Source organism: Heterocephalus glaber, unplaced genomic scaffold, assembly GCF_053883595.1.
Source record: "Heterocephalus glaber isolate CG9 unplaced genomic scaffold, H.glaber_assembly_v1.0 deba00000122, whole genome shotgun sequence".
Lineage (NCBI taxonomy): Eukaryota > Metazoa > Chordata > Mammalia > Rodentia > Bathyergidae > Heterocephalus > Heterocephalus glaber.
Window position 1 is genome coordinate 9,364,561 of NW_028258138.1, and position 60,948 is coordinate 9,425,508.

At 41.8% G+C, this 60,948-nt stretch overlaps 2 long non-coding RNA genes and 1 other non-coding gene across 3 annotated transcripts; all 3 read right to left on the minus strand.

Annotated features, from left to right (window-relative positions):
* Nucleotides 1-22,338: 22,338 nt before the first annotated feature.
* LOC147830332 (small nucleolar RNA SNORA70) lies at nt 22,339-22,474 on the minus strand. Its single transcript, XR_015439386.1, has one exon. It is a non-coding gene; the product is annotated as a small nucleolar RNA SNORA70 (small nucleolar RNA).
* A 666-nt stretch (nt 22,475-23,140) lies between these two features.
* LOC110348615 (uncharacterized) lies at nt 23,141-27,033 on the minus strand. The gene is made up of 2 exons (XR_002393973.2): nt 23,881-27,033; nt 23,141-23,752 (listed from the first exon to the last, which is right to left on the minus strand). It is a non-coding gene; the product is annotated as an uncharacterized LOC110348615 (long non-coding RNA).
* An 84-nt stretch (nt 27,034-27,117) lies between these two features.
* Nucleotides 27,118-54,378, minus strand: LOC110348614 (uncharacterized). The gene is made up of 4 exons (XR_015451843.1): nt 47,751-54,378; nt 33,187-33,848; nt 32,699-32,853; nt 27,118-32,068 (listed from the first exon to the last, which is right to left on the minus strand). It is a non-coding gene; the product is annotated as an uncharacterized LOC110348614 (long non-coding RNA).
* Nucleotides 54,379-60,948: the final 6,570 nt, after the last annotated feature.

Here is a 60,948-nt window from a genome sequence, read left to right on the forward strand (position 1 = left end):
GTAGCTGAGTGCCCAAGGAAGGGCCTCAGGGAGTGGCTGAAGGGACCCAAGTGTCCTTCATTCCTGGTGGCCAGAGATTTTCTCAAGATGAGCAGTCTCAGAGACACAGGATGGCCAGTAAGACATAGACAGGACCAATATATGGGGAACTGTAAGCAGTGGGAATGTCTCCTCTCCAGAGAAGGCCATAGGAAGAGTCTTCCTCATCCTTCAGGACATGATTTCTCCAGTTGATGCTGCCATCTTGAAACCAGCCAAATGATGAGGCCCATACCGTGAGTGACAGAATAGAGGGAAAGAAATAATTTCACTGGGCCAGCTGTCTAGCCTACCCCAAAGCCTACTCTCTGAGCTTCTCCATAGTGCCCCAAAGCAGTATCCCATATAGCTGGAAATTTCCAAACAAGGAAATACTGCAGAACAAACACATTTAATATGACTGGTCTTCTCCAAATCTTCTCTGGCTGGAGAACTTCTTTGCCTCCCTACTAATAAGCTCTTCCTAACTAGTGAGGCACCCCTCTCCCCACTGTGCATACTCCCCTGGAGCCTTTCCTTCCCACTCAGGAGTGAGCCATCCTTCCCCACCAACAAGAGGCTAAAAGGCAAAGTAGGAGGCTTTCCTGATCTTTCCCAAAAGAGTGGTAGGGGAGCCAAGAGGAATGAAAATGAAACCTTAGCCAAGGAAGGATGATTGGCTCAGTAGAGGAGCATGAAAAGGAAATTTACAAAAGAGCAATGGTGCTGAACATTTTGAGATACTATTCCTGGGCTTAGGGTACCAAGAACCTGGGTGGTTTTGGGGTATAACTACCCTGTGCACGAGGAAGCTTGGCCACTGCAACACAAACACAAACCCTAACCAGCGTCATCAATAAAGGAATATATTCTCTTACATAATCCACATTCCCTGGTAGAGAGCTCAGGGGTTGGCTGAATAGTGGTTCAAGGATGTCAATTAGAACTCAGTTCTTTCTATCTCTGGTTTGGTGTGGGCTTCATTCTCTGTCTGGTGTTGAGACTGCTGCAGGAATGCTAAGCATGTTAATAATGATCCCCACGTTGAAAACAGCTGAATTTGCATCCCATGCCACTCAGTTTCTGCTGACAAAGATGGATGGGTTTGAATGAGGACAAAATTCGAGGTCCCAGTATCCAAAGTGACATTTAAGTCAAAAGAGATGTTTTAGATACTATGACAAGACAGTCTGCTTGTCTTAAGGTCACCAATAATATGTTCTAGTGGCCTCCTTGGCATTGGAACAACTACACTCCTCTCCCAGGGAATCTCAATGAGCTTCTGCCCAAGTCACTTAGGCAAGTGGCCAGTTTGAAGGGGATCCTGTAACCAGAGCTTTAGAAGCAATCGAGGAAGCAGTAAAGCAAGCCTTGCCCATCTCCAGTGAGCGCCTGTCTCCATCAGATTCTATGGAATCACATGGTCCCTTAACAAACACTGACTCCCCAGTATCTCTCAGCCTTTGGGTGCTAGGACTGGAGGGTGTCCTCCCTCAGGAGCAGCCAAGTGTAGCAGTCCTGTAGAGGGCTCACAGGTGGGAAGCAACAAGCAGACTTGACTATATGACAGATCTCCTTCTCCAAAAATTATCAAGAATGGTGCTGGGGAAAAAAAAAACAAAGAAAAATATTTGCAACATTTATGCTAAACTTTGCTATCTTTGTTTGATCATCGATTTCTACAGATAAAATTTAAAAAGACATACTCCTAAAGCTTTGATAAAACTTATATGAAACTGATGGCATTTAAAGCATATAAAATGCTACCACTTGTGAGCAATGCAAAAGTAAATTTGAATGACTCTCTCTCTCTCTCTTTCTCATTTATTTCTTTATAAAATGTTGAGGAAATATCACTTTACGGTAAAGACATTGGCCTTGGGTCTATCATGCATTGCTGAAGGCAATAGCAATTCATGCAATTTATCTAGGGGCCAGCTTGTCAAAAAGACAAAATTGTGTCTAAACTTTGAACTAGTGATTTCACATCCAAGAACTGAGTAAGAATAGGAGAAATGCCTACAGGTGGTTGGTACTGTATGCTAAAGACTGCCCAATTTAATGTTGCTTTTGACACTAAAATGTCGGAAATGAACAAAATGTCTTATGTTTGGATTTGCTAAATGGATGGTATACCCATCCCCCAAAGTACTATGCAGCCATCAGAAAATAATACAGAAGAATATCTCATCATAAGGGTCATGTTAGGGTCAGAGGGAGAGTAACAAGTCATTACGATCAGTGTAAGTTTCCTTAATTATTCGCATGGTATTTATCTTTTTATCTATATTTTCAAACTTTCTGTGCCCTTATCTTTAAAGCATATCTCTCTCTTTTTTTTTTTTTTTTTTGGTATCAGGGATCGAACCTAGGACCTTGCGCTTGCGAGGTAGGCAGCGGAACCACTGAGCTAAATCCCCGGCCCCCTAAAGCATATCTCTTAAAAACAGCAAATTATTGGTGAAATAAGTGGTTTTAATTTTATTTTAAAATGCACAAACTAGCTTGCATATTTATAGCTGATACTCACCCAGTATACACCAATATGGTCAAAGAGGATGATGAAATATTTTATTAAATATTTGATATTATATTTGATATAATATGATAACATCTTTAAAATATTTTATACTGAATGGCAAATATTCACCTCCCTGGACCACTTCCCACCCCTCTCACAGGACTTCCCAGATCGTCCCACAGTTCACAAACTAAAAGATCAACAGCAGAAGCCACCTCCAAGACCACTGTCAATTCTGATTGGTCAGTGTCCAGGCCAAACCCATTGTTAAATACTTTGCATTCCTGTGGATAATGTGTGTGCACATGCATACATGTACATACCAGCAGAATAAGAACAAAGGGTCATACTCCCAAATACAGTGTTCATCTTAGCGCTAGAATTATTTTTATTAATCACTTAGTGTGTTGATTGCTTCACACACAAAGTGAATCTATTTAATTAGCATTGTTTAACTACCCACAGTTTGGTAGCTTTATTAACTACTTTGTATGCATCCACTTTTTGTTTATACAGGAAATGAATTACGGTCATCGCTTGGTGTCCACACGGGGCTGGACCCATGTCCCTCCACAGATGCTAAAGTCAGTAGATCCCCAAGTCCCTTATGTAAAATAGCATAAAAATTGTATAGTGCCTTCACAGCTCCTCCTGCATACTTTAAATCATTCTAGATTACTTATAATATGCACTGTATTACATTGTAGCAGGATTATAATTATATATGTATTATATTATATATTATAATACAATGTACATGCCATATAAGTAGTTGTTAAACTATATCGTTTAGGGAATAACTACAAGAAAAAAGTTTTACATGTACATGTAAGGCAGAAATTTTTAAAAATATTTTCAATTCCTTGTTGGTTGAATCTGCAGATTAGGAACTTGTGGATACGGAAGGTTGACTATAGTTACCAAAAAAACACAATATGTGCTAAACTAAAGAATAAAGAGATCAATGTATTGGTACTTCATTTCATCCATTGTTCTTTACTCTCACCCTTTCCAAACTCTGACCCATAACTTGTCTCCATCTGGAATCTGAAAAGTAATGAGCTACAATTTAGATCTCCAGTATCCTCCAAAGGCTCATGTGTTAAAGGCTTGATGGCCAGCCTCTGGTGCTACAAGGAAATAGTGGAACCTTTAAGAAGTAGGATCTAGTGGGAGAAGTGAGGTCATTAAAGGTGTGACCTTACAGAGAATATCAGGACCCCAGACCCTTTCTTTCTCTCATCCCTTCCCAGTCTCTGGTGATCAGGCTCCTCTGCCATGTGTTCCCACCATGCTGTATAGTGCCACCACATGCCCAAAGCAACAGGACCAAGTGACCATGGACTGAAGTCTTTGAAACCTTGAGCCAAAATAAACATTTTCTCCTATTTAGTTGATTATCTCAAATATTTTATTACAGTAACAGAAAGCTGACTAACATTTCTCAGGCAACCACATTCCTCAAATCAAGCAGCACATTGTCTTGATATCAATCACGAGTTAGTTATTCCTTGACACTGAGTCAAGAATGTCCCCATGAATGTCCTGGGGACACCAGGCAGGCAGTGTGGCCATGCAGAGGCTTCTTAAGGTCCTGTTTACAGTGCGACTTTCCACTGTTGGTGAGGGTATAATTTGCTGCTGCAGGATTGCTAGAGAGCAGGTTAACCTTGTCCATCAAAAGTCTGTAATACATAAACCTTTGGCCCAGCATTCATCCTACAAATCTGCTCACACACTTACAAAGAGTGTGCTCCCTAAAGTGTTGTCAGAAATAGCAAAAATCAGGTAAATAAATCCAAGATCTATTAAAAGAGAACCATTAATATTTGGGAAATCCACCATGACTGCTGAAAATATGAGGTAACACAACATGTGCTGATATGAAAAGATACCTACATGTATTAATAAAAAATTAAAATCTGCAAAACATGTACAGACTCATCCCTCAGTATGCATAGGAGATTCATTCCAGGACTCTCAGTGAAAGCAAAAATCCAAAGATTCTCAAGTTCCTGACATAAAATAGCATAGTATTTGCATAGAAGCTATGCACGGTCTTCTGCATACTTTAAATCATCTCTAGAGAACTTATACTACCTAATACTGCGTAAATAGCTTTTCTACTGTATTGGCTAGGGAATACTGACCAAAAAAAGTCTGTACATATTCAACACAGACACAATTTTCTACGTATTTATTTATTTTTCTATGGTTCTTGAATCTGAGGCTGTAGCATCTGTAGATAGGAAGGGCTGACTGTACTATGATCCCATTTGTTTTAAAAAGATAAAAAATTGTATCTAGACATAAAACATTTCTGGAAAAGTCCATGAGAAGCTCTTAGCTGTAGGATTTATGAGAATGGGGTGGAGGTGACTGGTTGGGCTCTTTTTCTTTCCACTTTTCTATCTTTTGCAGTGTTTTAACTTTTTAACATGATTAACAATAATTTTTAAACGTCAACTTCCTGACATTTAGGCCAGACCTAGGCAAACATCAGCTACAGTCCACTGAGCCAGGCAATGCTTGAGCTTCGGGTGGGTGATTTATGAGGTAGGGGACTTGCCCAAAAGTGATTTCCATCTTAACAATCAAGGTTACCTCAGGGCAGTGGCTCTCAAACGTTTCCACAGAAGTACCCCCATGACAAAACAGAACAAACATGTAACCTCAGGGGATGAAGGAAACCGGCCCAGATGCTGCCTCAAGCAAATTTTTTAGTGTCCAGACTATCTAAAAATTCAATCAAATTTTGAATTTTACTCCATAATAGAGTTGAATGTGATTTGTTGCAAAAAATAAATTATTTTCAAATATTATGTATGGGTATATGAATATAATGGTTAAGTTCCGCACTCTTATTTCTAAGTAATTAAAATTTGTGATAAAACTTAGCAAGAAAAATATTTTATTCATAGTCTCTAAGACAAGAAAAGTTGAAATGATGGCAAAAGTTCAAAATGAGGAAACTAACATTTGATATAGGCTGGGAGCTGCAGTCTAATATCAACATGGAAACAAGAGACAGACCAGATTCCAGTGCCTACGGAGTAAGAGCTGAGCTGAGACAGAGGGCTGGGATTCCTAAAGAAGCTACTGACTTGCAATAAGAAACAAGGATTACATCCTAAAGTTTTTTTAGAAGCAGAAGAGATCTAGAATAGCAAAGGCAACTCTAGGCAACAGAGATATGGCAGGAGGTATCACAACCCCTAACTTGAAACTATACTACAAAGCCACTGTGATAAAAAAAAGCATGGATGTGCCAGGGATTTAGCTCAGTTGTTCCACTGCCTGCCTCACATGTGGAAGCTCCCAAGTTCGATCCCCAGTAGCAAAAAAAAAAAAAAAGCATGGTACTGGCAAAGAAATAGAACCAAGGATCAGTGGAACTGATTAGAAGATGCAGAAACAACTCCAGACACACTCAGCCACCTCATCTTCGACAAAGGAGCCAAACACCCTCACTGGAGGAAATATAGCCCCTTCAATAAATGGTGCTGGAAAAATTGGGTTTTAACTTGCCAAAGATTAAAACTAGACTTGTATCTCTCACCGTGCACTAAACTAAATCTGAAATGGATTGAAGATCTAAATATTAAAACAGAAACGCTGAACCATCTGGAAGAGAGGTTAGGTAGAACTCTTGAAGACGTTGGCATAGGAAAAGATTTCATGAACAAAACCTCAGTTGCACGTGAACTAGCACAAAGAATCAACAAATGGGATCTCCTCTTATTAAAAAGCTTCTGCACAGCAAGAGAAACCAGGATTATCGCTATCATTCTGAGAAGTCACAAAGATGCTTGCCATACCCTTTCAATTTGGGGAAGAAAAAGAGAAAACACTAAAAATCAGAATCTGGGCCAGCATTGTTGAGGAGTGTGAATTCACACTGACACACAGGCCCCAAACCACAAAATCTATGTAAACATAAAAGTTTTTTTGATGTAAAGGAAGAAACTGTAAGAACAGAATGAAAATAGAACAGGAGTATACTCAAAAAACCAAACACAAGAAGCTCAGGACTCAAGAAATCCACAAGGGCTGTGGATGAGGAAAATACAAATCTATTCTGCCAATATAGTCTCCAAATCTAACAGGGACTTACCACAGAAATGAAAGAGAAACAGAAATAACAAACTGCATGAGGAAATGAATCACCATGAGGGAAAATCCACAGATACAATAAATGAGAAAAATGTATATCAAGAAGCAACAATAAAATAATAAGAAAAAGATTTATAACATATTTAAACATATAAAAGAAGAAATTAAGAACAGAATGAAAATAGAACAGGGCTACTGTCAAAGGACCAAGTAGAAGTTTGAAAAGGGAAACAAAAATTTTCCAGGAGATGCAGTTAATGTATGGAATAGTACTTTTGCCATAGAAGAGGACAGTATTAGAGGACTGGATGATTCAAGGAAATTACTGAACATATTACAAAATAATAAAGAAACAAGAAACACAAGGGAAGTTAAGAAACATGAATATTTGAAAGAGAAGAACTAACATATATCTTCCATTAACAAGCACAAAAAAATAACAAATGAAACAACATAACAAAGAAGTTAGAAAAAAATCAAATTAATTTAAGGATAGCATAGTTGAAGTATTAATTAATGATATGGTTAGAATATAATGATTATAAAACAAAAGACTATTGAACCAACGAATTTGTAAGTTGTTTCTTTAAAAAACAAAATAGAAAATGCATAAATTTCTGGCTAATAAAATCAAGGAGGAAAAAGAGGAAATATATAAAGTGAGATAAATAAATCCAAATAACTAAAAAAAGATAGAAATTAAACAGATCACATAGGAACACTGTCCAATGTTACAAAAATAAATTTTCAAATATATGAATGAAAAGAACAATGTTCTAGAACTGAGAAGTTCAATATGGTAGCCACTAGCCACAAGTGGAAAATGAGCATGTAATATGTGGCTAGTCTAAACTGAGACATGATATGTGTAAAGTACACACTGGATTTTGAAAACTTATAAAACAAAAAATAGTACTAATTGATTCCATAATCAATTATGAAAAAATATTTTAGATATACTTTATTAAAATATTCTTTTAAAAAACTCTACCTGTTCTTCTTTTACTTTTTAAATATGTACTCTAGACAATTTTAAAATTATATATGTACCTTATATTATAGAGGTACATATATAATTTAAATTTTTTCTAGAAAAAATATGATAAAATATGTTAAAGAGGGCTGGGGATTTAGCTCAGTGGTTCCACTGCCTGCCTCACATGCACAAGGTCCTGAGTTCGATCCCCGGTACAAAAAATATATATATGTTAAAGAAGAGAGGTAGAATCCATGAAGGCAATCAAGTGGACACTGTATAATTGAAAATACAATAGCTAAAATTAAGGATTTATTGCTTTTGAAAAGATTGTGTGCAGTAGAAGACAAGATGAGTAAACTCAAAAATAAATTAAAAGTAAAGCAATATAAAGCATATAAAGAAAAATGAAGGGAAAAGACAAAGTAGAACATGAGTGATACATGAGACACTGTCAAAATATCTAATTCCAAGAAAGAGAGAATGGAAAGATAAGGGGAGAAGCAATTTTTGAAGAGACAATGGACAAGAATTTTCTACCATTGATGAAAACTCAACTTATTGATTCAGAATCTCAGTGAATCCCAAGGAAGATAAGTAAGAAGTTGAATATCAAAGACAAAAGGGGGCCAGGGATTTAGCTCAGTGGTTTCACTGCCTGCTGCACAAGCGCAAGGACCCGAGTTCAATCCCTGGTACCAAAAAAAAAAAAAAAAAAAAAAACAAAAGGAAATCTTAAAGGCACCTAGGGTTGAGGGTAGAGGGAATGGAAATGTACATTATTTTCAATGGAGCAATAGTAATACTGATGATTTTTTCTACGGAAACCATGAAAGCCAGAAGACAATGGAATAATAGGGAGGAGGAGGAGGAGGAGGAGGAGGAGGAGAAGGAGGAGGAGAAGGAGGAGGAGGAGAAGGAGGAGAAGGAGGAGGAGGAGAAGGAGGAGAAGGAGAAGGAGGAGAAGGAGGAGGAGGAGAAGGAGAAGGAGGAGAAGGAGAAGGAGGAGAAGGAGGAGAAGAAGGAGGAGGAGGAGAAGGAGAAGGAGGAGGAGGAGAAGGAGGAGAAGGAGGAGGAGAAGGAGGAGAAGAAGGAGGAGGAGGAGAAGAAGGTGAAGGAGAAAAAGGAGAAGAAAAGCTAGAGTACTATATCCAAGAAAAAGTCCTTTAAATACAAAACCAAAATCAAGATATATTCAGTTAATCAATCAATGCAGGCTAAGATTATTCATGTCCAACTACCTGAAATACTTCAGATCATGTTTTTAAGCTTAAAAAAAAAACTGTTTCTAGATAGATGCATAGAATTTTAGGAAGTAACAAAGAGGACTAGAAAAAAATAAATATATGAAAAAATTTTAAATGTTTGCTTTGAAGCAGAAATGGTATCTTATAAGCTTTATGATATATCCACAAATAAAATATAAAACAACAATATCCCAAAGTAGGGGAGAGAGTAAATGAATGTAAACTGTCATAAGGGTATCACTTTATTAATTAAATGGCAAAAGTAACTATTTAAGACAGAAGGTTAGGGATACATCATAAAATTTTTAGAGCAGTTACACAAAAAGTATGTTAAAAAGCTAATACATCCAGCACCCGGAAGGAAGCTCCCCCACCGCCATCCCAAGCTCCTAGGGCAGAGAAGCTGAGCTGGTCCCAGCACCCGGAAAGAAGCTCCTCCTCTGCCATCCCAAGCTCCTAGGGCAGAGAAGGTGAGCCGCGTGGGCACCAGAAGCACCCCCCCCCCCATGGAAGTGAGAAGATACATAAACAAGCCTCAAAAACGGACTTCTGGATCACCTACAGCAACCTCAAAGGGAAACAAGATGGAACACTCCGATACTCAACCACCTGGACTCTTTGAACTGGCAACAAAAGAGGATCTGGGAAAAATGAAATCAGAAATAATTACTCAGATAACAGCAAAGATTTTGCTCGTGGTGCAAGACATGATAATAAATCTAGAGAGGACACAGATAAAAAATAGAGGATCTGAGGAATATGATGGAATCTCAACATAGGAAACAAATGGAATCCATAAAACAGATACAAACAAATTTCCAAGAGATTAAAAACTCCATCGAAAGTCTGCACAGCAGAATGAATCAATGTGAGGATAGAATTTCAGATATAGAAGATAAGATTGCAATTAGTGAGGAGGAAAAGAAAAATTGCTTTAAAATTGTAAGGGAGCAGGAGAAATCAATCCAGCAGCTGCTAGACAATGCAAAGAAGAATAACATAAGACTGATTGGAGTCAATGAAGAAACAGGAGAGAATGCAGGTGACATTAAAAAAATGTTTTCCAGAAGTGATGGCAGAAAACTTCTCAAGGAGGGAAAAAGAACTTGACATACAGATAAGTGAGGCATATAGGACTCCAGCTAGCCTTAATCAAAAAAAATCTACACATAGGCATATAATAGTTAGGATTCCAGAAAACCAACAGAAGAACAAAATTCTACAAGCAGAGAGAGAAAAGAAACAAATCACATACAAAGGAAAGACCATCAGAATCACACCAGACTTCTCAGTGCAAACCCTCAAGGCAAGAAGAGCTTGGAGTGATGTATTTCAAGCCCGAAAGGAAAACAGCCTCCAACCCAGATTGATGTACCCTGCAAAACTATCTTTCAAAATTGATGGAGAAACAAGATACTTTGATGATAAAGAGCACCTCAGGAACTTCATGAATACCAAAACAGCACTCCAAAAAATTTTAGACAATACCCTAGGAAAAGACAATGAGGATCACAACCTCAGGAAACCCAGCAGAATGAATCCATTGGGCATGACTAATTAAATGCACAGGGGGAGAATCCAACAAAAAGAAAAAGTCATGACCAGGCTTTTAAAACTTTTGACTTCATCTCCCTAATGAGTGTATAATTCAATCTTATTATTGTACTGATTAATATTTTTCTGATTCTAGAGTTGCACACCATTCCTTGTGCTATACTGGCTATTTATCATCTTCTTATGTCTACATTTTAATTGGGTTGTCTATTAATGAGCTCTAAGAATTCTTTATATAGTCTGCTCATAGGTTATATGCATTGTAAATATGGTTTGTTTAAGGACTACTTTTCATTTTAATGATGTCATTTAAAGTTCTAAATTTTGATGGAATCTCATTTATCAATTTTTTTCTTTTATACATCATGTTTTTTGTATCCTAGGTAGTTCTTGCCTACCCTGAATTCATAAATATTTTCCCTTATAATTTCTTCTTAAAGTTTTATACTTTTAGGCTTTCTTATTTAGGTTCATAGATCCCTTCAAGTTATTTTCATGTATGGAAAAGAAGAGTTGAGGTTAATATTTATATATGGATACCAGGTGTTCTAGTGCCGTTTGCTGAAGACACTCTCTCTTCCTCGGCTCTTGAATTGAGTTTATATTCTATAAAATGCTAATGTTAAATAATCTTTCAAAACTCAGTGGGCCATATATGTGTGGTTCTATTTCTAGATTCTCTGTTTTATTCCAATGATCTATATGTCTTTCCTTACACCAACACTGCCTTGATTACTGTAGCTTTAGAAGAAGTCTTAAAATTGGGTGCTAAACATCTTCCAACACTGTTTTTGTTTTTGTTTTTGGCTTTTCTGGGTCCTTTGTACTCCTACATAACTTTTAAATTTCATTATCCAGTTCTTCATTTATAGCAAGTATACACAGACCTGAATTTTTATATATACCTTGTATTTTCTAATCCTGCTAAATTCAAGTACAAGTTCTAGGGGCTCCTAGAGATTTCTTAGTATCTTCTCTGTAGATGATCATTTCATCTACATATAAAGATTTTGCTTCTGCCGTGCCAGTCCTATCCTAGTTGTGTCATTTTATTGCCAGACTATTTTGGTGGGGGCTATGTTTCAAAGTTTAATGGACAGATAAAGAGTAAGCATATCTGCCCTTGTTCCCCACCTTAAGGAGAAAGCATTGTGTCTTCTCCATTCATATAAGGTGTTCTCACTGGAAGTATGGAGTACATGTCTTTAATTTGTTGAGAAGTTTCTGTTCTACTTCTAGTATCCTGATAGCTTTTACCATCAACAGCTGTAGAATTTGGTTCAATACTTTTTCTCCAACTAGTGACAGGATCATATGGCTTTTTCCTTTCCTCTGTTAAAATGATGACTTTTGGGGGTGGATCTTCCAATGCTGAACCAACACTGCCATCCCTATAACAAAACCACTTTCTACATCCTGCCAGATCTGACTTCTAATAGTTTGTTTTGTTAAACAAATTTCTATCTATGTTCATATTTTTTTCTTCTATTATCTTTATCCAATTTTCAGATTAGCACAATGTTGAGTTCCTAAAATGAGGGGAGAAGTGTTCCTTCTTTTTTCTGCTTTAATTGTTTGATATAATTTATCAGTTAAAATGCTTATGAGCCTGCTGTTGCCATATAGTAGGTTTTCAAGCTAGGAATATACTTTCTTTAATAGGTGCTATTCAAATTTTATATTTCCTCCAGAGTTAGTTTCATTAATTTGTCTTCTAAGTTACTTCTTAGAAGTTGTCAAATTTATTTCAAAAAAGATTTTTGTAATATGCTTTCTATATCCTTTTAAATTCCATAAAATCTGTGGTAATGTCTCCTAGATCTTGATATTGTAATTTTAAAAATGTATAACTGATATTGTGTAACAGGAAGAAAAGGTCTAAAAGAGCAGGGCAATTGGGAAGGGTGGGGGAAGGGAAAAAAGGGAAAGTAAAAAATATGAGAAGAGGAAAAAAATGGAAACAAGGTCTTTGCAAATAGGGAAGGGTGGAGGGGGTGAAGGGAGGGCAAGGGAAGAGGAAAAAAAATAAGAACCAAGAGACTCATGTAATGGTACAAGATCCCAATGATTAATGTACTGTATTGTATACCTAAAATGTACCAATAAAGTTAATGGGGGGGCTAAAACATGAGAAAATGAATAGAAAAAATGCATAATTCCTCCTTAACCAAGATTGACAATTTGTTCTTTCTTTAATTCCATTTATATATATTTTGAAATGATTTATTAGGTGCACTCAAGTTTCACATCTTGGGATTTCTTGTTGAATTGATCACTTACATATTAAAACATCCCCTTTTCTCTCTAGCAATATTTCTTGGCTTACATGTAGCTTTTTGATATTGATATAGCCACCCCAAATTTCATTTGGTTAGTATTTCATAGTATAACTTTTTCATGCTTTAACATTTATCCTAACTTTGTCCTTACATTTAATGTGTTCACTATACATAGTATCTATTTAGATTTCAAAGCTTTTTATTTGATCTAATAACTTTTTTCTTTTAATTGGAATGTTTTACATTTATACCTCGGTTCATGAACTTTATTTGTTCTATGATTTTAGAAAAGATGGCCAAGTTTGTGTTTGTGTGGGAAAGATAGCCGTGGTCATGTTTGTCACCTAATGTCAAATTTGCAAACAAAAACAAAATTTTGCCAAATGCTTTTTGTGAACCAAGGTACCACTTTATTTTAAATAATTACTGTTATAAGTGCATTAAAACCTACCATGCTGGTAACTATGTTCTATTTGTTCTGTGTTTTCTACTCCTTTGTTCTTTATTTTCTGCCTTTTTTTTTTTTTTTTTTTTTGGTATCAGGGATAGAACTCGGGTCCTTGCACTTGTGCAGCAGGTGGTATTTTCTGCCTTCTTGAGGCTTAATTGTATATTTTTAATTTTGTTTTCTCATCCATTCCCTTTATGGTTGGAGTTTTATGTGTAGATTCTTAGGTATATATTGCCTGCACGTATGCACCTACACGTATATGTATAAATTCATGTATTTGTACACCTAATAGATTTGTACCCATTGTGTACATTTAAGATTTATTCATTTTTATAAATAAAATATTAGAAAGTACATTGGCAAGCCAGAATTCATCAGGAGGTGAAAATAGCAAAGTATCCCTTGGTCAAATGGGGATTATTTCAGGGACGCAAAGATGGCTCAGGGTTAGAAAAATCTACTAATATAAGTAAATATTAGTAATTACAAGGAGAAAATTATGTATCACCTTCCACATTTTCAGACAAAATGCAGCAAAATTTGGCAATATGTTATTGATTTTTTTATAATCAATAACAGAGAAATTGACACTTCTGAACATTGTGTGTGTTTACCTGAAAATCCACCATGTGCTTAATCAAGAAATATAAAATTCTTTAATCCTTAAGTCAGGAGTGAGACAAGTATTGCTCACTATCATAAGGCTATTGAATTTTGTACAGGAGGTACTTGTCAACACAATTAGAAAAAGATGAAAATTGCAGCTGATTTGGTCTTATGCTTTGAAAATTGAAGAGAAATAAGTGAAAATTATTACAATCCTCAAGAGAATTCAATGAGCTATATAAAATTATATACAAAAATCCACAACTTTTGTTTACACAAACAAAATCAGATGATATAATGGGAAAAGACTTCACTTACAAAGCAATAAAAAGATATAATATTTAAAATTAGCATAAAAGAAACATAAATCTACATAAAGAAACTAAATACTTAGAACAACAAATTTGATAAATAAAGACATTTTTAATAGAAAAGCAGCATCATAGAGATATCAATTTCCCTTCATTTATAAATGTTATCCCAATGAAAATAGCAAAATAAAATTTTATCTATACAAAATTAGTCTAAATTTCACATGGAAAAAATAAACAAGAATAGTCCAGATAATTCTGATAAAGAAAATAAATGAAAAGGAGTTGCTATGCCATGTATTAAAATATATTTTAAAATCTTCAAAAATTAAAACATTCTAATTGTGAAATATGATTTATCAGATCAACATATAGCACAGAACTGAAAATCTTGACATCTAAATACATCCAGAAGTTTTATTTAGAATAAAGTTGGCATCTCAAATATATGTGGAAAAGTTAGACTACTCAATAAGTGCTGTTGACAAGCATCATTTTTGGATTTACTTCACATTTATAGTAGAATAAATTCTAAATGTATTATATATTTTAAAATAAGAGAATGCAGAAGATATTGATAACTATGACTCAAAATACAGAAATCATAAAATACATAGTTGAAAATTCCAGGGCCGGGGATTTAGCTCAGTGGTTTTGCTGCCTGTTGTGCAAGCACAAGGACCCGAGTTCAATCCCTGGTACCAAAAAAAAAAAAAAGAAAGAAAGAAAATCACCCTATCAAGGTCCCGAGTCGAGAGGAACATGCCGAATCAGCCCACACCCCGGCAACAATCGACTGGACCCCCAACCCGCCATGTTCCTCTGTACAGCCACCTGGTTCCACACTACAGAGACACAGAGGACACCAGACCATGAGACCATGGTGCTGAGTCCTGCTGCTCCCGGCCCAAAGGCTTCTGAGCTGCCATCCCACTGCTCCTGGACCAGAGGAAGGGGCATCCCGGCCACCATCCCTCCCGCTGCTCCCAGCCCACAGGAAAGGGCTTTTGGGCCACCATCCCTACCACTGCTCCAGGCCCCTGTCCCACCTCTCCCAGCTCAGAGGACATGATCCGTGCAGGTGCCAACAGCCCCACCCCGTGCCAGTCAAAATGAGAAAACACGTAAATAAGTCTCAAAACCAGACTTCCAGATCACCTAGAGCAACCCCAAAGGGAAATGAGATGGAATACTCTGATACTCAAGCACCTGGAACCACTGAACTGGCAACAAAAGGGTATCTGGAAAAAATGAAATCAGAAATAATTTCTCAGATAACAGGAGAAATTGTGCCCCTAGGGCAAGACATGATTAATACATCTAGAGAGGAGCTCAGGAACATGATGGAATCCCAACATAGGAAACAAATGGAATCCATAAAACAGATGCAAACAGATTTCCAGGACATGAAAAACTCCATTGGAAGTCTACACAGCAGAATGACCCAATGTGAGGACAGAATTGCAGATATAGAAGATAAGATTGCAATTAGTGATCAGGAAAAGAAAAGTTGCTTCAAAATTATACGGGAACATGAGAAATCAATCCAGCAGCTACTAGATGATGCAAAGAAGAAACACATAAGAGTGATTGGAGTCAATGAAGAAACAGGAGAGAGTGCACATCACATAAAAAATCTCTTCACAGAAATAATGGCAGAAAACTTTCCAAGCAGGGGAAAAGAGCTTGACATACAGAGAAGTGAGGCATATAGGACTCCAAATAGCCTTGATCAAAAAAAATCTACACATAGGCATATAATTGTTAAGATTCCAGAAACTCAACAGAAGAACAAAGTTCTACAAGCAGTCAGAGAAAAGAAACAAATCACATACAAAGGAAAGCCCATCAGAATCACAGCAGACTTCTCAACACAAACCATCAAGGCAAGAAGAGCTTGGAGTGACATATTCCAAGCCCTAAAAGAAAACAGCCTCCAACCCAGATGGCTGTATCCTGCAAAACTATCTTTCAAAATGGATGGAGAAATAAGATTCTTTCATGTCACAGAGCACCTTAGGAACTTCATGAATACCAAACCAGCACTCCAAAAAATTTCACACAATATCCTAGGAACAGACATTGAGGATCACAACCCCAGGAAGCAAAGCAGAATGAACCTATCTGGCACGACAAGAGATTAAATGTAAAGGGGGAGAACCCAACAAAAAGAAAAAGTCATGGCAATGACAAGTCAATACGTTTCAGTTATAACCATCAATGTTAATGGCCTCAATTCACCAATCAAAAGAAATAGACTGGTAGAATGGGTCAAGAAGCAAAATCCAACAATATGCTGCATACAAGAAACACACTTCATTCAAAAGGAAACTCATAGACTGAAAGTTAAAGGGTGGAAAACAATACTCCATGCAACAGGAACCAAAAAAAAAGCAGTAGTAGCTATTCTCTTTGCAGATCAACTAGATTTCGAGCCAACATTGATTAAGAGAGACGAAGAAGGACACTACATCCTTGTAAAGGGAAGAATCCAAGAGGAAGAGATGACAATCATAAATATCTAGGCACCAAACACTAGGGCGCCCAACTATATAAAACAAATACTAACAGACATGAAAGTCATATATGCACTAACACAATTGTAGTGGGGGACCTCAACACCCCACTGTCACAAATAGATAGATCAACTAGAATAAAAATAAGTAATGAAATACTAGAACTCTATCGAACTCTTGAACAAATGAACTTACAGATATTTACAGAGTGTTCCACCCCACAAAATCAGAATACACATTCTTCTCAGCTGCACATGGGTCATTCTCAAAAATAGACCACATACTCACATATAGAACATGTTTAAGTAAGTGCAAAGGAATTGAAGTTATCCCCTGTATATTATCAGACCATAGTGCGATGAAATTGGAGATCCATAGCAAAAGAAACTCAAAAAATTTCATAAACATGTGGAAATTGAACAACACACTTCTGAATAATCAATGGGTCACAGAGGAAATTAAAGAAGAAATCAGACAGTTCCTTCAATCAAATGACAATGACAATACAACATATCGGAATCTATGGGACACAATGAAAGCAGTCTTACAAGGGAAATTCATAGCAGTGAATACGCATATTAGGAAAACAGAGTGGGCCCAATTAAACAACCTGATGCTGCACCTCAAGCTTCTAGAAAAAGAAGAACAGGACAACCCCAGAGCTCGTATAAGGGAGGAAATTATAAAGATCAGAGGAGAAATCAATGCAATGGAGACTAAGAGCATGATACAAAAACTCAATGAAGCCAAGAGTTAGTTCTTCAAAAGAATCAACAAAATTGACAAACCCTTAGCCAACCTTGTCAGAAAAAGGAAAGAAAAGGCCCAAATCCATGCAATTAGGAATGAAAAGGGTGAAATTACAACAGACCCAGCAGAAATCCAGAGGATCATCAATATCTACTTCTAGAACCTATATGCCAATAAGATGGACAACACAGAAGAAATGGACAGATTCCTAGATACATATGAATTATCAAAGTTGAATGAAGAAGACCTAAAAATTCTGAACAACCCAATATCAACCAATGAATTTGAAAATGTAATTAAAAACATATCAACTAAGAAAAGCCCTGGCCCTGATGGCTTCACTCCTAAATTCTACAAGACATTTAGAGAGGAACTGCTGCCACTACTGTTTAAACTCTTCAATGAAATTGAAAAGGAAGCAATACTCCCAAATTCATTCCTGGAAGCAAGCAACCCCTTGATCCCCAAAGCAGAGAAAGACCCAACTGAAAAAGAGAACTATAGGCCAATCTCACTAATGAAGATAGATGCAAAAAATCCTTAATAAGATACTGGCAAACAGAATGCAGAAGAGCATCAAGAAGATCATGCACCCTGATCAAGTGGGATTCATCCCAGGGATGCAGGGATGGTTCAATATACACAAATCAATCAATGTAATACACTATATCAATAGAGCCAAGGACAAAAAACATACGATCATCTCCATAGACGCAGAAAAAGCATTTGACAAAATCCAACATGCATTTATGATAAAAACCCTACAAAAAATTGGAATAGATGGTCTCTACCTCAAACTGATAGAAGCCATCTATGAAAAACCAACAGCCAATATCATACTAAATGGTCAAAAACTGAAATCCTTCACACTAAAATCAGGAACAAACAAGGATGTCCACTATCACCACTCTTGTTCAATATAGTTCTGCAAACATTAGCCATGGCAATTAGACAAGAGAAAGAAATAAAAGGAACAAAGATAGGAAATGAAGAAGTCAAATTGTCATTATTTGCAGATGACATGATACTATATATAGAAGACCCTAAGAACTCCACCAAAAGTCTTCTGGACTTAATAACCAAATTCAGTCAAGTAGCTGGTTACAAGGTCAACACACAAAAATCAATAGCTTTCCTCTACACAAATAACAGACTCACTGAGAGAGAAATAGGGCAAATAATTCCTTTCACAATAGCATCCAAAAAACTGAAATACCTAGGAATCAACCTAAAGAAAGAAATCAAAGACCTCTTCTCTGAAAACTATGGCACTCTGAAAAGAGAGATTGAAGATGATATCAGAAAATGGACAGACATCCCCTGCTCCTGGGTAGAAAGGATTAATATAGCGAAGATGGCCATACTTCCAAAACTGCTATATAGATTTAATGCAATTCCAATTGAGATCCCAGCAGCATACTTCATGGACCTTGAGAAAACAATCCAAAAATTCATTTGGAACAAGAAGAGACCCAGAATAGCAAAAGCAATTCTAGGCAACAGAGACATGGCAGGGGGTATCACAATCCCCAACCTGCAACTCTACTACAAAGCTGTTGTGATAAAAGCAGCATGGTAGTGGCAAAGAAACAGATCTGAGGACCAGTGGAACAGATTAGAAGATGCAGAAACAACGCCAGACACACTCAGCCATCTCATCTTCGATAAAGGTGCCAAACACCCTCACTGGAGGAAAGACAGCCTCTTTAATAAATGATGCTGGAAAAACTGGGCTTCAACTTGCCAAAGATTAAAACTAGACCTATATCTCTTGGCAGGTACTAAACTAAAATCAAAATGGATTCAAGATCTAAATATTAAAATAGAATCTCTGAACCAGTTGGAACAGAGATTAGGTAGAACTCTTGAAGACATCGGTGTAGGAAAAGATTTTATGAACAAAACCTCAGTTGCCCATGAACTAGCACAAACAACAAGTGGGATCTCTTCTTATTAAAAGGCTTCTGCACAGCAAGAGAAACCACCAGCAGTGTGAAGAGACAACCCACAATGTGGGAAAATATCTTCACCTGCTCTTCCTCAGACAAAGGTCTACTATCTCGAATTTATAAAGAACTTAAAAAGATCAGACCTCCCAAATTTAAAGACCCAATCCGAAAATGGGCAACTGAAATGAATAGACATTTCTCACACAAAGAAGTAGAAATAGCAAATAAATACATGAAAAAATGTTCAACATCACTGGTCATTCAAGAGATGCAAATGAAAACAACACTGAGATTCCACTTCACTCCAGAAAGAATGACTGCTATCATGAAATCAACCAATAACAAATGCTGGCAGGGCTGTGGGGAAAGAGGAACCCTGCTCCACTACTGGTGGGAGTGTAGACTGGTTGAAGCACTGTGGAAATCAGTACGGAGATACCTCAAAGAACTAGGACTGGAAGTCCCATTTGACCCCACTATTCCACTGCTGGGGATCTTCCCCAAACAATTAAAAGAATCATACCACAGTGATATATGTGTGCCGATGTTCATAGCAGCACAGTTTGTAATAGCTAAAACTTGGAAACAGCCCAAATGCCCATCAACTGGAGACTGGATAAAGAAAATGTGGTTTTTTAATAAAATGGAATACTAAGCTAAGTGGATGGACATTGAGGAGATACTCTTAAGTGAAATAAATAGGACACACATGTATAAATACCGAATAGTTTCTCTGGTGTGAGAAACTGAAAGTGTAAATAGGGACTAAATGTATAATAGGTAATGTGAAATAGGAAGAAAAGGGGCAAAGGGGAAGGAAGTGGGAGGGCTAGGGGAAAGGATAGAAGGGAATGGGATTAATATGAGAAAATGGAAAAATAGGAACAAAATCTTTGTAAATAGGGAGGACTGGAGTGGCTGAAGGGAGGGCTGGGCAAGGATGAAAAATAAGAACCAAGAGAGACTATGTAAAGGTGCAAATTTCCAATGATGAATGTCATTATATTGTATACCTAAAATGTACCAATGATTAGAATGAATAATCGATAATGTAAAACAGGAAGAAAAGGTCCAAAGGGGTAGGGGTAGTGGGAGGGGCAGGGGAAAGGAAAGAAGGGAAAGGAAAATGATGAGAAATGGAAAAAATGGAAATAAAGTTTTTGTAAACAGGGAAGGGTGGAGGGTGTGAAGGAAGGGCTAGGAATGGGGACAAAATAAGAACCAAGATGCATTATGTAAAGGTACAATTCCCAATGAGAAATGTAATTGTGTTGAATACCTACAATGTACCAATAAAAGAATTTAATGAAGTGCAAAAAAAAAAAAAAAGAAAAGAAAATTCCAACTACATGAAAATTAAAAACTTCTGCATGGCCAAAAGCAAACCAAATTAAAACACACACACAGACACAGACACACACACACACACACAAACAACCTAAGTAAAATCAGTAAGTAAATAACACAATGAGAAATATGTGTAACTCATATTGGAATAAAGAGTTGATTCCCCCGGTATATCAATCTGCTTCTGCAAACTGATTAAATTGGTAAGTCAAAAGATTAACAAATCCATAGGAAAATGAGCACAAATATGGACAGTTTACGGGACATATGCTTGGTTCTTAAACATATGAAAATATGCTTAATGTTAATCATAGTAAGAAATATGTATATTAAAACCATATTAATTTGCTTAAAAATTTATCAGAAAAGTCTAAAGTGTACAACCCTGTTGATTACCTCTGAAATACATTCTTGGCTCTCTCACACATTGCTCCTGGGACATCAACTGGCAGGTCCCTTGCCAGAAGTGATCTGGCAACATCTGTCCCATGAGAGATTTAGAGATGTATTTGCCACTTTTTTACTTTTTTCTTTTTTCCTTTTGATTTTCACTACTGAGGGTTGAACCCACAGTGCACTGAGCTACATCTCCAGACCTTTTCAATTTTTGACACAGGGTCTCATTATGTCACTGCTTAGGCTTCCTTCAAACTTTCAATGTTCTTGCCTCCTAAGTAGCTGGGATTAAAGGTGCACAACCAGGGGCCGGGGATTTAGCTTAGTGGTTCTGCCGCCTGCCTCGCAAGCGGAAGGACTGGAGTTCGATCCCCGGTACCAAAAAAAAAGAAAGAAAAGGTGTGCACCCACACACCCAGATGCATTTCCACTTTGACTCAGTGGCTCCACTTTTGTTATTTACCCTATGCCTAAGCATACTCATGTGCTCAATGAAGAATTGCAAAGTTACCCATGCTAGCATTGTGTGAAAGCAAAAAAATTGCCAATTTAAATGTCCAGCTATAGAGATTGCTCTGGCATATTGTTGATGGCAAACACTGGTAAGGAAGAATGGAGAATGTGTCGTGTGCCATGGTGAAAAGCTCTCTAAGACACACCTGTAATGAGGGAGGGAACACTATATTGTGTACCATCAACCAAGCAGCAAAAGAATTAGGCGTGGGGAAGAATATATTCTATTTGCTTCTATGTGAAAAAAAAAATGTTTCAAAGGATGCCAAACAAATTCACAGTGGCTACATCTCTAGGGGAGGGTAGGAACTGGGAGGTAGGAAGGGACACTTTTCTCTGCACAGTTTTGATGATTTCTTTTAAGTGGGCCAGATAAGATTTATTGATGAGCTTGCTGTGGGGGAAGGGGGGCACAGTGGAAGCCCACAGGAGGGAGTGCAAGGCAGGTCATTTGTCGGGGGCACCATGATTCGGGATGTATTTCACCCCGCAGCCATCAGGGATGAGGCGCTTCCGGGCCACCATGTCTTCAAATTCATCTGCACTGAATTTGGTGAAGCCCCACTTCTTGGAGATGTGGGTCTTCTGGCGGCCAGGGAACTTGAATTTGGCCCTGCATAGGCTTCGATCACATGTTCCTTGTTCTGCAGCTTGATGCAGATGGACACAGTGACCTGTCCAATGTGAACTCTCACCACTTTGTCCTGGGATTCCTCAAAGGCACCTGCATGCCTATCTGGGGCCTAGGCTGGGGGCAGCAGGAGGTCAAATATGGGAAAAACTACCAGAAGCAGTGTCTCCAAGTTCCCTTAGGGCAGCCCGTGCAAGCAACAGGCCACATACACTACCAAGCAGGTTGCTGTCTGCAGCCACTGCACCCTGGGCACCCACCAGCAGAGGAACCCAGTCAGCTTTCATTGACTGCAGCTGATGATTTTTTTTTAACTCCACAATGCATTCATTTCTTATTCGAAAAGTTAAATAAAAGCTTCAGCTGTGTGAAGGAAGGATGGTATGGATAAAGTCTCCTCTCTGTCCCTTACGCCCTCAGAGCAGCCTGGTTCCTACCACAATGAGGAATGAAACCCTGTGAGGTCATCTTGGTTTCAGAGCCTGCAGTGGGCATATCTGGGTCCCTGAAGGTTCTAGAACTTACTCAGGCCTGCCCAGTGAGGTCAAAGGAGACTCTAGAACAGGAAGTCTGGAGCTAGGGTAAAATCTCTGATTGCTGAAGTGAGGAAGCAGGTGCCCAAGGTTGGGCTGCCTCCTCAAGACAGCCCAAGGGGGCCACCGTAGCTGCACTGTAGCCAGGCCAAGAGGGTTCCCAAGGCCAGCAGCCTGAATGGCCAGACCATGAGGCACTTGCCAACCATTTCTAACTGCTCTATCCCTGGTCACCCCCTCCACTGGTGGGAGCTGAGAGGTTTCAGGCAGAATTACTAAAGTGAGCGGAATTGGAGGCCTGGAATAGGAACTGGCCTCTGGAGCCGGAAACAGCTGCCCCTAGGCCTGGGCCTCAGCATCTTGACTGGCCGATTAGAGAAGTGAGGCTGAGGCCAGCATGCCAGAGTCCATTTTTTAATTTCCCTAGGGATCATTCCAGACTACAAGCAGCAGCCTCATTTATTTCTTCATGAGGGCTTTTATCGCCCCATGGCTGGAGGAGCGTGCAGAGCAGCCCCTGCTGTGCCCTGGCAATGCTGACAGGCCTGGGAGTGGCTGCCAGGGACTGCAAACCACCCTGGGCCTGGGTGGACAGGGCCTCTTAGCCACCAAATGCTCTGTTTACTCAATCTGAGTCATTTTGTCTGTCCATTATCACTGAGCATCTAATATGATCTCAGCACAAGCCCAGGCCGCCCCTGGGGTCTCCAAAGCCCCAAGTTTTTTCTTGTCTTCAAGGACCCTCCATACAACACAGCAAATGACAGAAAGGCTCTTGTACTATTCACTGATTACTTGGTTTTTCGTTCATTTCTTCATTTATTTGAGACAAGGTCTTGCTCCGTAGCCCACACTGGCCTGGAACTCACTGCCGTCCTCTTACCTCCAGCCTCCCAAGTGCTGGAGTGACAGCCTTGCACCACTGTGCCTGGATACTAATTGCTTTTTTCAGCTGCGTTTTATTTACAAGAATGCTGCCGCCTCCTCGAAGCTATGGATCTCTCTTGTACTTCTTGATGTTCTCAGAGCTCCCGGCGCAGCCTAGAACACAAAGCAAGTCTTGCAATAAATGCTCTCTGGTCACTTGCCAATTTCTAAGCTAAAAATAAAGATGCATTAGAATGAGGTCAGACCCAAGGTTGTTGCCTCCAACTCTCAGGAACACTCACCATAAAAGCCAGTCTAAGCAAGGCATGGCGGGGCACGCCTGTCATCCCAGCAGTCCGGGCGGCTGAGGGAGGAGGATCTCAAATTCAAGCCCAGTCTGGGCAACTTATGACTTAGGGAGGCCCTGTCTTAAAAGAAAAAAATTAAAGGACTAGGAATGTAGCTTAGTACACAGGCCCCAGATTCAATCCCCAGTACCACACACATACTCAAAGCAAGCCAGTCCATAAAGCAGCTTCAAGGTCCTATAAAGCTCTCCTCAACCCTGACGCCACCACTGTCACCCTCCAAGGACAATACTCACCTTCCTCTTCCTCCACCAGGGAGGCTCACAGTCCCCCTCAGACCCCTGGCACTCACAGGCACACACCCCCCCCCTTGTCATGTCTTGGCTCAAAGACCACCCTGGCCTCTCATTCAGCCTTCCTCTGCACCTGCTAAAAATCGCTCCCCAGCCTCCCATCCCCATCCCTCTGTCTTTGTTTATTTTTCCCACATCACGCATCACTACCTTACAATGCTACACTTCTCCTGTGTACTTTTCACCTGTCTCCTCTCATGAGAAGCTGTTTCCCAAGAGCAGAGCTTTTGGACTTTTGTCCAGTACTGCACCACTGTGTATACAGCACTACCTGGTACATAGTAGGTGCTTAATAAATGTGTGCTCCATACGTAACGTCCTGAGTAATTGTGCTGTGGCTCTTGCTCCAAGTTACTCCAACTAAAATGGCATAGATTATGCATTGTTTATTCCTATGGATAAAAAACACTTTTGTCCATTTCGCTATAGTTTCATAGGTGTAGTTTCATTTATTTTAGTCTTATAGAATACCATAGTTGATAAATAGAGCAGAAATTATAATGATCTTCTTTTCACAGAGGGGAAAACTAAGACTCAGAGAAAAGAGATTGTTCCAGAAATTTCTACTGGACTCTGGCATCTAGATTTCTGCAGGACTTTTCTTAAGTGCAGGAAGAAGGGTTGGAGGTAGAGGGCCAGGGATTTAGCTCAGTGGTTCCAGGGCCTGCCTTGCAAGCGCAACGTCCTGAGTTCGATCCCCGGTACCAAAAAAAAGAGAAATGAAAAGTGGGAAGGCTTCCCTTCCCCATCACATAGGTCACACTGACACCCCCATAGGAAAAGTCAAATTGGCAAGAAAAAAGCACAACTGATGGATTGAATCAAAGTTTTACATGACTTGGGATCCTGTAGAAATAAAGGTCTAAAGACTCTAGAAAAACTATTTTTATGCTTGGTTTTGTTGACCTAGGATAAAATAAACCCAATCAAGAACAAAGAAAGTTACATTTATTTGGGGCTAATTAGGATTGCAATCCAGGAAAACACAGATTGGAGCAGTCTTGAAAATGTGCTCCAGCTGGGTGTGGTGACACCGGCCTGTGATCCCAGCACTCCAGGGGACTGAGGCAAGAGGATCACAATTTAGCCACTGAGTGAGAGCCTATCTAGAAATAAAAGAAACGGTTGAAGATGTAGCTCAGTGTGAAGGCCCTGGGCTCAATTCCCAGTACTTCCACAGCAACAACAACCAAAAAAAAAAAGAAAGAAAGAAAGGAAAAAAAAGAAAGAAGGAAGGGAAGGAGGGAAAAATAGAGGCTGTATTTATAGTTCTAAACTGCAAGGGGAATAATTCGGGAATTATGATTGATGCTAGCAGCAGGAATTGGGGACAGGTAGTTGGGGGAAGGGGTTCATTGTACCAAAAGTCAGCAGGGGTTGACAATGGCTCAAAAGTCAACTGGAATCAGGGGGTGTGCTGTCAGCAGCCCAGTTCAAAGGTGCCCCCGCAGACATGTCTGACACATGATTAATAACGGCCCCCTGACTCTAAGTGCCCAGAACCAACCCTACTCCATTTTGATTTTTTTTCCGTGACAGTTTCAGTGAATAATGGACAGCCTTGTAGAAAGGTGAGTGGACAGGAGGGTGCTGCCTAAAGGTAAGAGCCTTCTGGGGAAGAGCAGGCCTGCCTGCCTGTTCAGATCCTTCTGGGCCTCTATGGGCAGCCTTCCTTCCTCCTGGGAATGAATCAGATTCCCTTTGGGGATGGACCTTACAATCTGCCATCACACAAGGTAGGTCAGGGGATTTCTCTTTGCACAGAAAGGCAGCAGGAAGACTAGGGTCACACTTCTACGTTTTCACGGCTGCACTGAAGAAAAGAGATTCTAGTTTCTGTGGCTCCCCTTGTGGGAAAAGAGAGCCCAAAAAAGAAGGGCAGGAGGTCAGGAAGCAACTGCTTCAGTGTTCCAGCTCCAAGTGCCCTCTCTGCTTTGGGGTACATTTTTCTGAGCTTCAACCTTTTCCTCAGCACCTTGGGACTGATCGTGAGCCCCTCTTTCTCTTCTGTCCTATGGATTCTTCCTGACCAGTCCTACTTTGCTTCAAGTAGAAATATTCATATTTTCCCTTCCTTTTCCTGCCTTCCAGAGAGCTGCTCATTTCCCCTCACACCTTACTCCACCCGCCAAGCCCGGAAGAACCCACTGCCATTGCCTCTTGGCAGAAAATCGGTTGCCCCGGGCTGCATTCTAAAAGTGGGCCTGTGTTCTCGAGGCCCTGTCACACTGCAAAGGACAGAAACAGGTCCAATGGGAATTTATTGTCATGATTCCGTAGAGTTAATGAAGACAGGGACTGGGCCCTCACTCTGGGGCCTGGAACTCGGGCTCCTGACATCTCCCAGACCTGCCTGGCTACCTCGGGGTCCCCTCCTTCACTCAGCACCCCTGACCCGCACTGGCACCGCAGAGCAACTCGCCCCACCTCTGCGGCCCACACCCCTACACCGGCCCTGTTTCTTTTGGCTTGGTGGCTATTCTGGGTCTCCCCCTCCTCTGCTAACCCAACGCTTTCCTCTCTAGGTCCCTGGTCTCCCTGAAAGGACACCCTAGTTCAAGAAGGGTAGATCTAGAAAGGTCTCCACACGAAGAGTTGCAAAGTCCGGGGAAGAAATTTGGGGGGCATTTCCGGGCGCGACAGAGAGCTTGGGTGGGCAAGCTCAGGGCTGGTGGTCTATCACGCGCACACGTGCACACACGCGCTCACACGCGGGGTGGGGGCACTATTGCCTGATGTGGTGCAGCATCGCCTGCTTCTCTTCGATCTCTGCGATACCCTGTCTTGCACAGACGTGAGGAGAGCGAGGGAAACGACAGTCAGTGGCGGGGGGGGGGGGGGGGGGGGCATGGAATTTTCCACCGCACAGCGAGGCTGCAGCGCTGCGAGTCGCCTTGGCCTAACAAGCGGGGGCGTCGTCCCCGCGTGGGGCCAAGATGAGATTAGGATGAGGCAGGCGGGGAGTCCTCCTCCGCGGACTTTGTAAGGTTCTGATTAATAGGGTCAGGGGGCCAGGAAGGAGGAGTGGAGAGAGGGTGGGGGCCCGGGGGAGCCAGGTCTGTTTTCTAACCCTCCTGGGCAACGCCACGCCAGCCTACCGCGCAGACAACAAAGGCTCCAAGTCAGGAAGGCGGGAGAAGTCCGGGCAGACTTAGAATTTGCCTCTTCGGAGTAAAATTCCCCTAGAAACCACTGAAAAATAAGCTTCCCGATGCTAAAGCCCTGCCCACCCCCATCTCCTCCACCCCTAGCTGGGCTGAGGCTGACCCGGGCGCCTTCTTTGCTTGGCTCTGATGTTTAACCCTTTAAGCATGCACTGCCAGGGACAGGTACCCTCTTGGCTGTGGATTTTCAGGCTCTTGAATCAAACTAGAACTTCAGGACCAAATCGCCCGCCCCCGCCCCCCTTGGGGATCAGCGATGAAATGTCGCTGGTGAAGGACAGTTGCAGATGGGGGCCAGAGTAGACGCTCTCTGTGGCTGAATCAGTGCGGTTTCCCCACTAGGACGTGAAACTACGTGGCAAGACAGGAGACACAGTGTTCAGCAGCCTGTTCAAACAGTGCTGGTCTAATGGAATTTACGTGTGAACAGTCTTGTTGATTTATGATTAAAAACAGTCTCCTGGTTTTGTCTCTCCTGAAGTCTCTGGCATTAGAAAGCTCTTTTCTGAGAGTTATTGTTAAATCACCCTGTGAGCTAGCTCTGGCCCCCACGGAATGTTTGATGAGTGAGTGAGTGGTGCTTCCTGTGCTCAGGGACCTCCGAAGGATGGGGGTATGAGCTCCAACCGTGCTGGCTCTTCACGTGACTTTGGGCATCTCATAATTTCTTTAAGCCTTTTGCTTTTAAAATGAGGCTAACAGGTTCCTCAAAAAATTAAATGGAGAATTATCCTAGGGACCAGATGGGGTGTTACCTACAAGGAGACATTTTTCGGCCATAAAAAGAAAGTTTTGACACATGCTACAACATGGGTGAACCTTCTTTCATGCTATGTGACGGAAGCCAGACACAAAAGAGCATATAGCGTCTGATTCCATTTGTGTGACATATCCAGAACAGGGAAATCCATAGAGACACAACACAGCTGTGGTTGCCAGGAGCTGGGGCGAGGGAGGGACAGAGAAAAACTAACTGCTTGATGCCTGCAGGGCTTCCCTTGGGGGTGATGAAAGTTTTGGAGCTAGAAAGAGGTGGTGGTTGCACAACATTGGGGAAGGCATTAAGTGTCATTCGAGTATACATTTTCAAATGGTACACATGATATTATGCGATTCTTACCTCCAAAAAAAAAAATTTAACGAGGCTAATAAAATGCCTGTCTGAAAATCAAATGCAATAGTCTACATAGAGACATTTGAACAAATCCAAAACCCTTTCTTTGAAGTCCATCTTATTTCCTAGAATGGCTCATTATCCCTTTTGAAAACTTTTAGCTAGAACTCCAGCAGCCTGAGGCCCACCCTGTGCTGATTGGAGCGGCACCCAGGAACCAGACATTGTACAGTCCTGAGTTCCTTGGCTAGTGTCACCACAGTTGTCGGACAAAAGCCCCAGCAATGGAGGAGGGGAGCAGGAGTGAAGAGTGGGAAAAGAACTCTGATCAGCAGGGCCATAAAATGGTTCAAGATCTGTCTTCCAGGTACAGACAGAAGCTTTAGGGATTTACGGAAAAGGGGAACAGAAGGAAGGGTTGGGGTTTGCATGGCTGACACCGTAGGTAATCTGTGGTCTGACTGATCAGTGTCTCAGGATTGATCCTTTGAGGTTCTAGGGGAGCCAGGTACTCTTGAGGGGGCAGTTTGGTCCCCATCATGAGATGTTGTCTCCTGCATAGTGGGGCGGCCTTGGCTCCAATCATGGGGTAAATGCCCCCCTTTGGAGTGACTTCATCATGGGGTGGTCTCTCCAAGGTGCTGCTTTCCTTGGACTGCAGGTTTAGGCCACTGACTGGAGACATCTAGGCATTGCTCCAAGGGATCTAGAACAGAGTGTTGAAAAAGCTGCCAATTAGCTGTCCCTAAGAATTAGTTAATATCCGTGTCCTCGGTATTGAAAGGGGATGAGATAGGCTGTGTAAATTTGGGGCTAGTGGACCTTGTAATACAAATACTCCTTACACACAGAGCTGAGCAAGGATCTGACCCAAAATTTTAAGGTAAAACAGATGTGTGGCCCCCCCCGCCCCACGAAGGCAGAGATGCCAAGCTTCATCCTGCTTTCAGTTACTCGTTGGGCATCTGCAGGCCCAGCCACCAGGCCCCTGTTAGACTAAGAGATCATGAGAATGGGAAGCCAAGTGCTGCAGATATGAGCCCTGAACCACAGCAGTCCATCCTCCTGGCAGCAAGACCTTGCAGCACCATGGAAACCGAGGGAAACTGAGTAGCAGGATTGAGCATTTACAATTTTCAGTCCATGTATGTGCTCCTCAGAGAAACAAACCAGGGAACCCAAGTGATGCAAGCAGCCTGCCTAGGCTGAGATTTAGGCTTTTTAGGCTGAAGTCTGTCCCAGCTCTGATCCTTCCAGTGGGTGACCTCAGACCAACACTCCTGCCAAGAGCCCATTTTCTTATCTAACAAATGGAGTTAATGGAAGTACCTACCGCACAGGGCGGCTCTCAGGATTGAGCTATATGCAGGTTCCAGGAATCAACAAATGTTAGCCCGTGTAACTGAGCATGAGGTAAAGGTGCAGAAGAGGCTGTATGGGTTGTGCTTTGTTGCAGAGCTGGGGTAGTGAACAAGACAAGGGCCATTGAGCATTTAAAGAAAAATAGGAGCTGCGTGGCAGTTGTTTAAAGCAGTGTGGAGCACTACAGGGTGGGATGGGGATAGCAGAAATTCTGGGGCAGAGGACAATGATAAGAAGGAAGCAAGAAGATCCAGAGGAGCAGTCTGGACCCAAAGCTGGGAGGAGCTATCTGCCGGGTCATCATCCCAATCCCTATTGGAAGAGACTCCGAAGTAGGACCACAGAGTCTCCACAAAGCACAGGGAGAGATCTCTTTTGTTGTAACAGTGAAAGGGGGACTGTGAAATTTTGTCTCCTACAACAGGTCTCAAATCCATGGCACCATGTGGGCTTCCTCGGCAGAAAGCACTAATGAACTAGACTGACTAGAGACCCTCTGTGCAGCTGCCCCAACCCACTCCTCTGGTGCCCATCTGAGTTGAAAGCCCCATCATGTGAATGAACCTTTCTGCAAATCAGCCTGAGGCCCACACAGCCTTTGGCAGCAAAAAAGAAAGAAAGAATTTAATGGGAATTAGGACATTTCATGGCTTTCCATGTGAAAACCACCCTCATCCTTTGTAATACTAACCCCCTGCCTGATCCTACTAACTTCATTGCACTGGGGGCCCCTGCTCCACTTTCTACTAACATTTGCCTGTTTCTGATGTGCCACTGTGAGAACCGAGGGATGCCCCTAAATGGAGGGTCTGTGATGCATCTCCCTTCATGGTCAGCCTGTGTTCCCGTAGTCAGTTGCCACCAGTTTTGGGCCAAGAAGCTCAGCAAACAAACACTCAAGAGAGAAAAGGTCACCATATCCCAGAAGGAAGCAGGTTTGGGCTTTGTGGAGATGCACTGTCAGACTTCAGGCTGTCCCAGCCTTCTGTACACATGTGCAGTTGTCCCTTGGGCTCCGTGAGGGTCTGGTTCCAGGACCCCCAAGGGTACCCAAATCCACAGTACTCATGGCCCTATGGAAAATGGTGTATATTTGCATGGAACCTACACACATCCTCCTGCACCCTTAAAGTCATCTCTAGATTATTTGTAATACAGTACCTGATACCATGTTAATGCTAGGTAAATAGTTACTCTCTATTGTTTAGGGAATAATGACAAAAGTCTCCACACCTTCTGCAGAAATGCAATTTATTTCCTGAATGTTTTCAATCCACAGTTTGTTAAATCCACAAATGCAAAACCCACAAATATAGAGGGCCCACTGCACATAGATACTAGGATTCTATGAATGGCTCGATATTTAAGCAATGTTCTTTACTAGAAATAATTTGAAACTCTTATTGGGGTCTGGTGTGCTGTACACTCTTCCCAGAGATCCTTTCCAGGTTCTTGTTGTCCTGAACAAAGAACCGAATGAGACACACACAAAAGGTAGCAAGGTTTTCCATTTATTAAAGGGGGGAAAAGGAGTACGCTCTGCAGAGTGTACAGTGGGCCACTGAAAGAGTTTGCAATGGGACCACGCTATCCTATCAAAAACTGGCTTGGTTTTGTGCCAGAACAATTGAAGATAGCGTTTTCTGATTGGTCCTAGGTGCAGGGCTTGGGTTCATGGGTCCTGGTCACAGAGATGGACAGGTCACGCCCACTTGCTGAGCTGGCTGGCCACACCCTAATCTCCTGCCTCAAAAGCACAATTCTACATGAGTTTTTACATGTATGGTACATTTCTGTGCCATGTTGTCCCCTCCCCTTCCCATTTTCACTCCTTCAAGGTCACAGGTAAAATACTCTACCTTGGATGGCAGAAAACTCACACTTAACTATGCTAAGCAGTTAAGAGTATCCAGTGATTACAGTCAGAACTAACTTCAGAGGCATCCCAATTTTTTAAATGTAAGTAATACATGTTTATTGTAGAAACTTTTTTAAATTAAGGAAAACATGTAAGCACTCCAGTCTAGCCATTCAAGAATTACCACGTGTCATAGTTACTTTTATCCTTGCTGGGACCAAGTACCCAACACCCAAAGTTAAAGGAGGAAAAGTTTATTTAGCTCACAGTTTGTAGAGGTTTCAGTACATAATCGGCTGGCTCCCAGGTAGGGTGACATGGCAGACGGGCACTGCAGAGGAGAAACAGTTCAGGGTAGACAGAAGGTAGCAAAGCAAGCAAGGGACCTTAGCAGCTTCTTTCTGCTCTTTTAATACTCTATCTAGATTACTGACCAATCAGTAGACTAATTTAGTAATCACACATCCTTAATGTCAGAGTCACAAAATCTAGATTCAACCACCTCTGGAAAATTTCACACCTATGGCAGCATGAGGCTTTGCAGGGCAGGACGACATCTCGACACAAACCATAGCACCATTATTAAATTTTTAAATTCCAATTTACATAGTTTTAATAAACACACATGGAGTGGGGGAGGGCAGCAGATCAGCCAAAGCCAATAAATTTGAGGCCCTTCCATGGACCAACGGTAGTAGGTGGTGCTGGGAGGTTGGTGCCATGTGCTTGGATGTAGCAAGTAAGCAGGAAATGCTGTCTGCTTTCATGGCCTCTGGTCTCAGCCTGCTGCCATGCAGCTCAGCCCTAAAGAAGGCTGTTTATTTATCTTCCTGGTTCTTTATGGAAACTGGCAGAGCCCTGCCCAGCAGGACCGAAGTGCATGTAGGGGCGGTCTCGCTGGACAGGGTCCAAGAAGCTCCCCATCCTCACCCCCAACAGAGGAGACAGGACTTCAACTTACCCTGTGGAGTAGGTTCTTGACTCATCATCACAGAAGAATTTCCAAGGTGGGCATGCTGGTGCATGCCTGTAACCCCAGCACTCTGGGAGACTGAGTTAGGAGGATCAAACGTTCAAGCCTAGCCCGGCCAATGTAGCACTTTAGCAAGAACCTGTCTGAAAATAATTAAAAGGGCTTGGGAAGTAGCCCAGTGCAAAGGCCTTGGGCTCAGTCCTCACTATGGCAAAAAAGGAAGAGAAAGGATGGAGAAGAGAAGGGAGAGGGGAAGGAAAGGAAAGGAAGAATTTCCAAATGCATCAGTGTGAGACATAGGCAGATTTCTTTAGCAGAGTTACAAAGAAAAAGTAGGGAAGGGACTTTGGCTTGAAGAGCAGAAAGGGACACAACTCGGATGAAGAGGATCGGGCAGGCCTGTTAAAGGACAAGACCAGCTTTTGTGGATGTGCTGGGATGGGCTAAGGTCTGGTTGATCATTCCCTCACACCTACTTTTGCAAGGTGGCTCGTAGAAGACCTTATCCTTTAATCCAGCCTCTGTGAGATGATTTTCTCTGTTTGTGGCAGTCTGTTTTGTGGAGGCTCCGCCTGAATCCAAGGTGACCGTAGTTTAGGGCAATGCTGGAGATTTCTGGGTACTCATTTGTAGTTAAATGACCTTGTAAATCCCTTATCTTGAGACAGGATAAGCTAGGTTTTGTAAATTTAGGACTAGTACAACCTTGTATTGCCAGCCTTTAGACAGATATTCCCTAAATAATTAACATGCCAATGCAGGGCTGAGCAAGGATTTCACCCAAAGTTTGAAGGTAATAAAAGAAACAGGTAAAAATGAAGATCAAGCTTTGTTCTTTTAGTTATTTATTGGGCCCAAATGACGAGATACTATTTTTTAAACAAAAACAGCTTTTCAGTCTCTGGTTGCCTCAGAAGCAAACACAAATCGTGCTTTTAATGAGTAACGGGTTACAGAGTTGGGTTTTTTTGCTGTCCCCATGGTGGTCTTCGGAGCATGAAGAACACAAGGTGGACCTATAGTGGGTGTTCTGGACAGACCCCAACTTCTCCTGGGGCACCATCAGCAGAAACAGGCTGAGACTGTTCCCAGGCACCTCTTCAGGTGATAGAAACCAGGAGCTGATGGATCCGTGCTTCTGAAAGGTAGAAAACACCTCTAAGTCCCCTCAGGGACAACTGGGAAGACTGAGGAAGAGGGTGCTGCTGTTACACAAATGAGGCCACCTCCAAGGGCATTTGATAATTCCTATGAATGTGCCTTTGTTTTTAACAAAAGACTGGTGAAGCCTGGGGAAATTTGTACTGATAACATAAAACTGGATCATAGCTTTAGAAAGCTGCTTTCTTTGCTTTACAAAGTCACACGAGCTTTCTTCACTTAGGTATAGAGATAATTCCAACCCTGGTTTTCAAACTGCATTCTAAGCTTTAGCAAATTCTTTAGGCCTGCGAAGGTGTTTAGGGGCCTCCCCAAAGGGTACCTTTTGCAAAATAGAAAGAGAAGAGTATGAGTCTTCAGTGTCTAGGTCAATACAGTAGCTCTACTTTTAACAGAGCTACTAGGATTTCTTGAAAGACTGAATATAAGCAGGGGAGGCATCCTCTGCAAAGAAATAATTTGAAACCACAGTTCTACATGATTTTTTAATGCTGTATAGTGTTTCATTATGTGTATCCATGATAATTTATTAATCAGGTCCCTATGTCTGAACATTTACATTGGGGATGTTAGGAGTGATGAGCAGCTATAAATATCAAACTCCTAAAAGACAGTGACATAACCAAATGAAGATTTTCTTTTTCTCAGGCAACAAAACATCCAGAAGGAGGTAGTGGTGGCATTGGTTTAGTGGGGGGTCCACCGAAGACTCATACACTGAGGGCTTGATACCCAATGCAGGAAAGTTCAGCTGGGGCCTAGAGAGGCAACTGGATCATGAGGGCAGGGAGCCTAATTGGATGAAGTGGGTCCCTGAAGCATGGATTTGAGGGGTATATCGTCTCTAGCCTCTGCCCCCCACCCCGGCTCTTCCCCTGCACTTTGCTTTCTGGCTGCCCCAAGGTGAGCAGCTTCCTCCACCAGGCCATTTCTGCCTTGGAGCTGGTCAACAATGGACTGAAACCTCTAAAACCATGAGCCAAAAACATAAACCTTTTCTCCTTTAAGTTGAGTGTGTCAAGTATTTTGTCCCAGCAACAGAAAGCTGACTAACACAGTGGGAATTTGTCATTCTCCAGCAGCCCCACTAAGTTCGAGCTGGCCTTATAGGTCAGAAGGGCGCTGAGCAGATTCCCCTCATGAAACATTTTCCCGGAAATGCCTCTCAATGCTTTCTGCTCACATCTCATTGACCACGCCTATCTGTAAAGAATCCAGAAAATGTTTCACCAAGCACATTCCCCCACATACACACACAAAACTAGGCTTCTGTTAGTAAAAAAGAAGAGCAGAAAACAACTAAGCTATGGCCACAAAACTCCTTTATATTTGCGGCTCCATCGCAACATACATTTTTACCTAAGGTCAAGTTATCAAAAGACAGTCGTTCCTTTAAAAACTATGATTGTTCTAAGATTTCTCAAATAAGTTGTAGCAGTGTCTAACCAAAACATACTCATCAAAAATATGATACAATTTTGTTACCAGGTTTTGGGGTGCCGGAGTCTTCTCCTAGAGGTGTTTTCTAGATTCTGTCTGTCCTGAGCAAAGAATTGGGCAAGACAAGCACAAACAGTAGCAAGGTTTTACATTTATTAAAAGTAAGAAAAGCAACAGGCTCTGCAGAGCAAGCTTGGGCCAAGAAAAAGCAGGAAAAAAAGTACAATCTCCAGCATGAGGGTGGAATGCTGTAAAAGATCTCAGTATCCCTGAGCTCAGTGGCAACTGTGTTTTTGTATCTCTCACTTCTCAGGCTAACAGGTCAGGTCTAGGCCATTCTTATCCTCTCCAAACCTGCTCATGTTGTCCCAAGAAGTCGGGTGCACGGCTTTGGGAGGTGTTCTGTGCATATGCCCTGGGATTTTGTAATAAAGAGATCATGCCTACTTCCCCAGCCAATCAGCCTTACCCAGCTCTCTTCCCTCAGTCTCTTCATTTTTAAGTTTTGCTAATGTAATAAGCAAAATGTTCATGTTTTTATCTTACTTGTTTTAAACGTATTTTAAAATATGTGGCAGTCCTAGCTGGGCATGGTAGCATATCTGCAGTCCTATCACACTGGAAGGCTGAGGCAGGCAGATTGAAAAACAGAGACTCTTGTTTCCACTCATTATCAGCGTGATAGGCGACCCCTAGACCAGTGCTTTTTAAATTGTATGATTACAAAACTAACCTGGATCTTATTAAAATGAAGACTCTGATAGAACAGGTCTGACCATCTGCATTTCCCACAAGCGCCCTGATGACGCAGTGCTGCTAGACCACACAGGGCACTTGAAAACAGTAAATGCTACCTTAGACAAGTTAAATCTTGGGGCTGGGGGTAGAAGTGCTGGTAGAGAGAAAGCATCTCTATACTGTGGTCCAAAGAGACAAAAGACTAGATGAGCCCTAAGCAAAAACAATGAGCTGCCAACTATGGACACCTGGGGAGGCTCAAGGCTTGGATCCATTGTTAAAATACTAATTTGGGGTTGGTTTCCTTTCTTCCCTGCCACCTGTACCCATTTCCAACTAGCAGGAGCAGCCCCTTGCCTTGGGGATTCAGGCAGCTGGAAAGATTCTTCCTGGCCTTTGTAAAAGCTAAATTCCTAGATGAGATTATGCCAAAGCCTCCCCTCCTCCAAGATGAGTGAAGGTGGTGAAGAGGGGTAGGAGGAATCCAGACTGGGGCAGTGTAAGGAGGAGCTGTAGGGACCCGTGCGGGTCATGGAACATTGGTGAGGTGGGCCCCAGACTCCCCACTATGGTTTTCATGTATTGGAAACTTAATCCCCATTGCAACAGCGCTGAGGGGTGGAACTTTGAGAGGTAACTAGGTCAGGAGGGTTCTCCCCTCAGGAATGGATTAGCATCCTCATGCCAAGAGTGGGTGGTTATGCTCTCTCTTCGCCCTGCTCTTCTGCCTTTTGGCATGGGGTGATACTCAGAAAGGCCCTCGGCCAGATGCAAGCCTTGATCTTGGACTTCCCGCCCTCCAGAACTCTTAAATGAATCTCTATTCTTTGTAATTACCCAGGGCTCTCGTTGTTCTGCTACAACAAAAACAATGCAGACACACTGTGCCAGGTTTCCTGCCTGGGCTGAGGCTCCTGCTCTCGGGAACAAAGCCCAACCACAGTACCTAGAGTCAAGGAGGTGCAGTGCTGGGACACGGGGAGGGGCGTATGGAGAGATCCCCTCTGTTCAGACTCCTTACCTCAGAATGTGAAGACAAAGGGAAAGAGCCAGGGATTTAGCTCAGTGGTTCCAGCACCTGCCTCGAGAGCTCAAGGCCCCGAGTTCAATCCCTGGTACCAAAAAAAAAAAAAGAAAACAAAAGGAAAGCAACACATCGGAAGAGTTTTGCAAAAAGACCAAGGAGGCCAGTAAGGGAGCAGGACTTAGGCACCACTCAAGCTGCTCCCTGGAGTGTTTTGGTCTCTTCCAGCTTTGACTGTGGCACCTGGAACATATAACTACATTGTGCCAGGGACTCCACATGGACTTTTAATTTATATACATTTTACCAAGTATCTATATTCCTTTCTTAAGCCTCCATCACCACATGGCCCCTGTAACAGGGCCCCTGTTCTCAACTCCAACAGGAGCTTCTCCACGAAGAATTTGTGCTATTTTATAAATAAAACAACACTGCTTGCTCACATAAAATTCCCACTTTCCCTCCCTTCTTCAGAACACTGATCTGGAACTATCTGAACCTGTGTTTCTGAAATGTAATCCCTAAGACCCCAAAGTCCTTTTTACTTTTGCAGCTTGAGTTTGGATCGATCGATCCACAGAAGTCTACTCTGTGATCATGAGAGAACCATACCAGTTCTCCGTGCTTGGGGTTTGCAGAGTATACTTTTCCCATCTATTCTTCTACTTTCGACCTATCTGTGTCCTTATATTTAAAGTGTGTCTTTGGTAAACCTTTTTTTCAAATTTTTAACTCACTTTTTATTGAGTACAATTGACAAATAAAATCATATATGTTTAAGGTATATATGTAAGCCTTTTTGTCATAATTACACTAAATCACAAATACCTAAAAATACCTAAAAAAAAAAAAAAGGATGTTTTTGCTTGATAGAAGAAAGATATAGCATTTATAAGGTTTAGAAAGTCCCCAAGGATCATAAAATAAGAGTTTTTAATTTCACTGACATAAATTCAATATTTTTTTCTTTTCTCTCTTTCTTTGGGGGGAGGGGGGGAGAACCAGGGATTAAACCCAGGGGCTCTCTGCCATGAACTACATGCCCAGTCCTTTTTATTTTGAGACAAGTTCTTACTAAGCTGCCCAGGCTGGCCTTGAATTTGCAGTATTCCTGCCTCAGCCTCTCGAGCAGCTGGGATTAGGGGTCAGATCAGTAGGAAACAAGAGTGTGGATAACAAGAGATTAGGGAACAAATTAGAAATTGAGGCCTGAGGACATCAGCCCCTGTGATTACTGTATACCCTGCATGTCCAACTAGGTGACCAATGTAAGGGCTTTTCCACTGGGAAGAAGGTTTGAGAGTGTAAGTGTGTGCGTGTATGTGTATGTGTGTGCATTTGTGTGTACGTGTGTGTTTGTGTGCGTTCATGCGCTGGCACACACACGTCCACCTGCCAGGTAGGTTTAGCCTGTTCAATGCCTGTTTCCCTAACAACAGAGCCAACAACAATGAAGCCTCCGCCCGGGGGTATGATCTCTCCCTGTGGCTCTTCTTTCCACCTACAAATGTTACCAAACCAACAATAGTGGGAAAAAAACATCCCAGAAAACCCTGCAAAAATAGCCAAGACATAGCTTTCATTTCTCTAGCTCAGTAGTTTTCAACCCAGGCTGCCCCTGAGAAGAACATATGTGGGAGGATTTTTAGAATACCAGTGCTCGGCCCCTCCATCTGCAGGTAATTCTATTTCACTGATCTGAGGGTAGAGCTAGGAATCTGTAATTTTAAGGCGATTTCAATTTGAGTCAGTATTTTAAAAAGCTCCTTAAATATATTGAATGTGCAGTCAGACCCCTTTGCAGCCTGGAAATATCCAAGAGGGCCATCAAGTAGAAGGCCACTTGTTTTATAGGCAGGTCTATGTTATTCTGCCACATGACCAATGACACCTGGCTGGTCGCTAAGGAAAACTCCGATGGGATGGAATGTGACCAGGTGGTGTCAAGACTCATCAAAGGCATCTGGCCACTTGGGAATGACATCTGACACTGCTGATACTGAGGCATGGGGAGGAAGAGACCATGGTTACAAAACACGCAACACGAGCCCTGCTTGCCCCTCAGCAAATAATTAGGCCTGAACTGCTACATTACTTGATATCTATCTCTAAGGTCAATATGAATGAATAGGTCTCTTAGCTTTATTTCTTCCCCCAAAGCAAATGTTTCACTAATCTCCATTTTCCTCATTTCAGAGTCCATTGTCCAGCATGTCTGAGCCACTCTATGAAAACAAGCTTGCATGTGGGTATAATGGAAATCAAACCAGTTCCATGAAAAATAGTGATTCGTGTTCAGCCCTGTTTGCAAAAGCTTACTCAACCAGCAGAGACAAAAGGCAGAGCTTTTTGACATACAGAAAACTACCCCTTATCTATTAGAGAGGTGCTTCAGGCAGAAAGAGTAAGTTTGAGGCTCACTTTCCAAATGGAAAATGCTCCTTTCTTCTTTGCTGCTCACGGTGACTAGCTCATGGTGTGAAGCCACAGAACCAGACCTTTGAAAATGATTTTGTTGTTCTATGGAAAGGCAGGAAAAGTTTCCATTCAAAGATAAGGATTACGCAAAATACCTTGATCAGTACACAATGTGTACATGAACAGAAACCTCACACTGTACCCAAAAATATTTACAATTATTATATATCCATTAAAAACTTCTTCTGCAGTACTGGGAATTGAACCCAGGGCCTTCACACTGAGCTATATCCCCAGCCTTTTAAAAAAAATGTTATTCTTTTGAGACAAGGTCTTGTTATATCACTAAGTTGTCCAGGTTGGGTTCAAACTTGTGATTCTCCTTCCTCAGACTCCCAGGGTTCTGGGAATACAGGGGCATACACTACATCCCAGAAAAAACAAAATAAAAATGTAAAAGGATGAGACCATTTTCAGTTCCCTTGGCCAGAGTGAATCCCATCCATTTGTCTGATCCAGGATCTTCTTCCTGAGTTCGATCTCCAGATAGGAACTCCCTAGATTTTGTTCATTAAAATCAAGGCCCCCTGGTTGCAGATATAAGGGCCCACCTGCCACCCCATCTCTGTAGCATCTGTCCCAGCCTCTCCTCCACTGCCACCAGCTTGTCAGTTCCAGCAGAACCAGGGGTAGGTGTGTCAGAGAGGTTGTGTGCCTCAAGAGGAAGCAGAACCCAAAGGCAAAGCCACCATTCCCACACCAGTTTCCTCCAGACGTTTCATCACGACACTGCTTGGGGTGGGAGGCTGCAGCACGGGGAAGGATCGGAGGATTATGCAGTGAGCTTGTGACTTCTGAAGCTCAAAATAGAATTCCCGCTGCTTCTGATAAACACCAGCAGAAGACCACAGCTGCCTTCTGAACTTCTGACTGCGTGATAAGACCATTTGAAGATGGATAAACATTGTTTCACCAATCTTCCATACTCTTTCAATGAGCAAAATTATTTAAACACCATCAGGAAACAAAGTTTAACAGCTCAGCTGTGGCCCCAGGCTCCCAGGGTGGACACTGGACACTGGGAAGAGAAGAGGGTGTAGGAGAGAACACTGTACCTCTTCTGGACCCTGGGGTGGGGTTGGCTTTTCGAAATGGAAGTAAATGGACTCAGGACTCAGCTAGGATAAGTGACAGTAGTCTCGACACATTGCAGGGTCTTGAATTTTAATCAGACACCAAAGATGATGAGATCATTCATATAGAGAGAGAGAGAGAAAGGGGGGATATTTTCTGAGGAATTGGCTCCTACAACTATAGTGGCTGACAAGTCTCAAAATCGGCAGGGCAAGTTGGCAAGGTGCAGACAGGCAGCGCTGCCTGAGAACCTGGGTGCTGGTGGTATAAGTTTCAGGCTGGAGGCTGCCGCTTGAGACCTAGCAAGAGCTGAGGCCTCAGTTCAAGTCCAAAGGCAGGATTTCACAGTTCAAATGCAACCAAGCAGGAGAAATTCCCTCCTGCTCAGGGGAAGGCAAGGCTTTTGCTTGTAGGCAGGGCAATCTGTTTTACTCAGTCTCCCAATTTAAATGTTAATCTCATCTGAAAAGCACCCTCCAGGAAACACTGATAGTAATATTTAACCAGCTATCTAGGTACCCTGTGGCCCAGTCAAGTTGGCACATAAAATTAATCATCACCGTGGGTTAATAGGCAACAATGAGGCCTATAATCCCAGCACTCTGGGAGGCAGAAGCAGGAGGATTGCAAGTTCAAGCTCAGCCTGGGAAAATTAGTGACTTGGTGAGATCCTGTCTCAAAAATGAAAAATAAAAAGGGCGGAGATGTAGCTCAGTGTGAAGGCCCTGAGTTCAATCCCTAGTACCACAAAAAAAAAAAAAAAAAAAAAAAAAAAACTAAAGAAAAAAAAACAAAACAAATAACACAGACAACACTGAGAACTGGAAAGACCACAATTTCTAGAGTCTAATAGCCCAAGGTCAAGTTCCAGCTTTTTCTCCTTGCTGGTTGTGTGATTTGTTGGGTCTCTGTGGGGCTGCCTCAATTGCTCTTCAGTGAAACAAGGATAACAAAAGACTCATAGCAGGTACCAAAGTGTTAGTTGTTTTGCATACAAAAAGTACATTTGCCTTTTGCTTTTAATGTGAATTATTATTTTGAACAAAGGGGATAGTTAGTCATGAAAAAAAAAAGGGAGGCATTCATCATGAGAAAGAAATACAATGGACCAGAGAGTTATATGGACCTTATTCATACAATGTTATTGTGAAATCAGTAAACCAAGGTCTGTGGGCCTTGGGAAGATATCAGAACCACTAGACTAGGAGGCTGTGCTCCTCCAGGAGAGCCTCCTTCGTGCCCCAGGAGGCTGCAGACACCCTTTCATCTTGGAGCCTAATGGTGAGGTGGCTGTGGTCTTTTCAGGGAAGGGAATGTTCTACATTCTACATATGAGTGCTGGAGGATAGTGAGTGAGCTCCACTGCATCTGGGACCTGCTACCAACATCTGCCAAAAACAGCTAAATACTTTCCCTTCAAGAAGTCAAATTAGAAAACCTCTCCCATGGTTGGTTTGAGTTTTTCAAAGCTGAAAAAGATGGCCTGTTGGTCCGATGTGACACCTCATTGCAATATTGGTCCCTCATCCAAAGTCCTGTTGCAGCATGTGGGTGGAATTAGCTGAGTCCAGGACCCAAAGAATAGCATGATGGTTAAAGAAAACCTAGATGGTACAGCAAGAAATGCAGTGGGTGGATTGGCCAGAAGACACTTCTAGGGGCCAGCATAATGGCTCCCACAGAGTGTGAGATATTTGGGGTTTGGCAAACCCTAAGCAGCTGGTTGCCAAGTCCCTCTGCCCCTTCTCCCCCTGGTGTATTTCAAAGGAAATTAAATCCACATGTTTCTGATTTGCTGTCACTTAGAGCTCATCCAAAGGTAGTTTTGCAAGACTGGTTTGGACACAAGGAGCCTAGAGAAACTTAATTATTATTATTTTCATTTTGAAATGGAGACCTGTATGCTTACATAATATATGCCATTCCTACAAAATCAAAGCCCAGTTTCACCTTACCAAACCTCTTGGTCCTGGGCCCACCAAGACAGAGAATTGAAGTCAACTAGAAAAGAGAAACCAGTTGACTTTAACATCCAACCTAGAAATCCATTTTGAAAATCACACTATTCATTGTTCCTTTTGATTAGGATGCTAGAGCTAGCATTTAATGAGCTTCCCTCCCTCCTGGGTACATGGAAATGTGCCCACCATGAACTAACCGAACACACGGTCACCTGGGCAGTCTGCGTTCTCATCAGACTGCTGGCTCCTCCGGGTCAGAAGCTAGGGCCATCTGCATCATCCTCTTCCCAATGCCCAGCACTAGGGAGGTGAGAATTTGGCATCAATTAGCTGGCCAGCTTCTCCCTCAAACCTGAAGCAGCCTTTGCCTTGAAGATGACTCTGTTCTATCAACTACACAAAGTAAGACTCATTAGGGTGTTAGTCAGACACTTTGAAAACAGCACCCACTTGGGCAGATTCGCTAGACCTGTTGAATAAAGTCCCACAGATGGAATGGTTCAAAAGACATTTATCATCTCGCAGTTCTGAAAGTTGGATGGCTGAGGTCCAAGTGTCAGCAGGGATGATTCCTCCTCTGGGCTGCTAAGGAGAATCTGTTCCAGGCCTCTGCCCTGCTCTGAGGGTCGCTGGTGATCTTTGGAGTCCCTTGGCTTGTAAATGTTTCACCCCAATCTCTGCCTTCATCTTCCCATCGCTTTCTTCCTTCCTGTGTCCAAGTTTTCTCTTTTCCTGAGGACACTGGTCCTATCAGATGGGGGCCCAGCCTCATGACTCCTCATAACTGGATCATCTGCAAAGACTCAATTCCAAATAAAGTCACCCTCACAGATCCTGGCAGTTAGTACTTCAACATCTTCTGGGAAGACACATTTGACCTGTAATAGCCCTCTTCTGGGTAAAGGAAAAGAAAAAAGAGGCAATTTAAAGTTGACACTGAAATGCAATGACCTTTTGATGTACTGTCCAAAGTGGGGCCTTTTTTGAGAATGAAGACAGCACTCTTCACAATCTTGCAGAGACCACGTGTGTAAAGCAGGGCCGTCCCAGGCAGGCAGTCAGGATGTATGGCCACTGTGTGCAGCTGGGCTCCTTCCCCAGCCTTTCCCGTGCAAGGATGCATTTTTACCTTCACTGCAAATCCCTCTTTGTTTGTGTTCACTAGCAAGTCCAGTCTGTTTTACACACAGTCACAGCGAGACTGAGGGATTAGCTGTATTCTGGGCTGTCGTTAATTCACTGTTTCCAGTTACCAACCCAGGTCCAATCCCAGCAATTAATTTGGCCAGATCAAGTCAGGTTCTCTTTACACCTGTTCCCCTGACTAATTAGGTTGCGATCTCCCAGGGATAGTTGGAGGCACCAAGCACCATTACGTAAGACTTGGATTAGGAGGGTCATGTCAGACATTCCGCTGTGGCTGAAATACTCAGGCGACATGCCTGAGACAGCCCCAGCTCTCCCGTCTAGACAAGTGTCCTGACAACTGCAATCCCCCCAGCCTGGCTGGGGCAAGGATCCTCTTTCATAATCCCCTTTTTCATTAGAGACTTCATCTTTTCCCAAGAGAAGGAAATGCTCCCTGTGGGGCTTCTCTCCTAGGTAACTGTTGGACAGAAATCAGCCAGTTAAGGTTGCCCATCTAATTAGCAGACTCTGTTATGATTTATCAGGATAATAAGCTGGGGAACAAAGACATCACTCCCCCCACCCTGATGTTTTGTCCTCATTTCTTCTTTTTGGAAGGTGACCCAATGGTTAATGAGAAAGGAGTCAGTTATTGTCGGGGTGCAAATAGAGAGATAACTGACATCCGTAATTAAGCCACAGGCCCTCTTGGGTATAATGGAGCCATTTGCCAGGCAGTATTATTCAATTAATTAATTCCATTAGGGCCACCTCACTTCTCCAAATCCAGTCAGTCAGCTGTCAGCTCTGATAATTTGTATAATGCAAAACTAGAATGGTGAATCAATGCATCATGAAACCCAAAAGGAGGCATTTCCATCACACCAGGACACCTCACTGGAAGCCTTTGATTCGTGAATGTGTGTGTGAAGTCTTCAGGGCCAGCCATGGACCTCTCCTGCCGTGGTTTGGAAGTGTCCCCCAGAAGCCCATGCGTGACAGGCCTGGCTCCCAGCCTGTGGTACTACTGGGAAATGATGGAAAATTTAGGGGGAGGGGGTGGAGGAAGGACGTGAGGTCATGGGGCTGTGTCCTCGAAGGGGATATGGGAACCCTAGCCCCTCCCCTCTCCTTGCTTCCTAGCTTCCAGTAGGTGACCAAGACTCCTTTGCCACATTCCCATTATGATGTGTTGTTGTCTTAGTTACTGTTCTTGTTGCTAGGACAAAATACCCAACACCTACAAGTTAAAGGAGGAAATTTATTTTGGCTCACGGTTTGTAGAGGTTTCAGTCCATAGTTGGCTGATTCCAAGGCGAGGCAGCATGGCAGAACGGCATCACAGGGGAGAAAGTCAGCCAGTTGACTGGCTCTATGGCAGGGCAATCAATGAGGCAGCAAAGCAGCAAAGCAGCAGGAGTGAGCCTCCCTTTCTCTCTTATCCCATCCAGGCTACAAGCCTGTTGGTTGGGGCCACCCACACCCAGGGTGGGCCTTCTCATTATGTATACTCAGAACCCTGCTAAATGAATCAGTGGGCTAATTTAGTTATCACACACCTTTAACCCATATTCATACACACTTAATCCACTTTCACACACCCTAGATCCAGCCACCTCCAAAAAGCCCTACTTATGAGTACAAGAGGCTTTGGGGGAACACCTAGATAGAGGATATAACAAGTATACCATCACTAGCCCAAAGCAACAATCTGAAACCATGAGCCCAAATCAGCCTTTACCCTTATTGGTTATCTCTGGTATTTTGTCACAGTGACAGAAAGCTGACTAACATGCTCTTCCACTGCTTTATGGCTTCAACAAGCACTATGGATAGCCCTCAGTTCAATTCTCTAGAATTGGATGGGAGTTCATCCAGCTCATTTGTGTGATTTCTGTCATTCTTGCTTTGTTTTATTTTGTTGATGGTACGGAGGTAGGATAGAAAAAATGAAGATAGGTAGAAAGGAGACAAGGAAAATTGGAATCTTAAAATTGTACTAAAAAAAACCCCTGCAACTTCAGGACCCAAAAGTTAGTCAAGCCTATCTTGAATTTTTTTCTGTCTTCTCCAGAGACACAATAATCCTGGACAATTCCCTTTTGCCTGTAAATTGCCCTTTTTCACCAGTGAATAGATCATCTCTTTTCACCTATAAATTGTTTTCTCCATCCTCAAGAAAGCAACAGTGTTAGTGGGCAGCAAATCTCAACCTCAAATACATGTAAGTGGTTTGCACTCTGAGATGACAGTACGAATACACATCCTAGATCACCCACTTCAAGTCATCCTCCCTGGCCCCACAAATACATGAAGCCCCAGATCATAATTTGCCTCTCTGTCTTGAGGGCCAGCTTTCTACTTCTTTGAGTGTGTACATCACATTTCTATCTAATAAACCCTTTGTATCTCTTACTGATGCATCCTGAAAGCTCTTTTTCCACAAAGGGAATCCAGTGAAAGTACTAGGGATTGAACCCAAGCCCTTACATATGCTAAGCACTCTACCACTGAGCTAAATCCCCATCCCTAAGTTGCCCAGGCTGGCCTCAAACTTGTGATCATCCTGTTTTAGCCTCTCAAGTAGCTAAGATTAAGGCATGTGCCATCTTGCCCAGCCAGCTCACCTTGTTACCATCTCAGGGGTCACCAGCGAGGTCAGCTGTCCATCTGAGGCTAGGAAGAGGATTAGGACTAAGTGACCTGGAATGAGACTCAGGGTTCTGGATGGGCAGATACAATGGAAAGGAAGGTTCTAGAAGAGCAATCCCCCTGACCATGTTGGCAATGCTTGTCTGCTTGCTTTCCTCTCTATCACCAAAGTCAGAGGTGAATCCTGGGCCTGCCCATGTATCATTCATAACTCAAATTCTTTCTGTCTCATCGGTGCTTGTGTTCATAGACACACCCACATTCTCTTTAACTCCTCTTCTCTTTCTGCTCTCCTTTTCAACTCCTGCCAACTTGTCTCAGAATTTTTCACATCCCTTCTAGTGGTAAATTTGCCTTCAAATAAAAGGAAGGTATGATCCAGAACCAAGTCTGCTTAGCCAGGTGTGGTGTTGCACGCCTGTAATCCCACCACTCGGGAGACTGAGGTAGGAGGATTTCTGTGAGTTCAAGGCCAGCCTGAACTACATAGGGGGACCTTGCTTTAAAAAAGCAAAAACAAAAGGGTTTTTTTTTTCACTTAAAGAAATCAGAATCACAACATTCTAAAGACCAGAAATTCCTTCAGAATCTCAACAAATCCCCATATGCCATATGTCTCTCTATCCATCCCCAAATCGACATTTCCTTTGACCACACAATTAGCCTGAATAAAATACTGTCTGTGTTACATTTATTGTTCTACTTGCTTTGATTAGTTACTAATACTCTGGGAGCATTGGGACCTGCTCTTTTTCATTGTGACACAGCAGTATTTCAGCTAAATTTAGCATTAAGTACACCCTTGTGTGCTACTGTGGGAACTAACCTACCATTCCTAGGAAAACAGCTCACCTTCTAAAAAGCTGACTTCCAAAGTCCAGAACACGATCTATCTTTAAAGCAGGTGGCTACCTACACTGTTCCAGCCCTTTTCTCCTCACCTCCCAGCTAAACAAGGACTCTGTTGTGTCCTGGGCCCATTCTGTGCATAAGAATTGAATCCACAGTGAAGGCCTGAAGTCTGCAAGCCACAATGAGAAGGAAAGGGCTGAGGGAAGTGGTTCTCAAACCTGGGGTATCTCAGAATGTTCTGGAACACCTGCCCAAACAGATGGCTGAGATGGTCTGGGTAAGGACCCAAGACTTGGCATTTCTAACCTCCTTCCTACTGGAAAGTTTTCTTTAGAAAAAGACAGTCTCGTCCAGATGTGAATCACTGGCCTAGACCTTACAGTACAGAGGGGTTTGAGTGGTACCTAGATTTCCAGAATCCTGAGCATCCAGCCACATATCCCAGCTGATCCAAAGGCCACCATCCCTGGTATGGAGCAAGACAGAAGCAAAGCCACCCTTCACCCTCACCCCAGCTCAACTCCAGCTTTACCTGCAGGCAGAAACCAGGCTCCAGAGTGAGATTCAGAATTCCTGAACATTGCTTGCAGCTTATAATTAGAATTAGATCTAGAAATAGTGCAGACGAACACAGGATGTGGGATTTCTGAATGATCATGAAAATGTTTTGTTTGGTCTAGTTTTCTATTTCTTGTTGATGTCTCACATGTCCAGAGATGTTCCTCAGGCTTGGCATGGCTTACAGATCCTTTCCTATTGCTTTTGTGGGAAGCTCAGACACTCATAAACTCATTAGAGCTGGATGGAGGCCCGACGGCTCTAACTCATACTGAGATTCCAGTGGTCATCTGGTCCAGCATTCTCCAATTTTCTCTTTGCATCCCATTCACAAAGAATACCATCCAAGTTCAAGACTTGATTCTCACGTATCACACTGGTGTCTTAACTTAGATTTCCCCAGCAACAAGAGCAGCAACAAGAGCTTTATAAAGAAAGGTGATTTGGGAGATTGATCCCAGCAGACGGGAGTTGGGAACAGAAGGAGGAAGCAGGCACAGAAGAGGAGATGGTAGCAAAGGGCTCCGTTCTGTCTTTTGGGATGACCTTCTTCTACAAGGCTGTCAGAATTTCCAGTGTGAGGAAAGGCAAGGGAGCACTGGCCTCTGACTCTCATTCCTTTTTGGTCAAGAGTTGCTCACAGGGTGTTTGTTCACCTCGTGCCCTTGCTTTTCCAGGTTGTGAGTAAACTTGAGTACTAGGATACTGTCTCAAAGAAGCCCAGGAGAGAAAACGAGTCTCCATCTGTGACTCCTACACAAAGCTGTTTGCCCCAGCAATGGCTGGCATCGAAGGTAAACCAGAAGGTGGGAGTTGCACATAGAAGATGTCCAGTGTGGTTAATTATGAAAAAGAGGAGAATGGAACTAAACAATATTTATAATTTATTGATAGATATTATAAATTTTCATGTTAGCTATAATCTGTAAGAGTTAACATATTTAAAATTTTAAGCAACTCTGAATGTCTGGAATCTGAGTCTAAAACCCATAAACCTTACAATAGACCTACATGCCCCATTTCTAGAAACTTCTACCTTTTTTGTTCTCACAAGACCTAAGAAATAATGACTATACATTTCATGACCATGTCAAGGCCTCCAGATAGGAGGAAGTCAATAAGAATAATTTTGAGTCAGCTGTTTGGTATTCTGATTACAACGCAGATTGAAATTAACTAGGAGTTGGGGCACTAAAAATTGCTTTCATGACCTCATGTCTGAAAGTTTTATATTTTGTGTTAAAATATCAAATAACTGCTATTTGTATTCAGTTCCATACAACCTTTGTTCTCTACAAATGAAAATAAAATTAGACATAATTGTCACAGTCTTTTTTTTTTTTTCTGTAATACTGGGTTCCTGATGTCCGGAGGTTTCTTCAAGAGACAGACTTTCATGAAAACTATCTTCAGTGAAGTGAAGATTATCATGAGGCTGCTTACTGAACTGTCAACATGAATTGTAACACCTGGGTAACTTCTAATCTTCAATAAATAATCTGTTTAGGGTATGGACTAAGAAACACATGGCTAAGAATAAGAGCCACTCGAAACTACAAGAAATGGTTGGAAGCTTTGGGGCTCAGCTCACATATAAATTGACCTGAGGTCAAGTCCAAGCCTGCCTAGTGGAGTGGCCCTCCCACAGCACATGAATAGGAGGCACTGAGTCTGGCTCTGGCAAGTTCTGAAAGAGTAAGCTATTTAAATACTTTCTAATAACTCTTTATCATTGAAATTTTCAAAAGTGTACAAAACTTCAGATCTAGTGGAATGAGCCCTGGAATATATCACCCAGCTCAAACAACTATCATGGTCAATTTTAAATAATTTTTTAAAAATTTAAACAGGCATTTTTTGCTCCTAAAGACAGGAAACCCGGGGAAGATTTTCATGAACCCCTGAGGGTTTGTGACCTGCTAGCTCTTTGGTTCACTGACCTTGTTCAATCCTCTCTTTATAAAGGGAATGCTATCTGTTCCCATTTTCTCTGGCTATTTCTCATGCTTGCGGCTAATTAAGTGGACTCTATGATTTTTAGCAATGGTGACATATAATCCCAGTGTTACAGGATGGAATTTTCCAATGCAAGAAGCAGCAGAAAACACAGAGGAAATGATGCCATGAGCAAACGCTCCTCAACACAGTACCTCCAACTGTGCTACAGAGCAGCCCAGTTTGCATGAGACATGAAAAAAACCAATCTGACAATCGAGTGATTGTTCTCTCTCCACAAGCAATCCTACTATTTCTAACCCCTTGGTGGGCTGTGCAGGCAACACACAGACATAGCCTAGGTCTTCCTACAGAGGCCTGCAAGCCCAGAGCCAAAGGGGAAAGAGTTTGTTTTCCAAGAGACCACGGTCTACAACTGCGGTCACCAGAACATTGTCTCACAGAACAGAGGGGTGAGCAGGCTGCTCACCTGGTCTCATTCGTCCCAAACAACCCGAACCCAGTGACACGGATCAGCTTCTTGCTGTTTGCCCAACTACTTGCCTAGTACTCTAGAAAAACAACAGAGGTCTGCCAAGAATCTGAAGTCCGCTAAATCTCAAAATAATGACTAGTCTATCCAGTGTTTCCATCCAAGGAATTGTTGGTTCTTATACAAGAAAGCCCTTTGGGGTGAGACTGAGGAGTCCAAGAAAGGCATGTGGTTATTTTTGCCACTTACTGGGCCCTGTCTGCACTTTAGAAAAAAAGGGAAATCTATTTTTTACATCAGCTATTCAGCTTTCAAATAACATCAGCCTGTAAAGTGTATCTAATTGAAATGCTGATTCCAAATTTTACTTAAAGACTTTATGGGCTCCTTTTCTCCTGCACACACACACACACACACACACACGCACGCACGCACACACGCACGCATGCACACACAGAGTCTCACTTGCATTCTAATTCTTGGCATATATGAGCTAAAGTTTTAGAATAGGTTAAGGAATTAACACCTTCATTTCCATATGACAATTTCCATCTTTTTTTGAAGAAATAACAGATGTGATCACATTAAAAGTTTGATCGCTTGGGTCGGGGATTTAGCTCAGTGGTGCCGCCCCCTGCCTTTCAAGCGAAAGGTCGAGTTCAATCCCCAGTACCAAAAAAAAAGTTTGATTGCTTGATTCAGATAATGCTAAGACTGACTGTGGCATTCAATCCTATTACTCACTTTAAAAGGAATTATATGCTCCTGATATAATAGGAGAAAAATGAAATGCAAAAGGTTAGGGAGGAAGGAATCACAAAGTGGCTTTAAAATATTACAATATGTGAGTCATTGCACGTCAACCTTGAGACTGAAGGCAGGCCTTACACGTGAAGTTCACCAAAGCTTTATGGAAACTAATATAAGTACAGGGACTTGTAGACTTACAAGGTTATGTCCTGAAAAACTTATCATACATTAAGAATATCATCAGTTGAAAATGCATTTAACACATATAATACACACCATAGCCTAACCTCCCTTAATCTTCCTTAGAACCCTTACATAGCCTACAGGTGGACAAAATCAAGTATCACAGTCTATTTTATCATAAAGTGTTGGATATCTCATTTATTTATTATTGCACTAAAAGTGGAAATAAAAGAGAATGATTGTATGGCTATTTGCCATTCATGTATACAGTCAGAAAACACACTGGGCCTGAAGAATGTTTGAAGCATTGAACTAAAATTAATTGCTGGATGAAGAGGTGTCACCAGCCCGTCAATGTTTTAGTGATAACTGAAATGAAAACTTGAGCAACAGTATGAATGTACAGGTGAAAGATCTAACTGGAAGGCAAGAGAAGATAAGGAAAGGACTCTGGTCTGAGTAGTAGCTGGAAGGAGTGCACTCTGGCAAAGAGGATCAGACTGGTCCATTCGCAAAAGTTTGGAGCCCGGTTTTCCAGGGTGCTGTGGTCGTCTGGGGTTTGGTGGATCATTATCCCAATCCTGTTTTTGTAGCTCAGGTTGCATCCTCATGCCTGGAAGGGCAGTTTCAGTCCTGTGAGGCTCTGCTGGAATCCAAAGTGAACATACACTTAGGGCAAAGGAGACTTTGTGGTGTAGGTGTTCTCAGTCTTAAAGAGCAACAAGATAGGCTAAATAAATTTAAGGCTAATAAAGCTAGTTTTGCCAACTTTTCAGCAGACACTACCTAAACGACTAATATGCCTATCCACAGAGCTGAGAAGGTGTTGACCGCAAAATGAAAGTCAAGCTTTGTTCTGTTAGGCATTTGTAGGACCAAGAAAAGAATCACTGTTTTTTTTATAGAAAAAACCGTTCAAGTCCATGTCCATCTTAGAAGAAAAAATAAATCCTGCTTTTAGTGAGTAATGAGTTAAGGACCCAGGAAGTTTAATTGGAAGAGAAGACGTCGCTGATCACGTCGTGGCTGTATCACAGGATGCTGCAGTGACAGGATCACCAATTTCTCACAGGGAGCTGCAGCTCACAGCCACTGCCAAGCTTTGGGAGAGGATAATACTGGGCATATCATTATCCCAGAAAAAGAGCAACATTCAAAATCCAAAGCATGACTGGAGTGTGGCTCGGTGATAACAGTGCTTGCCTAGTACATTTGAAGCTATGAGTTCAATCCCCAGCACCACAGGAAAAAAAAAAAGAGGTGTCATTTATACTAAACATGTATAGCTTTTAACCACCATTAAAAAAAAGGCCAATCATTGTAAGGGCCATCTGCCTTTTACTATTGCTTACAACCTAATCGCCATATTTGTATACAGACTAGGAAGTAACATGGTGGCTCCTTGCTTGAAGAGAAAGTCAAGAATACCCATTTCATTGTCTTAAAGAGGAAAACATAAACTATATTTTTGATAGCCATGGAAGCAATTGTAACTCAGAGTTGAGCTTGTCTTCTAGTTTAAAAAAGGACACCCTGGGCCTCGCAGCAACATAGGGATCTCAACATAAAAAATAAAAAAGGGCTGAGGATGTCACTCAGTACATACGAAGACTCTACTTTCAATCTCTAGTATCACAAAACAAAAACCAAAAAAAACTCAAACAAATCACCAGACAGGCATACTGTTTTAAGAAAATGATCCCTAACATGAAAGGACAGAATTGGTTTTTGTCTTTAATTCACTTCAAAGGCAAAGAAAATTGCTCTCCTTCAGAGACTTTCGTTGTACTGTTCATCCAAGTAAAATACAATGATGAAAAGAAAGTAGCTTCCTGTGCCCCTCTCATCTTTGCTTTGTCAACCACCCACCTCTCCCAGAAGAGCTTCACTGGAGGCCCCTGTCGGCCACCACCCCCGTGCCTGTCTTCCAGCTGTCATGGACAGGTCTTTTCACCCGTTGGGGCTACCCAGACCTACCACTGTAGTTTCCCAAGGACTTTTAACAGGAGCTAAGTTGGCGTGGTTGAATGATCCCATGTATTTACAAATTTTAGCCATGTCTATTCAGTTAACCTTATTTATGCAAGTAAGAAAGTGAAAGAAAATAAAAGTCACAGTTGTAGGATTTTTTTGTTGTTGTTGTTAAATTCTTTTATTGGTACATTGTAGGTATACAACACAATTATATTTCTCATTGGGAATTGTACCTTTACATAATGCATCTTGGTTCTTATTTTTCCCCCATTCCTAGCCCTCCCTTCACCCCCTCCACCCTTCCCTATTTACAAAGACTTTATTTCCATTTTTTCCATTTCTCAACATTTTTCCTTTCCCTTCTTTCCTTTCCCCTGCCCCTCCCACTACCCCTACCCCTTTGGACCTTTTCTTCCTATTTTACATTATCGATTATTCATTCCAATCATTGGTACATTTGAGGTATACAATATAATGACATTCATGATTGGAAATTTGCAACTTTACATAATCTCTTGGTTCTTATTTTTCACCCTTGCCCAGCCCTCCCTTCAACCCCTCCATTCCTCCCTATTTACAAAGATTTTGTTCCTAGATTTCCATTTTCTCATATTAATCCCATTCCCTTCTATCCTTTCCCCTAACCCTCCCACTTCCTTCCCCTTTGCCCCTTTTCTTCCTATTTCACATTACCTATTATACATTTTAGTCCTTATTTACACTTTCAGCTTCTCACACCAGAGAAATTATTCGGTATTTATTCATGTGTGTCCTATTTATTTCACTTAAGAGTATCTCCTCAATGTCCATCCACTTAGCTATAAATGTCTCTAATTTCTCATTTTTTATGGCTGAGTAGTACTCCATTTTATTAAAAAAACACATTTTCTTTATCCAGTCTCCAGTTGATGGGCATTTGGGCTGTTTCCAAGTTTTAGCTATTACAAACTGTGCTGCTATGAACATGGGCACACATATATCACTGTGGTATGATTCTTTTAATTGTTTGGGGAAGATCCCCAGCAGTGGACTAGCGGGGTCAAATGGGACTTCCAGTCCTAGTTCTTTGAGGTATCTCCGTACTGATTTCCACAGTGCTTGAACCAGTCTACACTCCCACCAGCAGTGGAGCAGGGTTCCTCTTTCCCCACAGCCCTGCCAGCATTTGTTATTGGTTGATTTCATGATAGCAGCCATTCTTTCTGGAGTGAAGCGGAATCTCAGCATTGTTTTCATTTGCATCTCTTGAATGACCAGTGATGTTGAACATTTTTTCATGTATTTATTTGCTATTTCTACTTCTTTGTCTGAGAAATGTCTGTTCATTTCAGATGCCCATTTTCAGATTGGGTCTTTAAATTTGGGAGGTCTGATCTTTTTAAGTTCTTTATAAATTCGAGATAGTAGATCTTTGAGGAAAAGCAGGTGAAGATTTTTTCCCACATTGTGGGTTGTCTCTTCACACTGCTGGTGGTTTCTCTTGCTGTGCAGAAGCTTTTTAATAAGAAGAGATCCCACTTGTTGATTCTTTGTGCTAGTTCATGGGCAACTGAGGTTTTGTTCATAAAATCTTTTCCTACACCAATGTCTTCAAGAGTTCTACCTAAACTCTGTTCCAAATGGTTCAGTGTTTCTATTTTAATATTTAGATCTTGAATCCATTTTGATTTTAGTTAAGTGCATGCCAAGAGATATAGGTCAAGTTTTAATCTTTGGCAAGGTGAAGCCCAATTTTTCCAGCACCATTTATTAAAGAGGCTATCTTTCCTCCAATGAGGGTGTTTGGCTCCTTTATTGAAGATGAGATGGCTGAGTGAGTCTGGCGTTGTTTCTGCATCATCTAATCTGTTCCACTGGTCCTCAGGTCTGTTTCTTTGCCAGTACCATGCTGCTTTTATCACAGTAGCTTTGTAGTAGAGTTGCAGGTTGGCGATTGTGATACCTCCTGCCATGTCTCTCTTACCTAGAATTGCTTTTGCTATTCTGGGTCTCTTCTTGTTCCAAATGAATTTTTGGATTGTTTTCTCAAGGTCCATGAAGTATGCTGCTGGGATCTCAATTGGAATTGCATTAAATCTACATAGCAGTTTTGGAAGTATGGACATTTTCACTATATTAATCCTTCCTACCCAGGAGCAGGGAATGTCTGTCCATTTTCTGATATCATCTTCAATCTCTCTTTTTAGAGTGCCATAGTTTTCAGAGAAGAGGTCTTTGATTTCTTTCTTTAGGTTGATTCCTATGTATTTCAGTTTTTTTGATGCTATTGTGAAAGGAATTATTTGCCCTATTTCTCTCTCAGTGAGTCTGTCATTTGTGTAGAGGAAAGCTATTGATTTTTGTGTGTTGACCTTGTAACCAGCTACTTGACTGAATTTGGTTATTAAGTCCAGAAGACTTTTGGTGGAGTTCTTAGGGTCTTCTATATATAGTATCATGTCATCTGCAAGTAATGACAATTTGACTTCTTCATTTCCTATCTTTATTCCTTTTATTTCTTTCTCTTGTCTAATTGCCATGGCTAATGTTTCCAGAACTGTATTGAACAAGAGTGGTGATAGTGGACATCCTTGTCTTGTTCCTGATTTGAGTGTGAAGGATTTCAGTTTTTGACCATTTAGTATGATATTGGCTATTGGTTTCTCATAGATGGCTTTTATCAGTTTGAGGTAGAGACCATCTATTCCAATTTTTTGTAGGGTTTTTATCATAAATGTGTGTTGGATTTTGTCAAATGCTTTTTCTGCATCTATGGAGATAATCACATGGTTTTTGTCCTTGGCTCTATTGATATAGTGTATTACATTGATTGATTTGCATATGTTGAACCATCCCTGCATCCCTGGGATGAATCCCACTTGATCAGGGTGCATGATTTTCTTGATGCTCTTCTGCATTCTGTTTGCCAGTATCTTATTAAGGATTTTTTGCATCTATCTTCATTAGCGAGATTGGCCTATAGTTCTCCTTTTTGTTTGGGTCTTTCTCTGCTTTGGGGATCCAGGTGATGCTTGCTTCCAGGAATGAATTTGGGGTATTGCTTCCCTTTCAATTTCATTGAAGAATTTAAACAGTAGTGGCAGCAGTTCCTCTCTAAATATCTTGTAGAATTCAGAAGTGAAGCCATCAGGGCCCGAGCTTTTCTTAGTTGATAAGTTTTTAATTACATTTTCAAATTCATTGGTTGATATTGGGTTGTTCAGAATTTTTAGGTCTTCTTCATTCAACTTTGATAATTCATATGTATCTAGGAATCTGTTCATTTCTTCTGTGTTGTCCATCTTATTGGCATATAGGTTCTGGAAGTAGGTATTGATGATCCTCTGGATTTCTGCTGGGTCTGTTGTAATTTCACCCTTTTCATTCCTAATTGCATGGATTTGGGCCTTTTCTTTCTCTTTTCTGGTAAGGTTGGCTAAGGGTTTGTCAATTTTGTTGATTCTTTCGAAGAACCAACTCTTGGCTTCATTGATTTTTTGTATCATTCTCTTAGTCTCCATTGCATTGATTTCTCCTCTGATCTTTATAATTTCCTCCCTTGTATGAGCTCTGGAGTTGTCCTGCTCTTCTTTTTCTAGAAGCTTGAGGTGCAGCATCAGGTTGTTTAATTGGGCTCACTTTGTTTTCCTAATATGCGTATTCACTGCTATGAATTTCCCTTGTAAGACTGCTTTCATTGTGTCCCATATATTCCGATATGTTGTATTGTCATTAATTGAAAGAACTGTCTGATTTCTTCTTTAATTTCCTCTGTGACCCATTGATTATTCAGAAGTGTGTTGTTCAATTTCCATGTGTTTATGAAATTTTTTGAGTTTCTTTTGCTATGAATCTCCAATTTCATCGCACTATGGTCTGATAATATACAGGGGATAACTTCAGTTCCTTTGCACTTACTTAAACATGTTCTATGTGTGAGTATATGGTCTATTTTGAAGAATGACCCATGTGCAGCTGAGAAGAATGTGTATTCTGATTTTGTGGGGTGGAACACTCTGTAAACATCTGTTAAGTTCATTTGTTCAAGAGTTTGATTGAGTTCTAGTATTTCATTACTTATTTTTTGTCTAGTTGATCTATCTGTTTGTGACAGTGGGGTGTTGAGGTCCCCTACTACAATTGTGTTAGTGCATATATGACTTTCATGCCCATTAGTAATTGTTTTATATAGTTGGGTGCACTAGTGTTTGGTGCATAGATATTTATGATTGTCATCTCTTCCTCTTGGATTCTTCCCTTTACAAGGATGTAGTGTCCTTCTTCATCTCTCTTAATCGGTGTTGGTTTGAAATCTAGTTGATCTGCAAAGAGGATAGCTACTCCTGCTTTTTTTCGGGTTCCTGTCACATGGAGTATTGTTTTCCACCCTTTACTTTTCAGTCTATGAATTTCCTTTTGAATTAAGTGTGTTTCTTGTATGCAGCACATTGTTGGATTTTGCTTCTTGATCCATTCTGCCAGTCTATTTCTTTTGATTGGTGAATTGAGACCATTAACATTGATGGTTATAACTGAAACGTATTGACTTGTCATTGCCATGACTTTTTCTTTTTGTTAGGTTCTCCCCCTTTACATTTAATCTCTTGTTGTGCCAGATAGGTTCATTCTGCTTTGCTTCCTGGGGTTGTGATCCTCAATGTCTGTTCCTAGGATATTGTGTGAAATTTTTTGGAGTGCTGGTTTGGTATTCATGAAGTTCCTAAGGTGCTCTGTGACATGAAAGAATCTTATTTCTCCATCAATTTTGAAAGATAGTTTTGCAGGGTACAGCAATCTGTGTTGGAGGCTGTTTTCTTTTAGGGCTTGGAATATGTCACTCCAAGCTCTTCTTGCCTTGATGGTTTGTGTTGAGAAGTCTGCTGTGATTCTGATGGGCTTTCCTTTGTATGTGATTTGTTTCTTTTCTCTAACTGCTTGTAGAACTTTGTTCTTCTGTTGAGTTTCTGGAATCTTAACAATTATATGCCTATGTGTAGATTTTTTTTGATCAAGGCTATTTGGAGTCCTAAATGCCTCACTTATCTGTATGTCAAGCTCTTTCCCCCTGTTTGGGAAGTTTTCTCCCATTACTCCTGTGAAGAGATTTTTTATGTCATCTGCACTCTCTCCTCTTTCTTCATTGACTCCAGTCAGTCTTATGCTATTCTTCTTTGCATCATCTAGCAGCTGCTGGGCTGATTTCTCATGTTCCCTTATAATTCTGAAGCAATTTTTCTTTTCCTGGTCACTAATTGCAATCTTATCTTCTATATCTGCAATTCTGTCCTCACATTGGCTCATTCTGCTGTGTAGACTTTCAATGGAGTTTTTCATGTCCTGGAAATCTATTTGCATCTGTTTTATGGATTCCATTTGTTTCCTATGTTGGGATTCCATCATGTTCCTCAGCTCCTCTCTAGAGTTATTAATCATGTCTTGCACTAGGAGCACAATTTCTCCTATTATCTGAGAAATTATTTCTGACTTCATTTTTTCCAGATCCCCTTTTGTTGCCAGTTCAGTGGGTCCAGGTGGTTGAGTATCAGAGTTGAGTTCCATCTCATTTCCCTTTGAGGTTGCTGTAGGTGATCTAGAAGTCTGGTTTTGAGACTTATTTACATGTTTTCTCATTTCAACTAGGGGGGCAGAGGGATGCTGTTGGCGTCTGGGAGGATCACCTCCTCTGAGCTGGGAGAGGTGGGACAGGGGCTGGGAGTGGCAGGAGGGATGGTGGCCCGGAAGCCCCTTCCTCTGGGCTGGGAGTGGCAGGACAGAAGGCCGACCAAAAGCCCTTTCCTCTGGGCTTGGAGCAGTGGGAGGGATGGTGGCTAGAAAAGCCCCTTCCTCTGGACCAGGAGCAGTGGGACGGCGGCTCAGAAGCCCCTACCTCTGGGCCGGGAGTGGTGGGACCCAGTACCATGATCTGGTGGTCCGGTGCCCTCTGCGTCTTTGTAGTGTGGAACCAGGTGGCTGTACAGAGGAGCGGGGGGTGGGGGGTGGGGTGTCCAGTGGATTGCTGCAGGTGCACGGGCTGATTCGGCATGTTCCGTGCAACTCGTGACCTCGGTAGGGCGTCCGCAGACCTCCACAGTTGTAGTTTTAGTATCAAATGCATCAGACATGGAAGCAGTCATAAATATTAAACTAAAAGGAAAATAAGTTAGAACTCCCATCAGATGACCGACAATGCTAGGAATCCTGGGGCTGCCTGTTTTAGGACCAAAAGTCCCTCATGCAAGGAAACCCCTTGGTCCTGGAAAACCTTAGAGCAGTTGACTCCCCCTAGAACTTTCAGTGACACTCAAAGACCTAAATCCAATTGTTGATCTAGTTGAAAATCAGCATGATTGATCGTGCTTCTCACAAATACGCATGTACACCCTGTCCCCACCCCGCCAGGAGGCTTGTCTCTGCCTCCTGCTTATTTCCTTCACTGTGTAGAATATCACGATCATTTTTTGTTTATTCCTTTACTGTATGTTCTCCCTGTCCAGTGTGAGCTCCTGTGGACAGGGGAGTCATCTATCTTGTTTAATGTGGTCGCCCTAGAACACTTCCCAGCAAACAGCATGTTCAAGAAACATGTCCTAGGGGCAGAACACTCTCCCAATTACATAATCCAAGAGAATCACTGCATTCTACTGGTTCTAAGACGCATGATTTTTTCACAGTTGAACATCTCTGAAATCTGGATGTGTCCTGAGCAACAGCGTCCTTCAGAAGCCACCTGCCAACTGGCAGTGACAACATTATTGGCTTTGCCTTTGCAAGTGCATCCTTTCCCTCCCTGCTGTTTGTATTATCATCACTTCCGTCAAGATGGGTGCATTTGTGAGTTTAACTGGAGAGCTGTTTAGAATGTCCTGGGTCACTATAATTCAGCATTGAAGCGACAGGCTACTTTGTACTGGGAAACACACATAAGCCAAGCAGCAAGATACATGGGATGTTAGTGAAGAATATCACAAAAGGAATGGTCATGAGTACACACTTTTTTGCAAAGAAACAACCAAGCACATTTGAAACCTCATAGAAGATACCCAGGAGCCCAGCAAGCTGTGCTACTTTCTGTTGTTGAGATATCTGTCTCATTGCCAAACCCTTCAGAAGGGAGGAAGATGAATTTAAAAGGAATCTAATGTGATCAATTGTTCATATGTCATTCAAAAGTGTCATTAAAGGAATTGATCGACATCTATTAGCAGTGGCATTTCTTTCTTATTGGTGATAGAATAATGGTTAGTCTGACCATGAAGGGCATCTTCAACTTGACTTAAGCTAAGGCATCAGCCTCTCCCAGTCTTTTATTTACATCTATGAAAAAGCCCTCCTAGAGACCATCGAAAAGATTGCTGGTTCATGGCAGGATCCGTGAAGTATAGCAGCTCATTCAGACTATACAACCTTTCCAGACCTTCTGGTGACTGAGCTCTCTTCTGGCCTCTACTCCTGGCTAGGGATGGGAAAAGTCTTCTGCTTCTAATAACAACTTTTGTTTTCAAGATCTTGTAAAGTTCCCCTTGGTGCCCTCTCCTAGAAATACTTTGTTGAGCTTGGCCAGTTCTGCCCCTCACACCCACACTCCCTGCTAACCCTAAAGATGCCTGTTGAGGGAATTCCATTATTACCTTGGCACCTCCCCTACCAAGTCTTGTCATACAGAGCCTGACAAATCTCAAACCCTAATTTCAATATGTACTTCTCTGGCAGTCATCTGCCACCTCTGGTGACAATAGCTGCCTAAGTCTAGAGAAAGGATGATGCATATTTAATTGCATTCTTTTGATTGCAGATAGCTAAGTAGAAATGGATAGGCAGTTAGAACAGGACCAAGCCCAAGAGAGAATCAGAACAGGGA